The following is a 72,089-nucleotide window of genomic DNA, read 5'->3' on the forward strand; positions in this document are numbered from 1 at the left end:
GTATGCGCCTTTTCCCAAAACTTCTTTGATAATGTACGGTCCTTCCCAGACCGGTGCCAGTTTTCCTGGGCGCTCTTGGTTTGAAGCCTCGTTGTTACGCAATATGTAGTCTCCTACATTGAAGTTGCAGAGTTTTACCCGCGTGTTGTAGTACTTTTGCATTTGTTGCTTGTTGTTTTCTTCACGCGCTGCGGCTAAGTCTCTGCGTTCCTCGGTTAGCATAAGGTCTAACCGTCTTTCCGCATCATTGTCTTCTGGCTGAATCAAGACCCTTGGTGAGGACAAACCATTTTCGATTGGGACCATGGCTTCAGTGCCATAAGTGAGGCTGAATGGGGTTTCTCCCGTACTGGCCTTTTTCAGCGTTCTGTTTGCCCAAAGGACGTGTGGAACTTCGTCTACCCAGCCGGATCTGTGTTCTAGGAGTCTTTTCTTTATGCCTTCGACGATGCTTTTATTTGCTCTTTCCACCTCACCGTTACCTTGCGGGTGTGCCACTGAGGTAAAGGTGTGGGTGATTTGAAGTTCTTCTAGCCACTTTTGTAGCTTCTTGTCAGCAAAGTTGGTGCCGTTATCACTCACCAAAGTCTGTGGAAGTCCAAAACGACAAATAATAAATTCCCAAATAAAATTTTTAATATGTTTTGCGGTTGTTTGGGCTAAGGGTTTTGCTTCTATCCACTTGGTGAAGTAGTCGATGGCTACTACTAGGAACTGAACGTTTCCTGCTGCTGTAGGAAATGGGCTTGTCACATCGATGGCCCACTTCTGAAATGGCCATGAAGAGGTGACTGGAACAAGTTCATTCTTCGGGCGATGCGTGTTGGGTGCGTAGAGCTGGCAAGACCTACACTTTCTGATGTATGCCAGCGCATCCGTATGCATCCCCGGCCAAAAGTATCCCGCGTTGTTTAACTTAGCTACAACAGCGCGTGGACCTGCGTGTACTCCACAGATGCCTTCGTGTACTTCCCTTAGGAGGTAGTCAGCATCTTGGTTGTCCACGCATCTTAAGAGTGGGCCTAGAAAGTTACGTCTGTAAAGGATGTCATCGATGAGTTGATAGTTTAATGCTTTACAACGTATTTTTCTTGCCTGTGTTTTTGACTCTGGTAGTATACCCGCTGCAAGGTAATTTATTATCGGTGTCATCCACGTTTCTGTGCCGGTTTGGATGACACAAATTTCCTTGTGCGGGACTGATGGTGCTTCAAGGAGTTCAATGCGGATGTCCTTTCCCAAATGGGTGAAGGCTAATGATGCAAGCTTGCTTAACGCATCCGCAGATTTGTTTTCGCTACGCTTGACGTGTATGACTTTACAATCATTAAAATTGCGCATAAGGGTTTTTGCTTGTGCGAGGTACCGGGCCATTGTGTCGTTCACGGCCGTGTACGTTCCGTTTATTTGGTTGGCTACTAACATGGAATCCACGTGGGCTTCCAAGTTTTTCACTCCCATTTTACACGCAATTCTCAGCCCGGCCAAGAATGCTTCATACTCGGCTTCGTTATTCGTACTTGGAAAATACAGTCGAATAGCGTAAGTGTATTCTTGGCCTGCTGGGTTGGTTAGTTTCAACCCTGCGCCTGAACCCTCGTTGCTGGCTGCTCCATCGGTGTAGAGTCGCCAGACATCATTGATGTCCTGTGCTGGGGAAGGTTGAGCCTTCTCCTGGCACTCTTTTTCCCGCGAAGCGGGTACTTCTGCTATAAAGTCGGCCAGAACCTGGCCTTTTATGGCTGGTCTTGGCTTGTACTTTATCGCATATTCTCCCAACTCAATTGCCCATTTGGCTAGACGTCCCGATAACTCGGGTTTGCCTAGAACGTTTGCAAGTTTGAATTTGGTGAGAATGGTGATTGGGTGACCTTGGAAATATCGTCTTAGCCTGCGTGAAGCCTGTACAAGTGCTAAGACTAGTTTTTCCAGGGTGGAGTACCGGGTTTCTACGTCTGTTAGGACACGGCTAACATAGTAAATAGGCATCTGGGTACCTTTTCGCTCTACTAGCAGGACTGCCCCGGTTGCTCTATCTGTGGCAGAAAGATATATGATTAATTCCTCCCCCGCTTCTGGTGCTGTGAGCGTTGGGAGTTCGATCAAGCGTGACCAAATTTCCTGAAAAGCTGCTTCCGCTTCTGGTGTCCAGCGGAAGTGCGTTTTCTTTAAACAGTTTCTCAATGTTGACACGAATGGGAACGACCTATCCGCATGGTTTGACAAAAAGCGGTTAAGTGCGACTAGGCGTCCATTCAGTGTCTGGGCTTGCTTGATGGTAGTAGGTGATTTCATTTTGATAATGGCTTCGACCTTTTCAGGGTTCGCTCTGAAGCCATCTTTAGTAACAATGACTCCCAAGAATTTCCTTCTTCCATCCCAAAGGAACACTTCTCGGGTTGAGCTTCATGTTTATCTTTCTGAGCGTGTTGAAAGTTTCTTCGATGTCTTTCAACATCGCTTCTGGTTCAGGGCTTTTGATGACCAAATCATCCATGTAGACTTCCAAGTTTCTCCCAATTTGGGCATGAAACTCTTTGTCCATCAGGCGTTGGTATGTGGACCCTGCATTCTTAAGTCCGAATGGCATCATTTGATAACAAAATGTGCCATCGGGCGTCCGAAATGCGGTTTTGTCCTGATCATCTACAGCCATGTGGATTTGATGGTACCCCTTATATGCGTCAAGGAAGCATTTAAGGCGAAACGGTTCTAATGAATCCACTTTGAGGTCAATTTCGGGTAACGGGTAACAATCTTTGGGGCATGCTTTGTTTAAATCTTTGAAATCTATACACATGCGCCATTGTTTGTTAGCCTTCGGTACCATAACGGGATTTGCAACCCATGTTTGATATCTACTAATGCGTACGATGCCCGCGTCAAGGAGTTCCTTGACTTGGGTTCTACACGCGTTAGCCTGTTCCGCCCCCATTACTCTGCGCTTTTGTATGACTGGCGTAAAAGCCGGGTCACACTTGAGCTTATGCTCTGCTTTACTTCGAGGTACACCAGTCATGTCAGCTGGTGTCCACGCGATGATGTCAGCGTTTCTCTGTAGTAAGCGTTTGAGTAAGGTGCGCGTAGGATCAGCGATTGTTGGGCCAATTGTAACAGCCTGGTCAGGATATTTGCCATTGAGGGCCCATTTTTCTGGTTCGGTAATGGTTGGTTTAGCCATCTTTGGTTTGGGTTTAGATGAGACGGATGCGATGCATACCTGGGGGATACCGGTGATCATCGCTACACCCTCAGCAGTTGGCCATCCCATCATGCCGTGGACTGAAGATACCACGGCGTTGAATCTTGCCATCCCGTCTCTCCCGAAGAGAATGTCGTATGTGTGATGTGGCTTCCTCATTACGACGAAGTCCACGTCTTCTGTGCGGGAGTATTTCCCGTCCGTGAGAATGACGGGGAAAGATAGGATATCCAGGGGGGTGTTTGTGCTGCCGTCGAACCCTTCCATTGAGGCGTAAACCGTTTCCAGGCGTTCTTTGTCTTCGTCGTCTAGCTTGTCGAAGAACTGCCTGTACATAACCGTTGACGAGGCGCCGTTGTCAGCAAGAGTGCGGGAAGTTATGTAATGCCCCAGCTGGCTTTTGATGACGATAGGGCCTTCCTTGCTGGGTCCTCCTGGCACTCGCGGGAAGCGCACCTCAGCTTCCTTCCATTCGCATGGTTCTGTCGTTCGTCTTTTTCTTCCTCTGATGTTGCCATGAACCATGTGGATGCTGATGTCAACGGGCTTTCGTCCGTTGCCTTTATACCGGTTATCATTCCTTCCTCCATTCTTGATTGATGCCACAAGGTGTGCAAGTCTTCCATCCTTGACGAATGTTTCAACAATATCCTTCAAGGATGTACACTCCTCTGTACTGTGACCCTTTGTCCCGTGGAAGTCACAGGATTTGCTCTGATCCGCATTAGGTCGTTGCCGGATCATTGGAGCTTTTGGCCATGGGAGTTTTTCGGTGGCAAATATCTCCGTGACGCTTTTGGTGAGTGGCGTCCACCGGTGTTTTCGGCTTGAAGGGTGTGTGTTATCCCTTCCGCCAACAAGAGGGCGAGAGCTGGATGAGGTGTCAAAGTTTACCCTTGACTGCCAAATACCTAGCTTCGTCTTTTTGTTCTGCCGGGCGATCCGAACATTGTTTTCTCTGGTCCTCTGCGTGTAGAGATGTGTACTCTGGGGAAGATCCCTACCCAGTTGCTTCTCCGTCTCGGCAAAGCGCTTGGCCGCCGTCATGATGGCATCCCATGTGGATGGCATGCCGTCCTTACCCGTCAACGTGCGGATAAGCTCTTGGTATTCGGCGCCATGGATGAAAGCGGCGCGAACAAGATCTTCACTTATGTTGCCCAGACTCAGCTTTTTGGAGTTGAAGCGAGTGATGAAGTCTAGTAAAGATTCATCTTCCTCTCTCACGCAGTTGAGGATCGTCCACTGCTATTTAGTATATTTCCTCTGTTGACTGAAGTGTTGGCTGAACTTGTGTTGAAAGTCCGCCCAATCATAGATGTGGTGGACCGGTAAACGATCAAACCACGCCCTGGCCACTCCAACCAGCGTCATCTGGAACATATAACACCACGTGGGTTCCGTCCAGTTACTGACGGTTGCCCCCGCTATGAATCTGTTCAAGTGATCGTCTGGGTCAGATAGACCATCATAAGTGCCGATGTTGGACATCTGTTTGGCACTTCTCGGGGCGATTGCTTCTGCAATGTCTCTTGCAAACGTGGATGTTCCCGCATTTGCAGCAGTTGGTCTAAAGGTTTTGGAGAAGTCGCGTGGGTTCCCCCCCGCATTCCTTGGTGTGAAGGTTTCTCCGAAATTCCTTCTTGGTTGGAAGTCCGTTTCTTTACGCTTCCCTTTCGCCCTATGGCGAGGGTTCGCGTCAGTGTCGGATTCCTCCCGATCATCGTCCGAGTACTCGAACTCACTGTTCATGTTGAGCTGTTGTCGAGTGCTCCCGAATTCGTCAGCCTGTTGGAGTGAACGCAAGCGTTCATCCAACTCAGCTTGGAATTCCTTCTGACGTGCTTCGGCCCACGCCTTAACTTGATCGAGTGTTTGGCGAGGGAGCCTCGTCTGTTTCTCCAACTGGGCATCAGTGAACCCCAGTGAAATATTGTTTACTGCACTTGCCCCGGCTTGGGTAACCGGGGTAGTGTTCGTAAAATTTGTGTAACCGCCGGTGTTCCCCCCAGTAGCTGGGGTTGTGGTTACCGGGGTTTCTTGGTCACTTACTGGCCTTGGGACCGGAGTAACGTTAACCATTTTTTCAGAAGTTTTGAAAAAACTGAATTAGTTCTAGCTTTTATGCACGGATGGCGCCAATGAAGAAACACTAGGTGACCCCGAGTAGATTATGGATAATCTGGGGGTTAAGTAATGTTTCCCACGAGGGTTAGGTCCGGCAAAGAAGGATGTTCTTCAGATGACCTGCAAAACAGACACCGTGTCTCGTCACTGAGAAGGGGGGGGGGGTTCCTCCTTGTGACCACCCTCCGGCGTGAGAATCAGACTAGATTGCTCTGAATATAAGTGTATATTGAGAGAAATAGCTAGTGAAGGTAAAATACCAGATGATCCTACCGTTCCAAGGTGTTGGAGTATTTATAGCCGAAGGTAGGTTTCCAAGCAGGTACAGCCAGCTGTATAATATTCCTGTTCTACCAACTATGGGCTACGCACGTGCCATGCTGGTTGGTGGGTAGGCAGCGGCTGATAGTGACCAGGCCGGCTGTGTACTATTCCTTTTCTACCAACTGCAGGCTATGTGCGTGCCACGACAAGGGTTGGTGAGTAGGCAGCGGCTAATAGTGACAAACAGTACTAGAGCATGCTCCTCGTACTGTTGTCGGTGAGCTGTCACCCTGTGATTGGTTCATAGGCTGCTTTGGTCAGATCTTGTCTATTTTGTCCATATCTTGGCAGGTATAGTACAAAAGATCTTCCAGAAGCATACGGACTGGCTCATTTGGGCGGGAGTATTCCCGCCTTGCTCATTCCTTCAGGTGACACTGAATTATTGAGTTAGTGCCTTGTGCGTGTAGCCTTGCTATTAGTGCGGGTAGCCTTCCCTGATGGCTTGTATCCGCAGCTGCGGGGACAGGCGGGGTACTTCACCATTGGGAGGCTTTCCCTGCGGGAACAGCTGGCGTACTGCGCGTAAGGTCTTCATCTCTGAGCATGGTGGGTCCTGTGGAACCAGTTGGTCCTTGCGCAAACGTCCCTTTTCAAGGTGAGTCTTGCGGGTCCAACTGGGCTCTGCTGGGACCTACCTCTTCAGTTTCAATTATAAATTTATAATTCATTTTAAACTTAGTTTAGAAATCATGAATATTTCATTGTTTTCTGATAACTCTTGATTCTTCTAAAGGACGATACTAAAATATAAATGTTATATGGCTTTTGTTGTATAGCAGCTAAAGGCATTTAATATAATTTACCTATTTTTATTTTTATCTACATTGCTTTAAACGCTGCAATAGTTTTTGAATGTTCATAACTTATTATAAGATAAACCATCAAATTTTAAATAAAATAGTTTGAAGCAATTAGATTATATTAAAATTATCATCAGTCTTTGCAACTCTTGTTTAGTAATAAACAAGGTAAGATAAATTATAGTTTTTGTTGGACGGATGGTCTTCAAAAGGTAATGATAGGAAAATAGTGAAAAGAAAGACTCAAGTATAAGAACTCTAGTATAAGAGAATCAAGTAATGAAATGCATTCAACTCTTGTCCCAATTCTTTGATCCCGATATAGTGCAAAAATTATTTCACTATCTGGCATCCCCTCTCTCGCCTTTATATCTAATCCAATTCGGGAGCGCTATCTCATTGTTGCTTCCTTCGAGGTTGTGTTTCTCGTCACATCTGCTTCCACATAAGCTATTGTACTTTCTTGTCGTCCCTTGTCCGTTGCATTGTGTCCATCCTTATCGCTGCACGACCATAATACTTTTATCAAAGAAAATTGCTTGAAGCTAAGAAATATAAAAATGAAATCATCAACATCTAAGATGTCATTAACTTTTGTGAGGTTGTTGAAGCTTACATTTATGTCATACACTCATATATAATGCAAGTATATTTGCTTTGGGTCTTTTATTCTCCTTGGTTCAATAAATAAAGAAATGAAAAGGTAATGAGACGACAAAGTTCATGGGATGTCTTATTTGTCTTTCATATGAGTGTGGAACATCTCATTTTCTATACGTATTTGGACATACTTACCATGAAAGAATCGCTTTGGGTTTGTAGGATACGTACGTACTCCCTAAAGGTAAGCTTAAAGGCGTTGGCAATGATTACAAGGTTTAGATGCATTGGAATAGTAATTAAAGTGTATTCTCAATATTATATGTGGGGTTTTTTATTTGTTAAAGTGTGGTTGCGAGTAAAGAAAAGAAAAAAAAAACAACGATAATGAGTAAATATGGAAAAACACTATTTACTCTCTAATTTTTTAATATTTGTTAAAAATGATTGTGAGTAGTTGAAAGAAAAAAAAATAATGATAAATGTATAAAAAAATATTATTTAATTGAAAATAAGGCATAAAATATAGTGATTATTAGTATAATTACAGAGATGGAGATAGAGGATGTGTCGGGAATAGGGCTGTAAGCGAACCGGACATCCGCCAAACGTTTGGTTGTTCGTTCGATAGGAAGTTCGCTTATGTTCGTCCGTTTAATAAACGAATCGGACACGAGCAAAAAAATTTGTTTGGTAAGCTCAACGGATGAACACGAACAAATGTCATGTTCAAAAATCTAGTGTTCGTGAACGTCCGATAACGTTTGTCTGATTACGTCCGCCCGATAATGTCTCTTTAATTGTGTATTGTAACAACCAAATTTAACAACTTAGTAAAGATGAGGGACCTAAAATTTCTCCAAAATAAGTAATAGAAAAATGTGAAATATAAAATGGGAAGCATCCCGTATTAGGGATGACAAAAAAGCCTGAGCCCGACGAGTATACCCGAAACCCGAAACAAATAGCACGGGTATACCCGAAACCCGATGAGTATGGGCCGGATATGGGATTGGGATTTAAAATTTTCGTGGGTACGGGCCGGGTATGGGTTTAGATGATACCCGACCCGATTACCCGAAAACACATTCCCGTTTACCCAAACCATATACCCGAATCATATACCTGAAAAATTCTTTGTATTTCGTAGGTTGTGAAGCGTATATAGAAAAAATTATATAAAAATTATAATGATATTATTTATTTACTGTTACTCTTATATATATGGAGTCTATTATATTTAAATTTGTAATAATTATTGTATGAATAAATTGTATAAAATAATTATAATGCTAAAAATTTTACTTGAAAGTCCCAACGGGTATACCCGATACCTGACATGTAACTACCCGACAAATACCCAACGGGTAAAGGGCCGAGTATGGGAGACGATTTTACAAACGAGTATGGGCATGAGATTACCAATACTCGGTCCGAACTCGACCCGTTGCCATCCTTATCTCACATTGGAAAAGGAAGAAAGTGGAGTCATTCCACATTGGTATAAATAGAAAAGATAAATTTTCTCTCACATTTATAATTATAAAACATGTGAGCTCCTTATAAGGAGATAAGTTCATATGACAATATTCTTATGTGCTTAGACAAACTCAGCAAGAGTGCGAAACACGTGATGCGCATGCTCACGGGCTCGGACGATGGACGCAATGTGGCGCTTTGAATGTGCACTTTGCACTTCGCATCGTCGCGAGACGCCTTAATCTTTTTGGAAAATGGAAGCAAGACCAAGACGTGACAAGAGACAAAAAGTGAAAATTTGAATCCAAAACCCATCGCGCTACGCGATGGTCTTAATCAAGGAATGAACCGGGAAGAAACTGAGGATGGGCGGTGTCGCGCTACACGATGGACAGACCCATCACTCCATCGCGATACGCGACGATGGTGAGATGACGTGTGTCCCCCCACGTGGCAGGCCACGTGTCAACATGTGGCATCATCTAAACATGATGAGTCATCGCGCTACGGGATGCCCCCCCCTTAAAAGGACCATTATGATACGGTATCGTGCTTTTGGAAGCATGGCCCCATGCTGCGGGTCCTTGGCAGTGTAACCTAGTTTTCTGATTTTGACTTTTTGTTGACCAGAGGGTGACCACGGGTCGTGTTTGTAAAGCACAGCCCGTGTTTTTAATCCTAATTATATCATAATCAAGACTCGTACTTGCGATTCCAATCGGCTTTAAAATATCATTCGGGTTCAAGTTTTAAACAAATCATCCAAGATCCGAACCCAAATGGGTTTTCTTAACAAAACATAAGTGTAAATCTATCAAAAAAATCATTACCCTAGATCTAAACAGTTAACCCATTTAATTTCCGGTTTTGTACCCGATTTCATCAATTGGTGAGAGTTGGGGTTTGATTTAGACCTAGAATGATGAATTTGAACATTTGCTTTGTTAAATTAACATACATTTGGTTGGAAATCGAAGATTTGATGCAAAGATTTGAGAGATTGGTGAAAGGGTGTCGATTTTCGGTGTTAGAACGAAGTGGTTTTAGGGTTAAGTGCATGGAAATGTTATTTTATTGAAAATAAAATCATAACTGCACTGTAGCAGAAGCACGACCCCGTGCTGCATGAAGTTGTCAGTTTCCTTTTTGTTTTGCTGTATATTTGTCGAGCTAGTTCGTATTTTAACTGATTTTCTTTAAGGATTAAGGTTAAGATATTAATTTAAAAGTCCTAATCTTCATTAAACATAAAACATAATTAAACATAATAGAAAAAACAACAATCCCGAACCACGAAACATAAAACTAGCAAGAGTCACTCCTAGCAAGACAAAGTCCGAACTTCTAATGACCACCATTCTCGAACAAGTCTTTAATGTGTAGTGGGGCTCGTTTATCTTCCAAGAGCTCGGAAAGCTTTTTATCAAGCTTCGCGATCTCTCGGTTAAGATAATTGAGCTTGAAATCCACATCTTTGTTGTGGCTATCCACAACATGGAAATTCTCAAACCGAAGTAGTTCGAATTTGTTAGTCAGCTCGATTAGGAGAGCTTCAGTTTGGATGTAATTCTCGACTTGGTCTCTCACAATGCATTGGAGCCTCATGATTTCTTCCTCAAGGTTTGAGGAAGAATCACCATGCTTGCCCCTTCTCACTGGTCTCCATTCCATTTTCTTACTTTCCATTTCAGTTAACTTGTGTTTGGTATGAATGGAATAGTGAGTTTTGCATGAATTATATAGAGACTGTAACGTCGAGCACGACCCTGTGCTGCTAGGGGAATAAATGTTTCTGATTCAGAGAATTGTACGGAGTCAGCGCGTATCAAGCTGAATATTCTAGGGTGACCACGGCCCCGTGCTTTAAGAAGCATGACTCCATGCTTTTTGTCACTAAAATTTTCTTTGATTTTTCAGCCAACGCGAGAGCCGGAATTTTTAGAATGATATTTAGCATGTTATTTTAATAGTTTAGGGTTTGATCATCCTAAAAATTACTTTTCATTAAAATTAAAAAGTCCTAAAACAATTACGGGATAAGCCCGGTTTTCCTAAAAACGTATATTTAATCGGGTTAAGACCGAGGGTCCTAAAACATTGTGCCTAGTGCACTTGTTTGCGCAAGAAAACATAAAAACTAAAGTCTCTATATCCCACCGAAGGGTTCCTCTCTTACGAATGGTCCTGGCGGGGGAAGTACGTGAAGCCGAGAACTTAAAACTGGAGTTGTTCTTTGATATCTCGAAGCTCCATTTTCATACTCTCTACCGACTCGGTGAGTTGAATGAGACGCATCTCCGCGAGGAGATTCATTTCGGTGAGTTCTTTGACAAGTTCTTGTAACTTCATCAAAACTTGGTTTTGGATACGTGTCGGGTTTCATTCCTCGGTTGACACGGAATGGGAACTTCTTCACTCATCTCAGTAGGCATGTTATGATCTCAGGGGAGAGTGTTTGTGTTTGGGTTGGTGCAAGAAATGCATTGACAAAGGGTGCCTTTTATAGTCAACCATTTCTCAGGCACGGCCCTGTGTTTTTGGTCTGACAATTCTGTTACAAACCAGTATGACTGAGATTTTTGCAGCGAAGATTCTGGCCCGCACTTTGTGGCACGGGACCGTGCTTCCAGAAGCACGCCCCCCCCCCCCCGTGTTTCAGACACTTAAGTTATTATTGTTATTTTATTATTTTTTTTGGGGAAACAACGGAACATATTTACAAGGCCTAGTTTAACGAAGGTCTTGGCCAGACCCTTCTGCTGATATCTTCATTGGTTCGGGTGTCGGATTAGTACATCCGAAACTTCTTCGAATGGGCCATCGATGTATGGTTTTTATCGATGTCCATTGACTTTGAACTTGTGGCCATTAGAATTTGAGATCTCAACTGTCCCATAGTCAAAAATTGATTCAACTACGTATGGACCTGTTCAGCGAGATTCCAGTTTTCCTTGGAAAAGACGTAGACGCGTGTTGTATAACAGTACTCGATTGCCAATTTGAAACTTCTTGTTACCTTTCAAATGTGCGTCGTGTAAACGTTTAGTCTTTTCTTTGTAAGACCAAGAGTTTTCATAGGCCAGTGTCATTAGTTCTTCTAGCTCGTGTATTTGATCCTCCCGGTTTTTACTGGCAGACTTTAGATCAAAATTTACTGCTCTGAGAGCCCAGTAAGCTTTGTGTTTTAGTTCTACGGGTAGATGACATGCTTTCCCATAAACGAGTTTGAAAGGTGTTGTTCCTAAGGGGGATTTTGTAGGCTGTCCTAAGGGCCCACAATAAAAAAAAGAGCGATTGAGAGTGGATTTCAGGTTCGATAGTGTCGAGAAGGTATTAGCCACCAGTGACCGTACTTTCGTAAAAGCAGGGGTCTTCCGCATAGTATCCCACTCTTGTTCCTATTAACAAAACATCCCCTTTTTCTTCGCTCTTTCGGAACCGGTACAGAAATGGGTGCGATTTTTGCGATTCATTCCTGTAGTTCTTTCGAGGATCCTCTTAATTTCCCGATTTGAGACTTCTACTTGCCCACTAGTCTGAGGGTGATATGGTGTTGCCAATTGGTGGTAAAATCCATATCTTGCTAAGATTTTGTCCATTAGTGCGTTACAGAAGTGAGTGCCTCTGTCGCTAATTAGGGCTTTCGAAGTACCAAAGCGTGAAAATAACTTTTTCAGGAAACGTACAACTACTCGAGCATCATTCGTGGGAAGAGCTTGTGCTTCTACCCATTTGGACACGTAGTCCACTGCTACAAGGATGTACTTATTCCCGAATGAGTTAGAAAATGGGCCCATGAAATCTATTCCCCATACATCAAAGACTTCACATTTTTGAATGCCCTTTTGAGCCATCTCATTTATGGCTTAGATGTTTTCGGCTCTTTGACAAGCATCGCATGCTTGGATCCAGGGCCGGCTCCGAGAAGGCGAAAATTTTTTTGGGCCAAAGGCGAAATTTTTATTTGGGCCTTAAGTAAAAGAAACATTTTGTTGTGTTTGAATAATTTAATTTTAAATGGGCTTACCTGATTATGATTTAAGTTGTGTAAAAAACTTTTGTATAAAATAAGCTTATAATTGTCTCGAATAAGATTAGAACCCACAATCTTTTGCTTAGATGTCATACCCCTTTACCACTACATCAAGCTAATGGTTATGTAATTTTGTTGAAACATTGATTATACATATATTTTTTTTTTGATAAAAATACAATTAATTCTTTTTGAAAAAAAAAATTTTCTGGCCTAGTGGGGTGTCGGGCCTGTGGCCGTCGACTACCCTGCCATGCCTCAAATACGGCCCTGCTTGGATCAAAGCATGTGTGTCTTTATATATGGTAGGCCAGAAAAATCATGCATCAAACACTTTCCTAACCGTAGTGGAGGTACTGTGGTGTCCACCAGTAGGTCCTTCATAGCATGGTTTGAGGATATCTAAAGCTTCCCTTCCTGATACACACCTACGAACAACCTGATCGGCTCATATCCTAAACAAGTGTGGATCTTCCCAAAAATAGAACTTAAGGCCGGAGAAGAATTTCTTCCGCTGTTGATGAGTTAGTCCTTTTCTTAGGTTTCTGAAGCCAAATAGTTTGCGAAATTGGCAAACCAAGGACTTTCATCCTCCTCTTGCATGACTGCTTGGATATGCTTGAGAACTCTATGTGGAAAATTATTGTTGATAATTTCCTCATGATGTTCTTTTGAAGCTGGGCATTCTAAGCATGAAAGATGGTCTGCGACTACATTTCTGCTCCTTTCTTGTCCTTGACTTCTATGTCGAACTCTTGGAGTAAGAGAATCCATCGGATGAGTCTAGGTTTTGCATCTTGCTTGTTGAAGAGGTATCGTATGGCGGCATGGTCGGAGTAAACTATAGTTTTGGAAAGAACTAGGTAAGAACTAAAATTTTCAAAGGCAAAAACTACTTCTAATAACTCCTATTCTGTTGTGGTGTAATTTTCTTTTGCATCATTAAGAGTTTTACTACCATAGTAAATTGGGTGAAAATGTTTCTCTTTGCGTTGTCCGAGTACGGCTCCAACTGCAAAGTCACTCGCATCGCACATGATTTCGAATGGAATGGTCCAATTTGGTGTAGTCATAATTGATGCGTTGACAAGTTTGTTTTTCAATATGTTGAATGATTCAACACATGCTTCAGAGAATATGAATGGTGCATCTTTCTCCAGAAGTTTGGTCATAGGTCTAGCAATTTTGGAGAAGTCTTTTATGAAACGACGATAGAATCCTGCGTGACCTAGAAAACTTCTAATGGCCTTGACTGAAGTTGGTGGAGGAAGTTTGGATATGGTTTCGATTTTTGCCCTATCAACTTCTAGTCCTTCTTGAGATATCTTATTACCAAGAACAATGCATTCTTTAACCATAAAGTGGCATTTTTCCCAGTTGAGTACTAAATTTACTTCTTCACACCTAGCTAACATTTTGTCTAGGTTTTCAAACAATGATCGAAGGAGTCTCCACAAACTGAGAAGTCGTCTATGAAAAATTCCATAGAGTGTTCGATCATTTCATGAAATATGGCCACCATGCAACGTTGGAAGGTGGCCGTTACATTTCATGTAAAGGTGGTTTTCTCCTATCTCCAGGAGAAATTGGAATTTGAAAATATCCGAAAAATCCATCAAGGAAGCAGTAGAACATTTTTCTAGATAAGCGTTCAAGCATTTGGTCAATGAAAGGATGTGGAAAATGATCTTTTCTTGTGGCGTCATTGAGCTTCCGGTAGTCAGTGCAAACTCGCCAGCCTATGATGGTCCTCATTGGTATTAGCTCTTCCTTCTTGTTCATTACAACTGTCATTCCTCCCTTCTTGGGTACTACTTGAACGAGACTAACCCAAGGAGAATATGAGATTGGGTAGATTATCCGGCATCAAGGAGTTTGATTACTTGCTTCTTCACCACATCTTGCATGTTGGGATTGAGACGTCCTTGATGTTGGATCACGGGTTTGTATTCTTCTTCCATGAGGATTTTGTGAGTACAAAAGGAAGGACTAATGCCCTTGATATCCATGATCTTCCATGCGATGGCCTTCTTATGGTTTTTAAGAACCTTAAGAAGTTCTTCTTTCTCTTCTTTAGAAAGGTGAGATGAAATAATTACTGGGAGTTGAGAGTCTTTATCTAGAAAGGCATATTCGAGATGGTTTGGGAGTTCTTTTAACTCTAAGGCTGGTGGTTCTTCGATGGATGGTTTCGATTTTTCATTGCATTCGGTGATCTCACATACTTCTTCTGATGTTTATTGATAGTTATTGATAGTATTGAGATTATCGTGTTCTAAAGTGGGTTTAGTGATGACATCAGTTAAGATTTGTGTTTCGAGCGGGTTAGTGATGGAGGAATCTCGCATGTAGCAACTCACGACAGAATTGATGATGTCGACACAATATAATGTGTCATCGTGATGTTGCGGATATTACATAGATTTTCCTATATCAAAAGTGATTGCCTCGTCATTGACCCTGAGAGTGAGCTTGCCGTGCAAACATCAATAATAGCCTTTGCAGTGGCTACGAAAAGTCTTCCTAAAATCAGAGGTACACTTTTGTTTTCCTCCATATCTAGGATTACAAAATCTACTGGGAGAACAAATTTGTTAATCTTGACAAGCATGTTTTCAACAATGCCCCGACGATATTTAACGGATCGGTCAGCTAACTGAATGCTCCTGTGGGTGGGCTTTGGTTCTCATATCCCTAATTTTGCAAAAACCGCATAGGGAATTAAGTTAATACTAGCTCCTAGGTCGGTCAGAGTATTGCTAACAGACAAATTTCCTATGAGACAAGGGATAGTAAAACTCCATGGATCGGTCATTTTCTATGGCAGCTTGTTTTGGAGGACTGCTGAACATTCTTCACTCAGGGTGACATGTGATAGCTCCTCCAGCTTCCTCTTATTTGGCAGCACTTCTTTAAGAAACTTAGCATATTTTGGCATTTGAGCAATGGTTTCGATGAAAGGGATGTTGATGTGTAGTTGTTTAAAGAGTTCTAAAAACTTCCCGTACTAAGCTTCCAATCTTTCCTGCTTCAGCCTTCCAGAGTATGGAATAGGTGGAACATAGGTTCGGACTAGTTCCTTAGGTTGTATGGTTGGAATCAGTATCTCATGTGTTTTGTCAGGGGCTTCCTTCTCCATAACTGGTTTTGAAGTTGGTGAGGCAACAGTGGTTGTGCCGCTTCTTAGTGTAACAGCATTAGTTGTCGCATTCTAGATTCTATAATGACGCTTGTTGACTTTTAAGGCCAGCTTCATGTTTCAAAAATACTCCGCTGATATCAACAGTTCTTGAGTCGGCCTTCTTTTCTGCTTCATTTATTTTGGTCATGATTTGAATTAACATTTCTTCGATTTTTGAGTAGCTTGGATTTTTTTGGCTACTGGAACTTTGGTCTTCGAATTGTGGTTTAGGCTGGAAGGATTGATTCATCGGTCTCTTTTCGAATCCGGGTAGGGTTTGAGTGTTACCTCCGTTTTTCCAACTGAAATTCGGGTGGTTTCTCCATCCTGGATTGTAGTTGTTACTAAAAGCGTTGTTCTGACGAGCGATGAAATCAACTTCTTCCATTTCCATAATGACTTGTTTGCAGTCACTCGTCTTATGAGTTCCTCCACAGGTGTCACATGTGATTTTGGTTTTGATAGTTCGGCTTGAAGTTGTTCGAATTTCTTAAAGAGGGCTTCAAGCTGTGTGGTGACAAGAGTGTTGGAATCGACGTGGTGAATTCCTTTATGTGTTGGTGTAGATCTTGGCGGGTTATAAGCGGAATTCTTCTTTGCTGCCTTCTCCATGATTTCAAATGCTTCGTTAGGTGAGTTGGATCCCAGGTCTCCACCGGCGACTTGATAGATGGCCTGTTTGTTTTGACTGGATTGTGCGTCAAATAAAGTTTATACTTGCAACCATACGCTAAAGTCCATGGTGTGGGCATCTTCTCAGGAGACTTTTGTATCTCTCCCATGCTGCGTGTAACGACTCGTCATCATCGGTCCGGAATCTGGTAATGCTGGCTCGGTATTTGCAGTTTTATCAAGCGAAAAGTATTTGAGAAGAAACTGTTCAACCATCTGGTCCCAAGTAGTGATGGATCCAGGGGGAAGAGATTCTATCCATTCTAGGGCTTGATCTTTTAGAGAGAAAGGAAAGAGTTTGAGTTTGATCTGATCTTCTGAACAATTTTAAATTTTAAAGGTTTCACAGATTCGTAGAAATTGAGATATATGGGAAAGAGGGTCTTCGTCGAGGAGACCATGAAATTGAACTGACTTTTCCACCAAATGGATGGTGCTAGATTTGATTTCGAAATGTTTGGTGATATCGGGTGGAGCTCCTCCAGTGTCGTAGCCTTAGAGAGTTGGCTTTGCATATTGGCTCATGTTTGGGTCATTGTTTTGTGCTTCCATAATTTCTTCAGTTTGATTTTCTCTTGATGTCGTGGCGTCCATTGATTCATCTTTGATTGCTTCGGCGGTTTCTACAGTACGTTTATGTGCTCATCGATGAAAGAGTCGTTCTGGTTCAGAAATGGGAGAAACAGGCTCAAGTTCGAATGAAGAGGACATACATGGGGCTAAATCAAAATTTACACTATTTAAATTAAACTAAAGGTTAGGCTAATGTTAAGCTAAGAGTTAGGCTAAGCTATTTTAAAACTAAGGTATAAGTTAATTAAGCTAAAGTAAAGGTTATACTAGCCTTAAAAATATTTAATATAATATAGTAGAAAATAAAATAAACGTTAAAACTTTGTACAATTATAAACAATGATTAAATTAAAACTTGGATCATTCTTAGAAACGTACCGTGTCCACGCAACGGCGCCAAAAACTATGATGTTTGCGTGCGATGCGTTAAAATATTAATGAGTTGGATATTTAACTTTTCACAAGATCGTGTTTTAAATTTGTAAAAGTGATTTCTACTAAAACTAAACACACACAAAATTGGCAAGTGTACCTATCGTATATGTAGGATGGTATCTGTAAGAACCAAGTATCGATCCGTGGACACAAATGTTTCTAATAATGAATCTTTGTTTTAGTTCAATCGGAGAGTTTTAATCATTTTGAGGTTGGTTTTCAAACTTTTTATAAAATATAAACACTTATATATAATTTATAGGTGACAAGAAGAGAAGTTCTAAACAATCAATCAATCAATCAATCATACCCAGTAGAATCCCACCTATAGCAAAGCTATAAGTAGGGTCTGGGGAGGGTGGGATGTAGGCACAACGTACCTCTATCCGATGGGATAGAGAGGTGGCTTCCAGGGAGACACTCAGCTCAAGATAACATTGTATGGGAGAAAGCAAGGGGCATCAAAGTACAATAGTGATATAATTGATAATAGCACGTAGTAAAACTAATAATACTAATACATGTATAGATAACCATATAGAACTATATGAGAAGAGAAAACATAACGGTGTGACCAAAATCAGGTAAAGAAAAACCGCTAAAGTATTCCTTTCTCCCTAAAAATCCTTAGCCTTAATTCTAAGTTTCCAAGAATTCTTATCCTCAACCATGTCCTCTGAGAGGCTTAGGTCTAGCAAATCATGTCTAATCCTCTCATCCCAAGTCAATTTAGGTCGGCCTCTACCCCTCCCCCCCCTATAGTAATGTTTTCTACGGATCTAACAGGGTCGTTATCTGTCTTCTCTTCACATGTCCAAACCATCTCAATCTCCACTCTCTTATCTTGTCAGATATGTTAGCTACCCCTAATCTCTTCCGAAACACCTTGTTTGTTATTCGGTCTAACCTTGTGTGCCCACACATCCAGTGTAACATTCTCATCTCTGCTACCTCCAATTTCCGCTCTTGTGCCTTCTTGATGGCCCAGCAATCTGTTCCTTATAAAATTGCATGTCTTACTGCAACCCTATAAAATTTTCCCTTTAGTTTAGTTGGGAAACTCTTGTCTACACCATCCTACCTGAACTCGATGTGCCACATCGCTGTCTAATTCCCCATCGCTCTGAACAAATGATCCTAGGCACTTGACCTTCATTACCTGGGTAAACACTTTCCCTTCAATGGTGATCTGAACGTCCTCATTGTCATTTACCCCGCTAAAATCACAGTGTAGGTACTCAGTCTTAGAGCGATTAATCCTTAATCCTTTTGTCTCTAAGGCTGTTCGCCACTCCTCTAGCCTCCCGTTTAGTTCTTGTTTACTCTCAGCAACTAACACAATGTCGTCTGCGAACATCATGCACCATGGGAGTGTCTGTTGAATTGACTTTGATAACTCATCCAAGACTACTGCAAAAAGAAACAGACTTAACGCTGACCCCTGGTGACAGCCTACCTCCACAGGGAAGAAATCGGTATCCCCCACAGGCGCACGAACACTTGTTGCACTCCTGGTATACATAACCATAATTACCTCTATATATTTTCTTGGAACCCTTCAACCCTGTAGGCACTTCCAAAGAACTTTGCGTGGCACACTGTCGTACGCCTTTTCTAGGTCAATAAACACCACTTATCAATTATATGAAGGTTACCATCTAAGATCTAGAATTCATTCCACTTATCCTTGACGATTATAAAGTAAACATGTGATAAACTTGCCGTAATAATATATGATAGAATAGCCCCTCATTTCTAAGTGACCATATCTTATGACATAAAAGAAAGTAGCATGCGCATTTTAAAGTCAACTTATTCCTAATGTCATGCTTCCACAAGAATGTCAAGTTGAGTTGACAAGTAGTTTAGTAAAGTAGAAAGATTAGGATTGACTTAGATTTCTCAAATACCAATTCTAAAAACTTTGGGTGGTTATAGTTTAGTCACACAACCTCCCCTTGTTGATTTAAGTAGGTTATAATAACACATTCCTTTAACATATGAGTTCTTTAACTAGCATAATAACCTAAGCAATCGTGTTAACGATGTTATTTAAGAATTATCAAAACTAGAGAAATAGATCATACCTTATATCACATCATTTCTAAGTACAATATAAGGATCCATGTTTCGATAAATTATCAAAGTATTTCTTTCTTTCAAGAACATGAATCGATCATGAATGATTGTCAATATGATTGTCAATCACCAACTTTGAATTGTTGAATTAAGATAGTGAAACATTTCTCATCAAAAGATAATTTCAAAATAACAATGTACTTTACTAAACTAAATCACATGTTTAATATAATCGTCAAGTGAAACAAAGCTTCTTAATAAATTTTAGATGGTAAATGGAGTTTAGCTCATAATGAGCATTGTTATGAACATTAAAAGAGATGATGATAACAAACACATGATTAAACTAGAACAATCTAACCAAATGTGGATGAATCTCCCTCCTTAATGATGATGATGGATGATTATGGTAACCTACAAGCCTTCAAACTATTCACAAGATTTTCAATATGAGTGTAATGTGAGTGTTTTTATAAGAGAACCCCGTATAGAGATCTTCTTCAAGCACACCAAATGAGTTCAACATGAGCCTTTATTTATAGGCTGTCTGCAGAGAGAGGCACGTCCCCAGGCTTTATGAGGCACGGCCCCGTGTCCAGGCGTCCAGTCACATGCTGTCAGATCGTACATGATAACTCACCACGGGGGCGTGCTTCCTGAGGCATGACCCCATACTTTTTAATGGCATGTGCTAATTCTTTTTTGTCTTATCTAATAGGAGACCACGGCCCCGTGGTTGATTGGGCACGACCCCATGCATTTGTGTCCAGTATTTGTCTTTTCTTGTAAATTTTTGTCATTTTTGTGTTTAGAATCATGAGGGCGTGGTTTTAGGAGCACGGGGGCGTGGTTGAGGTTTTTCTTGGGTTTTCTTTCGTTTTTTTTCGTCTTTTCACTTGTTTCTTCGTTTAAGACTTGGTTTTACCTAAAATTGCATTTTAATATGATAAGTAGCCTTCTGAGCTATATTATTTGATAGAAATTGCAGTATTTAGAGGTTATTCGATGCTAAAAAGATGTATAATTTTATGCACATATTCACAAGCGTGTGTTGCTGACGTATTTTTAAACTGTTTTAAAGGTAACGATGAATAGGTGCATGGGGAATCGAAGTTATCACTAGGCAATCTGATTGCTTAGATCAGTTTGTTAAATATTAAACATGAATGGTGGTTTTCTTTAAACAATGAATCTTTGTAAACATTGACGGGTATTTTATAATCTCATGTTTTGATGATATGTAAATATTAATATTTTAATCAACGCCAATACTTCCGTAATTAAACCGTAACTCTGATTTATTTACAATAACGATACCAACTATGGGTCGCACACCTAGGCCTAAGATGGGGGTGTGACAGGTTGGTATCAAAGCCATCCATGGATTTTAAAGAATTAGGTATTTAATAATAATACCTAAGCTTCGATCCAAGTATATAAGTATTATTATTATTATTATTATTATTATTATTATTTGTTTTATATAATTAGGGATAAGATAGGTTGGCAACATTTTCTATCCTTCCTCAATCTAAACCACACATAGATGTCGTTCAAGAAAGTACTAGACGGCTTTATGCTTGACGCAAGAAGAGCTGGATGCCCCGAGCCGATACTCCCGGAAGACAACATGAATGAAGACTACTATGAAGATCTCTTTAGCCGAGAACGCCCATTTATCTGAAACAAACCGATGTACTTCCCCGGGACTGAACAACTACCAATCAAAATACCGAGCCATCCTCCGACGCAACATATGGAAAGCATGCAAGAGTACCATCCGTCGAGTATCCCAAGCTATCATCCGTCAAACATTCCTGGTTATCACCCTTCTGACATCCCGACGTATCACCCTTCCAATGAGATGCTAGCAAACAAGCAAGTCAAGGTTGAACCCGAGTCCAACTCATCAAGTTGGATGCAATGTCATTCCAATCAAGAACGATGGCATTTCTGAACACCCATCTAGAACCCCACCGATTCCCACTCCAACTCCAATGATGGTACTTTCCGCAGGCCAAAGATGAGAGTCATTCAGCCATATGAAAAATACCAACGTGACCCTAAAGTGACATAAGCATCGATGTCAATGGAAGAGGAAGACCCGGAAGAGGAAGACCCCGAAGAAAACGAGGAAATTTCCGAGGAAGTAAGCACCCTAAGGGTAGAACCTTCAACAAATTCAAAGTGTGATTGGGCACCCAATAAAGCTTTTCAACATCCCTTCTTTCATATGAACCCCCTGTTATTATCCTCAAGACCCATATGTGCAATACATCCAAGGAATCAAGATCAGATTTCCACCCGATTTCCCTCCTTTTCAAGGTGTAATCCCTACAATTTCGGAGCAAGAAAACGAAATCCAACAACAGGAAGCTGCAGCTGAAGCTTTATTTAATCATCCATTTGAGGCAACATCATCTCCATATCCTAAGAATCATTACTACATCATAATGATGGTTATCGTGACCCTCCGCCGCAATATGGATATCCAAAACAACACCTTGACCGAGCTATGCATGATACTGATGAATTGAGGAAGAAAGTTGCTACAGAGAAAAGCCAGAAAAAGAAGATAGGAGACAAGCTGTTCCACAAATGCAAAAAAATGAAGAATATAATAAAGAACTACATGAAATACTGAAGATCTTCTTCGACGATAGTTCATTATGTTAAGTTGTAATGTGTGTTTTGTATAAGCGTGTTAGTATGAAAGTAGAGTGTTCATAAGAAATTTATATATATATATATATATGTGTGTGTGTGTGTGTGTGTGTGTTTGTGTGTGTGTGTTGTGTATGTATATATATCGTTTAACGATATTTATAAAATGGATAAACACGTGTATTTTAAGAAAAAAATATATTTATTTCAGAATGTCGAACCAAACACATAATTTCCAAAATTATGGATCTTCTCACGAAAGAAGCAACCGTGCACAAACTGAACCTGCTTAACAAATTCCTGAGCAGCTAATTAATAGAATTCAAGAAGTGATCACCAAAGCCGTGAGAGCAAAATCTAACCGAAGGAGTGGATCTAGACAAACCCATCACACTGACCAAACCCGAAAATCAATCAAATCTAAATCACACCCTAACCCATCTCATCCCGAAGAAAGTGTTCACGAATCAAACTAGGTGGCGATTTCAATCGCAAATTTAAAAAGTTATATATCGAGGGTTGTTCGTTTAAAGACTTTAAGAATTTCAGCCCCAAAGAGTTCTATGGTGATAAGGGCGCCATTGCTACCCTTAGATGGCTAGAAGAGATGGAGTCAATCGTGATAATCATGAAATGCGCCAAGCAGGAAAATATCCAGTATACTGAGCAAATGTTCTAGGAAGAAGCATTGGAGTGGTGGAACACTCTAATCATGAGTAACGGAAGGGAGCCGTTATACCGACTTCAGTGGGAGAAATTCAAGGGAATGGTGCTGGCAAAGTTTTGTCCGATGCACGAAACTGACTTGATCCAATCAAAATTTCATAACCACAAGGTGGTTGGAACTAATATTATAGAATACAATACTAAGTTTCAAGAGTATTGTAGACTCGTGCCACAGCTGGTGACGCCAGAATCTAGCAAGGTAACCCGATACATATTGGGACTGCCGCGAGAAATTCACAACATGGTAAGGTCTCACTTACCCCTAAACTGCCGATTCTGCCATGGAATTGCCTGGTTACTTGATGAATGGTTTGATTCGCAACAAATAAGAGGACAATAAGGCGGTGTCAACAAATGATAACAAGAAAATTGGGAGCGCCCGATTCAAGGGCAAAATTGTTGAGCAAAGAAAAGGTGGATCAAATACACTCAATGCAAGATCTGAAAAAAGTACCACAAAGGTCGTTGCCATTTCGCTACGTCCGCAACAACTGTTTGTGACTCATGTCATAAACCCGGACACGGGACGGCCGACTGCTGGAAAAAATAGATGACTTGCTTCAATTGCAAGGAAATGAGACACCTCAGCTTCGAGTGCCTCAAGAATCAACCCGCTGTTGGAGGTGCAGGAGGAAACGGTCACAAGAACGAACCGATGAAAGGGAAAGCAAGAGTCTTCGTCCTTGATACGAAGAAAGCGACTGACATGCCGGAAACCATCAGCGATACGTTCTTAGTTAATGATACGTATGCTAGAGTTTTATCCGATTCAGGTTTCAATCTAAGTTTTATAGATTATAGATTTTTTTAGTCTATTAAACGAACCTTTACAGAAATTAAATAAAATTCTAAGCATCTAGACCGTTAGTGGAAAAACAGTTACAGTTTCTGAAGCCTTAGAAAATGGGAAAATCTTGTTAGATGGTTACGTCTTACCAATTCAATTGTTACCCATAAATCTTGATAGCTTTGAAATAGTACTTGGTATGGACTGGTTATCTGATAATCATGTTGGTATCATTTGCAATAACAAAACCATAGAGCTTCGAGCCCCAGACAAACGAACCATTCTAATCGAAGGGGACAAGGACGCTGACCAAGTTAGCATAATCTCCATGAATAAAGTTAACAAATGTTTGAACCAAGGATGCTTAGCATTCATGGCCTACGTCACCGAAGAATCGAAACCAAAGGAGATAAAGGACGCGCCTATCTTCTCCAAATTTTCCGATGTTTTTCCCGACGAGCAGCGGGCTGCCAGGTATTCCACCCGATCGAGAAGTAGAATTCCGAATTGACCTCATGCCGGGAACCCCTCCAATAGCCAAAACCCCGTATCGTTTAGCGCCGATCGGGATGAAGGAATTAAAACAACAATTAAACGACCTACTCGAGAAAGGATTCCTCCGTCCAAGTTCATCTCCATGGGGAGCGCCGATTCTCTTCGTCAAAAATAAGGATGGATCGATGCGAATGTGCATCAATTATAGAGCCTTGAACAAAGTAACTATGAAGAACCGATACCCGCTACCTCGAATTGACGGCATATTCGATCAATTACAAGGAGCGGGTTATTTCTCGAAAATAGACTTACGTTCAGGCTATCACCAACTGAAGGTCCAAGCCGAAGACATTCCAAAAACCCCGTTCCGAGCAAGGTATGGACAATATGAGTTCACGGTCTACCCATTTGGTATCGCTAATGCTCCAGCCGCATTTATGGACATGATGAACCGAATCTGCAAATCCTACTTGGATAAATTTGTTATCATTTTCATCGACGATATACTTATTTACTCAAAGTCAAAAGAAGATCACGAACTACATCTTAGAATTTTGCTTGAATTACTTAGGAACGAGAAGTTGTACGCCAAGTTCTCAAAGTGCGAATCTTGTCTACACGAAGTACAATTTCTTGGTCATATCATTAACAAGAATGGAATTCAAGTAGATCCCGCAAAGATAGAATCCATCTCAAAATGGGAGATTCCAAATCGCCAACCGAAATCCGAAGTTTCCTAGGATTGGCTGGCTACTATCGAAGATTCATTGAAAATTTCTCCCGAATAGCCGTTCCTTTAACCTCGTTAACACGTAAGAGTATCAACTATGACTGTGGAACCAAACAACAAGAAGAGTTTGATTTGCTTAAACAATAACTCACCAATGCATCTATAGTGGCCTTGCTAGAAGGTACTGATGATTTTATTGTCTTTAGCGACGCGTCCCAATCCAGTTTGGGTTGTGTACTAATGCAATGAAAGAAAGTAATCGCTTATGCTTCTCGACAACTCAAAGTACACGAAAAGAACTACACAACTCATGATCTGGATTTAGGCGCCATAATCTTTGCCTTAAAGTTATGGAGGCGCTATCTCTATGGGAATAAATTCATTGTGTACAGCAATCACAAAAGTTTGAAACACATCTTTGAACAAAAGGAACTCAACATGCGTCCACGAATATGGGTGGAAACATTGAATGATTATGACTGTGAAATCGTTTATCACGAAGGGAAAGCCAACGTCGTGGCTGACGCCATAAGTCGTAAGGAACATGAAAAACCTAAAACTGTTCGAGCGCTACGACTAAAACTCCAAGTAGATCTAGTCAACAATATCAAATTAGCCCAAAACCAAGCAATTGAAGAAAACATGATTTCCGATGAAAAGCGTGACAACATCATTGACTCATTAGTCAAAGGTGATGACGGTATACTCAGACTTGGAAACAAGACTTGGGTACCGATCGTTGGAGGGTTACGTGAAAAGATCATGAGTGAAGCCCATAAATCCAAATGAGTGATGCACCCCGGTAGTGATAAAATGCATCAAAATCTCAAGACGAACTACTGGTGGAATGGAATGAAAAAGGATACCGCTTTGCATGTTGCAAAATGTTTGATGTGTTTGAAAGTCAAAACCGAACATCAAAAGCTCTCAGGATTGCTTCAGCAACCCGAACTTCCCGTTTGGAAATAGGAGATGATAACCATGGATTTCATTACAAAACTCCCTAAAACCACTCGTCAACATAATGCGATTTGGGTTAACCTAATCCGCACGTTTTATACCTATCAACGACACGTATTCGATGGATAGTATGGCGCGAATCTATGTAAACAACATTGTTGAATTACACAGAGTGCCTCTGTCTTTCATTTCTGATCGAGACAGTCGGTTCACGACTCATTTCTGGAAAAGTTTTCAACAAGCGTTAGGAACCCAACTAAATCTTAGCACTACCTATCATCCTCAAACTGATGGGCAAAACGAAAGAACAATTCAAACGCTTAAAGGCATGCTCCGCGGTTGCGTAATTGACCTAGGTGGAAGTTGGGATGACCATCTTCCCGTAATGGAATTTTCGGATAACAATAGTTATCGCACAAGTATTCAAGTTGTACCGTTTGAAGCGTTATACGGACGAAAATGTAGAACACTGGTATGCTGGTCCAAAACAGAAGACAATCAAATGTCTGGACCCGAGATAGTCTAAGAAACCACCGATAAAGTGTTGCAAATCCATGAGCGACTTAAGACGGCTAGAGATCGATAAAAGAGTTATGTTGATATCCGCCGTAAGTCGTTAGAATTTCAAGTGGGCAATAAAGTCTTATTAAAAGTCTCACCTTGGAAAGGTGTTGCTCACTTTGGTAAGAAAGGAAAACTAAGTTCACGCTTTGTTGGACCATTCTAAGTACTCTAACGAATCGGTATTGTCACTTATCGTCTTCATTTACCAGAAGAAATGAAAAACATACATGATGTATTTCATATCTCTAATCTGCGTAAATGTCTAGCTGACGAATCATAATCATTTCCCTTGAGAGACATCGAAATAAATAAAAATATCAAGTTTGTAGAACGGCCCCTATAAATTGAAGATTTTAAAATAAAGAAACTTAAGAGACGTAATCTTAGATTAGTCAAAGTAAAATAGGACTCGAGAAGAGGCCCCGAGTATACATGGGAATTAGAATATGAAATGAAAAAGAAGTAGCCCCACTTATTCTAGAAAGAGAATCTCGTGGACGAGTTTCATTCCCAAGTGGGGAGGATGTAATGTCTCAAAAATTTCGATCCAAAAACGTCAAGTATTCAAAGTCAAGGACTGAAAATGAAAATTTTGTTTTCTTGACCCATCGCGATATGCGATGGATCAAAACACAACCCATCACGTATTGCGATGGGTATGTGAAAAAGTCCCAGGTTGGGTGGTGTCGCGATACGCGATCCCTCAAAACCAACTCGTCATCGCGTATACCGATGACGAGGCCTGACAAGCAATGACACGTGCCCCGCCACGTGGCACATGTGGCAAGGCTAGTTATTACGTGACAAGGCTAGTCGCGATGCGCGATGACCTACAAAAGGTCCATCGCGTATCGCGATGGATTATTATATTCATAAATACCGTCGCCGACCCATCCCGATACACGATGGATCCAGGGCAAGATCCATCGCGTATCGCGATGGGTCAGTAGATCAGCCCTATAAATAGGGCAGCCAGCCCTTACATTTTGATCACGACTTCTCATTTTCTCATTAGAAAATACTATCTCTACCTCGTATAAACGTGCCACCGACCCAACGATCGTACCTCGAGAACCGTGCCAAAACCCGACGTTTCCTCGAAGTACATGCCATCACAAGGTGAACCGAAGTTCCACATCGAAGTGAAACCGACGAATCTAGACAACCGACGTGTCTCAATTTGCGTACAAAGAAGTGTTGCTTAAGGTTCCTCAGTAAACGTGCAAGCCTGGAAGTGCTGCCGAGAGTCTAGGAGTTTGTAAGCCAAACAAGGTAGGGGTTCTGCCCGAGTAAAGTACTATTATAATATTAAAATAGGCTTAGACCCTCTCGAGGGTATACTCGTTACCTCGAAAATATAAATAAAGAAAATATAAATAAAAGATATCGTTATAAAAATAATTCTTTGTTATTAATAAAAATATTATTTAAGATTCTTAAATAATAAGTAAAGAAATAAAAGTATACGTTTCTTCGAAAAGAATTAACGTAGTGTTTAGAAATATAAATGATCGAACCAAATGTTCGAACATAGTAAATTAAGAAAAGATATTTTGAACTAAAGGTTCGAAAAGAAAATATAATCGAGGTAAAGATTATACAAAATGGACTAAAGGTCTGAAGCTAGATTTTTGATCTAGTAATAACAAATGGTTATACTCGTACTATAGGTCCGAGATAGCAAGAAAGACAACTCGATCAGTGAGGTGAAGCTGATCATTTTAAAAGGTGAATACGCCCCAAAAGTTTATAACTAGTTTAATCGAATCAATTAATTTGATTACATGAGATTACATATCTCTAAGACGTTATGAACAAAACTAACCGCTGGCCCTCAAGCTGTCGTGTACGTTTGTCTGGATCCTTTCATATGTGGTCGACGGTTGGCACACCGCGCCACACCTGATTATGCCTCCACCATGACGGGCCGGACCTAATTTATGTTCGAGAGAGGGTAATCATGTGTATACTGATGGTAGCTAGGTAACCTCGAACGCTGCGGTGTTTGCTGAGGGGTTTCGAGTTGAGCTTAAGTTTATAATTGTGATTTAGTTTTTAACTTGACTGTTCCTAAGCCACTGTAGGTCGAGACCTAAGTTATGTCTCGAGGGGTAATTAAGTAAATAAAATATTTTATACGTCAGCTTATTCACCAGAAAGTGTTGCTGAAGTATTTTTAAACTGTTTTACATGTGACGATGAATAGGCGCTTGGGGAATCGAAGTGATCACTAGCCGATCTGATGGCTCAGATCGTTTTGTTAAAAATTAAACATGAATGATGATTTTCTTTAAACAATGAATCTTTGTAAACATTGACGGGTATTTTATAATCCCGTGTTTTGATGATATGTAAATATTAATATTTTAATCCACGCCAATGTTTCCGCAATTAAACCCTAAGTCTGATTTTTTTACAAAAACGATACCAACTATGGTTCGCACGCCTAGGCCTAAGATGGGGGTGTGACATAGTCAAAATATAGTTTCTTTACGATTAAGAAACATAAAGTTTTATATGAAAGAGGTATTGTCAAAATATTGTTTCAATATGATTAAGAAACATAAGATTTTATATACAAAGGTTATAGTCAAATGACTTTTCTTCTTGAAGAAGAAACTTCTCATAGATGTTTCTTCGTGAAAAAGAAACTCAGCCATGATTGATAAATAAATATAAAGACTACGGGTCTAAATATTTTATTCAAACAAAAGACATATCAAGGTTTAAAGCTACAAAACCAGATTAAGGGTATGTAGCCGGATAACGATCCTTATATTTATATATAAACATATTTTATTATAGCTTAATCATCATTCATTCACAAAGGTTTTCAAATGAGATCACCACATCATTCAAAACATATAGTCATAGGTGAATGCATTCAACCTTTTATATAACGTGAATATGTTAAACCTTTACAAACAAACAGACAGTTTACTCTTGTAGTAAATAGGTTGTTTATTACAAAGAGTCAAATAAAGTTTTGCATGAGATTACTTGATCTCTAAAATCGTTATAATACAAGTTAGAAAATAAAAGCAACTCGGACCAATTACACATGTGTCTGGATCCAAACTTATCTGTCTAGCCTTTCATGCAAGGCTACGTGATCATATGGAGATGACTCGGTTTTAATATTGTAAATAGATCAAACAAGAATTTGTAAATCAAACACTCAGATATTTATTATCTGAAAAGTTTTTGAAATAAATTAATATTTTATTATAAACAAAGTCTTCGCTAAAATAAATCCCCTAAAATAAATCCACAACTCTGATATATTTACAATACATGTATTAACTGATGGTCACACTTCTAGGCCCTAAGTCGGAGTTTGACATGTATGTTGAAATTCCTTGAAGAATGAAGAATCTGAAGCTAGTTTCTCGTGAAACACTAAAAGTTTGTGAAATAAAGTTTATGAAATACATTTTTATTTTATTATAAACAAAGTCTTCCACTAAAATAAATCCGCTAATATAAATCCGCAACTCTGATATATTTACAATACATGTATTAACTGATGGTCACACTTCTAGGCCCTAAGTCGAAGTGTGACATGTATGTTGAAATTCGAATGTAACATCCCCAAAAGTTCGATCCTAAAAATGGCAAGTTAGTAAAACTAAAGGGGTTTAAAAATAAAAATAAAAATCCTGATTTATTGACCCAACGCGATGCGCGATGGGCATAGCCAAAGAGGCCATCGCGATACGCGATGGTCCTTGATGACAAATCAACACGTGTCACCCAGTGGCGACACATGGCAGACGACACGACACGTGGCAGACCACGTGTCAACACGTGGCAGAGCGTGTCTTAGAAAATGACACGTGTCTGCCACGTGGCAGAGGGTGGTTAAGACAGTGACACGTGTCCGCCACGTGGCGACACGTGGCACTCTCTGAGTAAAGCGTGTCATCGCGATACGCGATGACCAAAAAGAAAGGGTCCGTTGCGTACCGCGATGGGACCACTTTTCAGCTATAAATAGGAAGGCCATGACACCTTCATTCTCACACCAAATCATCTCTCTCTCTCTCTAGAAACATTCTCTCTCTACCTCGGTTTTCCTGCCACCAACCCGAAAATTTAAACCTCGTAGTCCGTTCCATATACCGACGGCACCTCAAAGTTCGTACCGACAATCCCGACGACGCGCACCTCGTTTTGCGTGCCGACCTCGTAACGCGTGACGATCTCGTAAACCATGCCGACCCGACATTCTGCCTCAAAGTACATGCACGACCCGGCGACTCCCGAACGTTGCCTCGATTTGCGTGCCGAGGAGTTGTTGATCAAGATTCTCAAAGTACGTGCAAACGTCGAAGTGCTGCCCGAGAATCTAGAAAATAATAAGCCAAGCAACGTAGAGGTTCTGTCCAAATAAAGTATTATTATCTCAAGGCTTAGACCCTAGTCAGGGGTATAGCCTAGACCTTGATCAAATCAAAAGATAATAACAAAATAAGATTTCTTTATAATTAAAGAAATACAAAATTTTATATATAAACAAATGTTATAACTAAAATATAACTTCTTTATGGTTAAGAAATAAAAGTATTCATATACATGGGGATATAGTTAAAATAATATTTCTTCAAGAGTAAGAAATATAAGTTTTACCTACAAGATGTATAGTTAAAAATAGTGTTTCTTTATAATTAAGAAACATGATATTTTATATACAAAGGTTATAGACTAATGACGTTTCTTCTTGAAGAAGAAACATATATAGACATTTCTTCTTGAAGAAGAAACATAGCAAATAAAGAGAAAGGATTCATGTCTAAAATATTTTATACAAATGATCAATCAAGGTTTAAATTATCAAAACCAGACAAAAGGTTTGTAGCTGGATTAAGAGACGATCCGGGTATTTACATACACCTTTTTTATTATAGGTCAATCATTCAATCAATCAATCAATTATCCAATCAATCATTCATTCATTCACAAAGGTTTTCAAACGAGATCACCACATCATTCAGAACAGACAGTCACATGTGAATACGTTAAACCTTTTTCAATCAGTCAAGATAAACGGGTTGTTTATCTTTAACAAAGACAATCAAATAAAGACTTATGGGATTACGTGATCCCTATTAAAATACAAGATAGAAAATAAAAACAACTCAGACCGAGTACACATATGTCTGGATCCAAACATAATCAATCTAGTCTATCAGTCAAGGCTACGTGGTCGCAGACTAGAGGTCATAATAAAAGTTCTCCAAAGGGTATCAACTCCCGGAGAACCGTAATTGTGTGTGTATGGCAGTGGCACAATCCCAGAAATAGTAGACGTTTCTGCAGAGATTTTTTCATGAAAACTATCTTGTCAGTCAAAGAAAGATTTATAAAAATGTTTTTAGAGTCGACGATTCACCAGCATATCGCTGACGTATCCCCCCCCCCCCCCCCACCCATGATTACAGGAAATAAAAGTTAGTACAGGTATCAAAGAATTAGAGCCATTCAAGGAGATAGACGCTCGCAAGGTAGAGATGACTCAGTTTTAAAATTATTAAAATATTGCAAACAATATTTAAACAAGTTTTATAAATCAAACGAGGTTTACAAATCAAACTCTCGAATATTTATTATTCGAAAAGCTTTCTAATAAATCAAATATTATTATTGTTATAAATAAAGATTTTACAAATAAACTAATGTTTCAAAATATTAATTAATATTTTATTATAAACTAAAGACTTCCGCTAAAACTCTGATATATATTTACAAAACAGGTACCAACTATTGGTCACACTCCTAGGCCCTAAGTCGGGGTGTGACATCGAATGAAGAATTTGAAGCTAGTTTCTCGTGAAACACTAGAAGTTTGTGGATTTTGAACACCCAAAATTATTTTGATATGATTATGTGTTTGGTTAATATGTTAAGTGTTAAGTATTTTTGGATAATATTCATTAGTGTGTATGTTAAGTATTTTGATAAGTTTATGTTTGTTTGTCCATTAACGTTCATTAGTTTCCGTTGGTGTTTGTTTGTCGATTAGTGTTTGGTTGTCCATTAGTGTCCGTTAGCACCCGTTTACAATACTAACGAACGGACATGGAAGAACTCAATTCCTCAACATATCATCCATCATATTTATAAGTATTTTTTTTTAAATAAAGAAAAGTGCTTTTAAGATATTTTAGAAGAGTACTGCATATAATTAAGATGTTTTAAAATAGTTGACGGTGTAAATAACATTACAATACAACGCAAGATTGGTGGAATTTAGGTATATTTAGTGAGCACCCTCCCATCCTAAACACCTAAAGGGTAGCTTTTTGGAAAAAAAAAATGCAAAATAAATAAATACAAACACTTAAGTAGGATTGATCAAAGTTATTACCTTGAAACTAAATATATATAATATTATCTAAATTTATAGTTCTTTTTTCAAAAGAATTTGTCATTATTATTATTATTACTATTATTATTATTATAATATTATTTATTATAGTAACTAATTTAAAATAAATACACAATGAAATATGTAATTGTTGTAACATATGGTTGATTTATAATTGCTAAATTAATTATTTTGCTTCAACAATGCATAAATTACTTTTCAAATGTATATAGGAATCGTAATCAATGCCTAACAAAAGCGACCCTAATCTAACTTATAATATAAACAAATACAACCAATCTCATTCTCAGTTTTCATATATCAACCCCTTACCATAATACTACCAACCTATAAGAAAAATAATATACTAGATTACTAAATTTAAGTTTATATAAATATTGGTAGATTTTTTAGAACAAAAAACTTTTTGGTATTTAGGTTATCGTACATGAAAAATAACCACATTAAAAAGTGAACTAAAGGGCGCACATGTAGCATAACCATGTCAATGTTTGTAAAAAGACAAAAAAAAAACAATGAAAACAAAAGAATGTGATTGGTTGTTAGTGGAGGTGGATCCAACCTTTTGAGCCAAACCAACACTAAAGGAATAAAGGGGTGTAAAGAAGCTAAGCAACTCATGAGCTACTCTGGATCAGCTATGAAAAAAACTCGATCAAGCCAATCTTAAACAAGCCCGAGCTTGAGCCTAAAAGTAACCTCATTTAATAAACGGGCCCGACCTTGACTTCTCGAGCTTTGTGTAAGTCAGACGACCCGAGCTCAAGCCTAGTCGAGCTTAGGCCCTGCTTGGCTCGTTTGCACCCCTAACACAGTAATAGGAAGAGAAAATGAGGGCTGGCGCTCCCCATTTAGTGCCTTTTTGCTTTGAACGACATGGTTCCTTGTGTGGTGAGGTGGCCATTTCACCCCCGCAGCGTGAGAGTATAACAAATGGTCTAAAGACTAGGACCGTAAACTAACCAAATGTTTAGCGAACGGTTCGTGAATCCTTCCGGCGGGAAGTTTGTTTAAGTTTGTACGTTTAATAAATGAACGAACATGAACAAGAAATTCCGCTTGATTAGTTTAACAAACGAACATGGAAAGAGCCTCTATTCGTTCAATTGTGTTCGTAAGCGCTCATTTGTATATGTTGTTCCTGAAAGATTTTTGTACATTTATTTATTTTTATCTAAACATCATAAAATAGGAAATCATGTTCTCGCATTCTTCATATTTTCTTTCTCATTATTCATATTGATAAATACATCGATCTCAATCTTAAGGCTCCGATGATTTTATTTGTTTTCGTTTGTGTTCGTGAATCGTTTATGAACACATTCATTTTCTTAATGAACAAACATACCATAAAAGGTCAATTATGAACAAGGCATATTTTATGTTTGTTTGGTTTGTTTGTAGCCCTAGACCTAACACCCCTCTCACTCTTTGTAGTTTTGTTCCTAGAGGTTAAAAAGAAATCCACTAACCAAAAGTTGTATCAGCTGACACAATTATGTCACACCCCGACCTAAGGCGGAAATGTCGGGGCGCGAACTGATTGTTCACAGCTCACAAGGTACTATCATGCAATATTAAAAAGTGGCAATATCTATTAATTTAAATTAAATATCCAAACAATTCAAATAAACAAAGTACATAATTTTGAAATAAAAGCAACAATATAAATTCAAATTCAAAGTTAAATTAAGTCTTTATAAGTTTCTTCTAGCTTAAAAACATCCCTAAATTTTTCACCAACTTGCAATCAATTCAAACAAAAACCTGCATATGCGTATAAAATAAAGTAGATTTGTCAACACAAAGTTAAATGAGTAAAACATCGGTCAGTTAAATACAATATAAAAAGAGTAAAACTGTACTTTTGTGAGATATACAATCAAGCCAATGAGCAATTTAGTTTCGGTAAAACCATTGCCTTGTGAAGTGGGCTTTGGACCTCTCTGAATGCGTTCAAATAAGCAATTAAACATATAGCAAGTTAGGCAAATAATTGATATGCACACGATGATTAAAAATTTGCTAATGAGAATACTAAATAATATGTAAATACTGTAAGATATGCATAGCTCTCCAATACAATTGAATATGAGTAAAAATAGGGAAATGAGTTACTCACCTTATCAATTAAGTAAAATAAACGAATTGATAAAAAATATAGGGTATCACGTACTTCGAAGATTACCAATAGACGACCCTAGATAAGAATAATTATGGAAACATGAATTAAAGATGGATCCTATAAGGATTCGGGATTTGATGATTATCGGTGTATTTGTGAAATAATAAATAAAATATTATTTAATTTATTATTATTTATAAAAATATCACTTTTATTTGATTATATAATGTAAATATTATACAAACTATACTTATTTCTAAAATACTTAGATCACTAATTATATTTTAATATGTTACATAAAAATATTTGTTTAAATATTTATTTTAAATTAAAGACGTATCTAACATATATATAATAATTATGTTTGATAAAAACCTTTATTAATTTATCACATATCTGTAACATCCTGCTTTTTAATAATAAATAAAAGAAATTTTGTTTACTTAAGAGTGTGTTGATATCTAGTAAAGATTAAATAAAATAATAAAGTGTGGGTTGGGTCAATAAAAGATGGAATAAGGGATGATGATGGGCCTTAGGTCCATGGGCTTAAGGATATATAAACCCCATAAACCTCCCTAAAACCCTAAAACCCTCATTTCCATCTTCTAGCCTTCATAACACACTCAAAACACACACACAAACACCCTCCTTTATCCTGGACCAAGATCCGAAGGAAAAAACCCGAGCTCGTGGGTGCTAGAGCATCTTGACTAGCAAGACATACACAAAGACTAGATTGTGTTCGTGAAACCGATTCATCGAAGGTACGCTTTATAACAAAAACTTGTTCGTTTATTATTCCTAAATCTATATAAATGGTAAAGACGAGTCAAACACGATGATTCTTGTTGAATTTCGTTAACATTTGATAGGTTAATTAATTGAATAATTAACCGGTTATATACATCAATCAAATGCACCATTAAAACGTAATGTTTAGGTGTTTGGGTGATTGGGGTTACTAGTCGCTGGGTATACGAGGCTACTGATGCCAATTTTGTGTTGTTTCATCGTGATTCAAGGGTTAATTGTAAATCTAGTATATGGTTCACCGTCTATGTCATATCAATTTTGACTTTGACTATTTGAGTCAAAGTTGGATAGTTACTTGTAACATCCCCAAAATTTTGGTCCAAATCTAACAACTTAGTTAAGTTGAAGGATCAAAATTATTCTCTACAATAAGTAACGAGAAATTTTAAATAAATATAAACATTCTATAAGGAAATAAAAATATCCCATAAATAAAGTCTTCTCATGTTAAGGATATGGAATAAGAAAATTCCATCTCACATTGAAAGAAGTAAAAAAATGGAAACATTCCACATGGGTTTAAATAAGGAAGTTAAAATCCATCCCATATGGAAAGTGGTAAATATTTGGAAGCTCTTTATAAAGAGATAAAATGCCATGGAAAGTGGTAAAGATTTGGGCTATATCCCTGACACGTGTCACAAGCTAGGAGGGCGGCGTTAAACTGCGGCGTCACGATACACGGCGGGTTAGAGAATACCCATCGCGTATCGCGATGGGTTGCGAAATCAGCCCATAAATAGGAGGCTCACGGCTCATTCAAATCTCACACCAAAATCCTTTCTCTCTCTAGGATTACTCTCTCTACCTCGGTTTCCGTGCCACAGCCCGACAATCGTCACCTCGTAAACCGTGCCATATACCGACGATACCTCGAAGTGTGTGCCACCCGAAATTAACTAGACATTCTATCTTGAAGGACGTGCATGACACGACGACCACCATATGTCTCCTCGTTTTGCGTGCCAACCTCAAAGTTCGTGCTAAGCCCCGAAGTTTTGACAATTTAAGCACCAATATGCAACATAGAATAGAAGTGCTGCTCATACAATCTTAGGTATATATAACTTCGAATACCCGTGTAAGGTAGGGGTTCTGCCTAAGTCATTATTTTATTATACTACATGGCTTAGACCATAGTCAGGGATATAGCCCAAACCTTGATCATAATTATGTTTACATAAGCTTTAAACATACAAAGGATTATAATAGTGTTACTTTACAATTAAGAAACATCAGTTTTACATTCATAAGGATATATAGTTTCTTCGTGATTAAGAAATGTAACATTTTATATACAAAGAATATAGCTAATATACTGTTTCTTCATGATTAAGAAACATAATATTATACATACAAAGGTAACAGTCAATGAATGTTTCTTCTTGAAGAAGAAACATATTATAGATCTTTCTTCATTAAGAAGAAACTCAACATATAATTAGTAAATAAACTAATAGATTACAGGTCTAAATATTTTATTCAAACAAATGATCAATCAAGGTTTAAAGCTATTTAAACCAGACTAAAAGTCTATAGCCGGATCAAGAGACGATACGGATATTTATATACCTATTTTATTATAGGTCAATCAATCAATCAATCAATCAGTTAGTCAATCAATCATTCACAGTTAAGTTTCAAACGCACAACGACGGTACAGGTGAATACGTTAACCTTTTTAATCAATAAAAGATATTTATACTCGATAAGATGAACGGGTGTTTGTCTTAACGAGTCAGTCAATGTTTACATGAGATTATGTGATCTCTAAAACATTATAATACAAAGTAGAGAATAAAATCAACTCAGACCGAATACACATGTGTCTGAATCCAAACATAACTGTTCAGCCTAATCATTCAAAGGCTACGTGGCCGCGGGCTAACAGTCATAACTAGTTTCCCATTAAGGGCTACGTGGCTCAGGAATAATTGTGTGTGTAGGGTAGTGGTACATAGACCGGAAGTAGAAATGCTTCCGCTGAGCTTGTCGAGAAAACTATATTTGTATTGTAATGACTTTCAAATGTTTTATAGAGTCATACGTGTTCACCAGCATACAGCTGACGTATTTTCCCCACAATGCAGGGAAACGTATTAGTACAGGTAGCAAGGAATTATAGACATTCATGGAGTTAGATGCTCGCAAAGTAACGATGGCTCATATTTAAGTTATTAAAATATTGCAAACAATATTTAAACAAGATTTATAAATCAAACACCGGGTATTTATTATCCGAGAAGTTTTTCAAATGAATTAATATTTTATTCAACCAAAGTCTTCTGCTAAAATAAACCGCAACTCTAATATATTTACAAAACATGTACCAACTTGTGGTCACACGCCTAGGCCCTAAACTGGGGTGTGACATTACTGATACTTATTTGTCTTGATAAGAGAATGGCTGGTAATTCGTTGAACCGTCATAACGAATAAGATGCATTCTTATGCTCTTGTAACGAATGAACCTCTCATTCGTCTCATAGAAGTCACGAACGATCTTACTCATTCGTTATTCATTCATTCGCATTGATGAGTAGCGAATCAAACAATTCATTATAAGATACATTCGTGTTCTCTTGTAACGAATGAACCTCTCATTCGTCTCATAGAATTCATGAATGATCTTACTCATTCGTTATTCATTCATTTTCCTTGATGAGACAACGAATCAAATCATTCGTTATAAGACACACTCGTGTGCTCTTGTAACGAAAGAACCTCTCATTCGTCTTGATGAGGCAGCGTATCAAACCATTCGTTATAACGAATGGAACCATTCGTCATAACGAATGAGATAGCGAATAATGCTTAACCAGAATAAAATTATCATTTAAGTATTTAATGAAAATTTGGTTTTGATTTAACTAAAATCGGTTTTACTAATTCTCTCTTAAGATATTAAGCCTCGTTCGATTCAATTGGAATATGTCATAATTTCATTTGATTCGACTGGACCCTGCTAGTAGCAGCTTCCCCTAGACCCCGCTGCCAGGGGCGGTACCCCCGGACCCCTGTTCATTGAGGGCTATATTAAACTAGAAATATGATAAGGGTAGTGATAGTCAATTGATACATGTAATTGTTATACAGTTAGCCGCGCCCAGTTAAGGAAATGAGTTACCATTAACTCTGAAAGGAATCGAGCTCAGGTGAGTTTCTAGTCCCATTTCCTTGTTATGTTTTCGGGTCTGTGTGCATACTCAACATGATTAGTTAATACACTTACCATAAGTGGTAAGTGTATGATATGTGATTGTTTTATGTATGATGTATGAATGATATATGAATTTTATAGAAAAGGTTGAGAGAGTGTATGAAAGTTTATAAATATAAATATAAAGAAAGGTATGGCATGGTTGTATGGAAAGAAGGGAACCAGACCCTAATAATATCCGAGGCAGAAAGGGAATCGGGCCCTAATAATACTCAAGGAAGAAGGGAACCATACCCTAATAATATCCGAGGCAGAAAGGGAACTGAGCCCTAAAAATACTCGAGGAAGTAAGGCGAAATGCTCTTTAAAACGTAGAGATACGTATGTATGTATTAGTAAGATAAAGCAAGAAAGAAGTAAAGTATGAAAGTAATAAAGTAGGAATGAAAAAGTGTATGAATGAAAGGTAAGTTAATTATATGACACGTGTCTTCAAATACTAATATATGTGAATGCAATGTATGTTTTCTGATTAACTAGAACTCACTCAGCGCAACTGACTTTTAGTATGCACACAGATGAGTAGAATGAGACAACTAGCTTAAAAAGGGTCGCAGAAGAATAAAGAAGTTGGCATCTGAAGACTTAAATTATGATGTTTGAACTTAAAGACATGTTTTTGTTGTTTAAATTTTAAGACTTATGTAATAAATGGTTGACATTTATCTTTTCCGTGAAAAGTTTAAGTTAACTCTGATATTTAGAATTGTGTTTATGAGTAAATCCAACGCCCAAATAGGGCACCGGGACCGGTGCCTTACAATATCTACACACACACATGTTATATATATATGTGTGTGTGTGTGTGTGTGTGTGTATGTGTGTGCGTGCGTGCGTATGGTTTTAACAAGAGGTACGGAAAACGGCAAACTAACAAGCCGGTTGCGTTAAAATATAACTAATTAACCTTTTTATATTAATTATTATGTATTTTATTGATTAAATTTGATTAAAATAATAAAATTACAAAAATCTAAAAAAAACAAAAGCGGACTGGGAACTCGAACCTGCACCCCCAGTCGTTCAATATGGCTTAACTAAACGTGCACCAGCAAACTGGGTTGGTGTCTAACTCAAGTGTTAGATGGAAGCAGTTATTTAAATACAACCAGATCATTGTTCCCCCAAATCAAGAACCCTAGAAACTGAAATCAGTTTAATTGATTTAAGTTTATCCGATTAGCCATGGGGTTATTGATTAGGGGTCCTAAACGAACCAGAAACACTAAACAATTACCTTTCACAGTGATCAATGGATGGTTAATTGAGTTGAAACAGGGCTGACTAAAACGTGATCACGAATTGATACAAGCAGCCTATGATAAAGCAATTAACTATGGGGCTTATGTTTGTGAGGTATGAAGGAAGGTGTAGACGAGATTAATTGTGTTAATATGATTTTTAAATGGTATAATCCTAATTTTACAAAGACGGTTTGTTCATTATAGTAAATGAGATCGTTTTTGATCGTTTTTCTTTAATTACAACGTTGTTGTGAGTCGCAAAAGATATAGTGAACATGGTTTAACGTATTATGTTTTCTTCCAAGATCAAATTTGATTATAGAACGATGATTAAGGCACAAGTTATCAAACGGGTCACGGGTTACGGGTTTGGATACTAGTTTACGGGTTTGGATATGAGTAATATAATAAATAGTCAGATTTACACTTTAGTTCCTGAACTTTAGGTGTGGATACATAATGAGCTAATACCTAAGTTTAGGGTTAAAAATGTATATAATTGAAAGTTTTTATTGATAATTAATTAAATATAATAAACAATAATAATAATAATAATAATAATAAAGAATAATAATTCGATAAATGCGATATTTTATTGATAAAATTACCCGAACATAGAAACTGATCGGGTAACGGCTAAAAAAACGATAAATGAAAAATCCGGATTGTTACAGTGTCCCCTACTTTTGGGAATTTCGTCCCGAAATTGGAGAATTAACGGTAACAAAGAGATAAGGGTATTTCAGTTTCATATGGTCTTCACGCTCCCAAGTAAACTCTTCGCCCTGTTTAGAATTCCATCGGACTTTAACCAAGGGTATGCGACTTCGTTTGGTTACTTTGTCCTTGTGGTCCATAATTTCAACCGGTTGCTCAACAAAATGCATGGTCTCATCAATATGAACTTCATCGAGAGGTATGTGGAGATTACCCTCGGCAAGACATTTCTTGAGATTCAAAACATGAAACACCGGGTGAACATTTGAGAGTTCGAGAGGAAGCTTGAGTCTGTAAGCGACAGGACCAACTGTATCGAGAATTTCAAAAGGACCAATAAATCGAGGAGCCAGTTTCCCTTTCTTTCCAAATCTAACCACTCCTTTCCACGGAGACGCTTTGAGCAGAACACGATCAACAACATTGAACTCAAGAGGTTTTCTTCTCTTATCCGCATAACTCTTTTGACGGCTACGAGCGGCGAGAAGGTTTTGACGAATTTGTGCAATACGATCAGTCATTTCTTGCACAAGTTCTGGACCGGCAATTTGAGATTATCTGATTTCGTTCCAATAAATCGGGGAACGACATTTGCGACCATAGAGGGCTTGAAAAGGCGCCATACCAATTCTAGAATGAAAATTGTTGTTATACGAGAACTCGATGAGAGGTAAAGGAGTATCCCAATTGCCCCCAAAGTCGAGGACACAAGAGCGGAGCATGTCTTCCAGAGTTTGAATCGTACGCTCGGACTGACCATCAAATTGCGGATGATAGGCAGTAATGAGATCCAAACGAGTTCCCAAAGCAGATTGAAGAGATTTCCAAAAGCAAGAAGTAAAACGACCATCTCAATCGGAAATAATAGTTAACGGAGTTCCATGATAACAAACAATCTTCTTCACATAAATATTATATATAACTAGTTTTTCTACAAGGTGGCAAAAGTTTAGTAATTGAAAGTTTAAAAGGTGTTTTTTAATATATATAACTAGTTTTTCTACCCGGCAACGCGCCGGGCTAGGTCGGATATGCTTATGTACCGGCCACGTTATTGCAGCTAGTCAACGTGAATTTGGCTAATATCAATTACGTTCAATATATTATAAGCAACATGGGTAAAACCTAAACGTTAAAATCTATGAAATAAGTTCTTCAAATTAACTTACAAACAAATAAAATATTTAAAACGACGTTTATTCGGTCGGTAAAACCTGGACGTTGGTAAAACCCAAGCGTTGTTGGTGCCGAACGTCGGGACGATGAATCGGTAAAACCGGGATGCTGGTACAACTCAAGCGTTGCGGCAGTGAGTCGACGTGAATTCGGTCGGTTTCATTTAGGTTCATCACAATACCGGAACTAAAACAAAAATGTTGGCAAAATCCGGTCTTTGGTCAAACCCAAGCTTTATCGTCCATTATGTTGCGGCGTTGAGTCGGTAAAATCCAATCATTTTCGATCCTGAATTATGAGACGACACGAATAATCGTTTAATGATGAAAAAGAAAACAATATAAATTATATGGTCCAATTAGAGGATGCCAAATGAACCAATAATGATCCAACGACACCAAAGTACTTGTTAGTTATATATAATCATGTTTTATATTTTTAATAATTAAAGTAAATAATGTTAATTGTTTAAAATAATTAATGAACTAAAATAGTAATTATTTAAATGACCACTTACTATAATTAACATAACATATGTTTAATGATATTGATAGTAAAACTCTTCGAGTTTAAGTGAGCTTAAGTGATATTTATGTGACAACATTTTCATTATCACTATCAGTTACCATAACATATGGTCTAACGAACTAATGATCATGTAGATGGGAGCTAGCTTTTAATAGATTTTTTCATAATTTTTTTACAATAAAGATTTTTTATCACTTAACATAAAACGCTAATACTAACTTGAGATTTTCATAATTTAATAAAAAAGAAAACAAAAATGAATACTTCAACTATGGTCAATATCATGTGAACGATGCCACATGATACGTCAATCAAATCCTCATAAAAGTTATGTGTTTTTGTGTTGGGTATTGCCTTGCATTTTTCTAAAAGTTGAACACAACTGAAACTCTTAACACAATAATAGTTTTTTTGTAATTAGTACAGCTTATTTAAGTTGTGTTTAAGATTATAACTTTTTCTTTGAACGACTAAATGTTGCAATCTATGGTACACGTTACACTTTATTTTTTTAAAAAAAAAAATACCCCAAAAGTATTATTAAATACATTCAACTTCATTAAATGTGATGACTTGTAGCTCAATAATTGTTTGCATAACATCTGAAAAATGTCACATAATGGTAAGTTGGAATGTCATGACTCATCAGTCATCATGTGGCTGCTTGGTCGACCATTTAGTATGTTTTTGTAATAGTGAAATTCGACCATTTAGCTGACTAGATCTATAAAGTTAAGTTGCTTAATAATAAATCAACTTACTATGTTTTTATTAAAGCGCAATAAACAGGAAATTAATAGATGGTTATAAATATCTGTCGTTCTAGACTTCTAGTTCTAGTCAATTATGGTGCATGATCAACTGGGGCCCACAATCATGGCCTATTATAGTAGTGTATGGGCTTATGGGCCCACTTAGAATGTCAATATCCACTTTTCGTTATTTTGTGTGGCTCTTATTTTTCTGATAATATTTAACATTTAGCAATTACTTCTAAACTATATATGATACAAAAATTATTATAACAAATACATGGTAATACTTGTTAAATACTTTTATCAATTACCAGTATTCTAATATAAATCTTCAACAGTCCATATTAACTGGTATTGGCCGATAATAATCCTTATTCATTTTATCGGCACTAGCGGTCCCAAAGTTCAAAAAGTTGGCCCCCGGTGGTCCTCTGTTAAAAACTTAACGACGTTATACTTTTTTTCCGAATTTCAAACTAATTTTTTAGGACTTTTGATCGGAAGGAGAATACGAATCGATTGATGTAAAACTTAACTTGAAACGGTGATCCAAATGACTTGATTTTTGTTAATTGGAAGTTCAAACACACAAATTGAAGCAAAAAACAACTCGTTTGGATCCTTGTCTCGAGTTAAGTTTTACATTAATCGATTCGTGTTCTCCTTCCGATCAAAAGCCCTAAAAAGTTAGTTTGAAATTCTGAAAAAAGTATAACGCCGTTAAGTCCTTTTTAACGGGAGACCATTGGGGGCCAACTTTTTGAAATTTGGGACCGCCAATGGTGATAAAATGAATATGGATTATTATTGGCCAATACCAGTTAGTAGAGATTATTAAAATCCAAAAAACCTTAATTTAATAAGCTAATATTAACAATAATAGTTATCCATTGTTACATCCCAGCGAATACAGCGTACCAAACAGTACATGTGGTTGTTTTTATAAATATTGCATTTTGATAAACATATTATTGGCTTTTAAACGTTTTATAAAATGTAGGAGAATAAAAAGAACAATAGTATTTAACAATTATGTTAGATTCCTTTTGTAAGCTAATCATATTAAACTCTAGGCTATAGTAGTATAGTTACATGTGTACAAAAACAAAAAAATAATAATAAAAAGATTAATATGATCGAGATCCGCATAAGTTTATTAGCCAAAAGATTTATAAGCATCTCTCATAATTTAATGACTTGATAACAAACTTGGTAATTGCTTTGCATATAAATATTGGCATATCTTTTCACAAATCATCCAAGTACAAGTTGCTTTGCATCATATACAAGTCACTAACACAACATTGAATTGAATTTATCTAACCTTTACAACTCAAATGATTGAGATCTTGGTACATCGTATCATGCCCAACGTATGTCATGAAATTTCGACAATAAACGTTGTTTTCCCCAAACTATGAGTGCAAAGATGCCATAAGCAGGAAGTTGAATTAATCCCACTCCTAAATACCTGCAATCAATCGCTAATTGTTAACCGTTATTCAAATCCTACATTGTTCATGTAATAAGAACATATTACATACCAAATGGGAGCATATGGAGATGATAAATCAAGAAAGGAATATGGCCACCTGCAATATTAACAACCATAAACACTAATCATGTGAAATTATGGATTTGAACAACGCAAAATCTCAGCTTACCAGAATGATACACATGCATGAACGATCCATTGGAAAATGACAAATGCACATGTCCACAGACCAAAATAAGCCAACCGGTAGAAAGGAAACCGCTGATTAAATAAGTCAACTTAGTCAACTAGGTAGCTGGCACGATAGTATTGAACTGATTCGTGTGCAACTTACCAGGCGATTCAGAAATATATCAACAAGAAGCAGAACAGCATTGACAGAATGCATGGTAACACCAAACTATATCGAAAATGACAAAATTACCCTCTCAAATTGGATTCATATCGTTAGCATGAAATAAATGTATAGAAGAACGAAAAAAACATACGAAGTCTAAACTGTACTCTGCAGAAGTAAGAAACGGATATATAATAAACCAATACACACTATCAGTGAGTCCAACCGCATCTGAGCATATCTGTTAATTAAAAAAAGAACGTAAGATCGATTTTAGCAATAAAACAATGAAAATAAGTATTTATTTAAAAAAACATGCCTGAAAGACTATTTGAAAGAAATAGCCCCATACACCAGCGGTCTTTCTAACACGACTAGGCGGGTTAATTGGCATGTAAGTGCCTCGTTCGTGGTCTATAATGACATTATCGATTCCATTCCAATATTGGTAACACCCGTAAATTGAGTGTGACGATGCAAGCTACGCATAGTATACCGTATTAATAATCAAATAACTTATGATATACTACAAAATAATTAAATTGCATACCCCAAAATAGAAAGTGACCAAAGCAAATGTCCACCTGTTCATCACAAGATCAAATTAACATCATAAAAATTACTTTTTAAGTCTTGTGTTAACATAAAACACTTACTGAGTGTAAAAGAAAAGTACGCCGGTTCCATCAATAACAACGTTAGCAATAAATAATGCCAGCATCACACCAAATGCAAATAATCTGTAAACAAGCAGCCACGTAGGATGGATAGATTTGAAACAAGTCTTCCATGTTTCATCCTCTTACAATATCCCAATGGGGTCCACATCAAGCTCGTTGTCTTTCGTGTGAGTTTTCTTTTTGTTGAAAACATCATATTGATTATTAAGATTGATGCTATTATCAAAGAAATTAAGACCCATAATGCACAGAGGAAAAACCTCCAGTTTAACCAGTAACTTGGGTCGGTTGTATCAACAGTCATCGGTGTTTACAAATAAGTACCTGCTATTTATGGATGAACAGGATCAAATACAAACAGCTCTTAACGTGAGAAACGTACAAATAACTTATGCTAACACTAAGTAATTATTATTACGCTACTTTATTTTTATAGAACAATTGTATGGTTCTGCTTGGAACATGGTGGAAATTATGAATCATGATCAGTTAGTAACATAGTATATGATTGGAAACTAGAGATTGTAAACACATGTATGAAGCTGAAACATTTAATTAGATTGTGGATTTACCTATTTTGAGTTTCTTGGTGTGATTGCTGATCAGGAGTGTGGAAGGAATCAGTTTTTGAGAGAAACTGCCATTAAGAAAGCAGTTGGAATCCAGGGGTGAATTAATGTCAAATATCAACAGCAGCTGCAACATAATGGTCCAATGGTTCTAGCCAATTGATGTCAAACATCTTCTCACATTCTACTTTACCGAAAACTTTCAAACCGACCACATGACTCACATATTTGTTACTTTTTTAATCAACAAAACACCAACTTATTAGTATAGTATAGTTCTAAACAAACATACCAGATAAAAATATACATTTATATACAAAAAAAGGAATGTCAAAATATATCTACCCGAATTATAGTCGGTCGCGTATTGTTTTAGTAAATCCATAAAAAATAAATATTCGATAAAGATGGTAAACACATAACTAAAAATAAGTAAACCATTGTTTATAAACAGTTTCCTGTTATTAAAAATAACATAACTAAACCATTGGTTTATGATATTCATTTACTTTTTTCAACTATATTCTCATAACTTTTATAATCATGTTCAATTTGCACAATGTAGTTTTTCTTTTACATTTTCAAAATAAAAAAATAAAATAAAAATAAACGAGCTGACTTAAAGCTTTACAAAAGTTCGCCAACTGATTTCAGCCATTATATACACACCGGAGTCAGAATCATTCTCATCTCTGACTTCGGTTTGGCCTCCAATCATCACCGTCACTGAGCTGCTCTGCTAGAAAATCAACCGGCAACGACCCTGGAGGAGCTGACTTTTCACTCAAGTCAACATAATCATCATCATCCTCTGATTCCTCATCAAAATAGTCCTCATCCTCACTGTAATCCTCGTATTCAGAATCACGCGCTTGACTTTCTTCATTTGACACAATCACTGCTGGATACGAATGCTCTGTCACCTGTGAAACCGTCTCAAATTCCTCGACCACTTTCAACAGATCATCAGGGCCCATATCAATATCTTCCAGCAACATCGCCTTGCTCGACTCAATAGCCCGCCTCCATAACTGTGTCATTTTAGGACTCGAAATCGATGATCTTATTTCTGATGCAAAAAACAAAATTTATGAATTATCAGACCAACTAGGCAACCAAGACTATGAATATATGATGTTACCAGATAATATTAGTTTCATAATTACCTGAACAACTAGGATCATTTGCAATGGTTTCAGAAGTAAGGCCTGATGATATACGTTCACCATGGTACATAGATCTCCAACCATGACCTCTCCATATCAAGATTTGTTCGTCGTCAAAAGATAGTAGCACGCAGGGTACCAATTCCTAGAAGATAAATAACAAATGAAATTGCATTATTGTAATAGATTAAATTTTAATCAAATAGAGAAAAGATCTACGAACCTTTAACTTAGCACCAAGCTTCTTGTAATCACTTGCATGCATCCCTCTACAGTCGATCTTTACCAACGAAGATTCTTCAAAAGCGTGTCTCACATCTTTCACTAGATTAAGATACACTCCATTTTTCGCTGTTAAATAGACGATTAAATCACTAAAATCAAGTAAAATGAAATGAAACGTGTAACACAATGGGCAAATATGTAACTCTAGCTATATAAGTTTACCTAGTTTACAAATTGGGGGGAGTTTTTTCCCTTTCATTCTCAACTCATCGGCTTCGTCTTTAGTCAACCCTTCGGGTGCTTCTTGTATGAGTTTAGGGTAAACCGGAGTTGCAGGTTTCCAAAGCATCACCGGGTATTTTGGTCGATTATGTGGGTCATAATGTCTACCACGAAAAAGATACAACACACCACCGGTTCTAAGAATGATCTTACCGCCTGTTTTCTCCTGTTGTTTTAACTAACATTTAGCATAAATGTTTCACTTTGATAAATCAACGTAAATCTATAATATAATGGATTTAAAGAACCTGAAGAACACGACACAGGTTTCGCATATCGACCGTGGGAACTCCGAGACATCGGACTTTACAAACAGGATCCCTTCTCCAATGTGAATGTATCAGTTCCAACATATTATGTGTCAATCCATCCCTTCCTACAAAACCCAATTTATAATTTAGGATTAGCAGGTTATAACTACAGGTGTAAACAAGTCAAGAAGTCAACCCATATTGATCCCTAGTGGATCCTGAGCCTAAAAGCCAGTTTAGTCATCAAGACCGAGCCTGAGCCTGAGCCTGAGCCTCAAAGCTTGTTTCGTAATCGAGACAGAGCTCGACCCTTGTATGAGAAGACCGTTTAGGCTCGTCAAGCCCTCTGTATCTTTAAATTTTAGTTTTTTTTTCTACTTCTATGTATTAATTTCACATTACACAACTGAGCTCGAGGCAAGCTTTGGCTCGTTTAAGGTACTAGTACTACCCATGAGCTAGATTTGAGCTCAAGCTTGTTTAAGGTTTCTCAAAATATATCTACATAATTAAAAAAGTTAATAAATAATACACGAGCTGGGCTTGAGCTCTTGTAAGTCAAAACGTCAAGCCTAAGGTCGGTTTGCAATCGTAGCAGTTGTAAATTGTGCATTTATAAGTGTAGTGGAGTGTTAATATTAATATTACCAAGATTGACCTGGCGATTATTAGAAACATGACGTTTAACAAGGTCGTGTCTCTCGGCTCGGGTCAGCGGCTTCCCAAGCACTTCCTCCCTCGGCCTGACTTCAAAATTCCCAAGCTCATACGCCTTCAACATCTCAAGTCTCTTAACATTATCATTATTATTATTATTATCATTCGTATTCGCGGACTCGAAAAGCTTAATCTTTCTAGTGGATTTCTTCAAGGGGGGTTTACCGGTCCAAGGTCTGGGCATAGTCGGCGGGGCAAAGGGAAGAAAAGCCGGCTCGCGAATGGCAATGGGCTTGGCTCGTGGGACCTCAGAGTAACTGAACTGGAACTCAAATGGGGCGCCGGGGAGTTGATAGGAGACGCCGGAGTCGCCGATGACGACGGAGCGGTCGCCGTCGGAGGGTATGACGTGGGGGTGTTTGATGGGTTTGTAGTATTTGGAGCGGTGGTGGAAGGTTTTGAATGCGGGGTTGGATTGGGGTTTGGGTTTTGGTTTTGGTTTTGGTTTTGGTTTAGGTGGGTGTTTGGGGATGGGGATTGGTGGTTTGATGGTGGTGGGTGGTGGTGGTGATGGTGGTGGTGATGGGAGGGAGGAGAAGAGGTTAGGGTTTGGGAGGGAGGATAAAATCGTCATTTTGGAAGATGAGTTCGTTAGTTGCAGTTGCAGTTGCAGTTGCAGTTGGAAATGAAATATCTTAAAGAGAGTGATGATGATAGGATGGGGCTTCACTTAAGTGGCTAATTTAACTTATAAAGAGTTCACAAAACTGCAAAACAGGTCCTTTATGTTTTAATGGTTTTTTAATAGTCATCATTTGAAAAATTTAGTAACTGAAATCATATTCTGTGTTTTCAAAATGTTGCATGTTACGTCCTCTTCCACTAGCCCAGTTAGATTTTTTTCGTTAACTCTGATCACATGACCTGCACGTAAGGGTAAATACGTAATTTTATTATCCAGTCATTTTGTCTTTTAAAGATAACCCCCCCTCTCTCTCTCCAAACAAACCTGCAACATCATCCTCTCTTTCTCTACACCACTGTCGTCGCCGCCATCTCCGACCACTCAACCACCACATCAACATCGTCAGATCCGCCACCACCTATGACACCAACCCGACCAATCCACAAGGCCAACGCCATCGCTTTTCCGACATCTCCGCTACCGAAACCCTAGCCATCGGAACCCTATATAACTTCCTCAACACCCTGTTTGGCGTGAAATTGAAGATCGGGGCTCCAGTTTTCATCTATGCATCTATGCCGTCGATAACTATAAAGCCTCTGTCATTGTTTCAAGGTGTTTTGGGGCTAAATTTTGTGCGATTCCGGCCATTTCTTGGGTTCCGACGAGGTGACATAGGAGGGTATAATATATTGATGGTGGTGGTTTTGTGGTTGTTAGGGTGTAGTTGATTGGTGGTGGTGGTAGTTTCTGGTGGTGTGATGGTGACGGTTGCCGGCCAAAGACGAACCGACAAAGTGGTGTTGCCGGAGATGTTGTGGAGATGGTGCCACAGTGGTAACTACATATAATAGATTGTATTTATTTTAATACTATGTACATACATATTTATGTATACATGTCATACATATATTATTTTAGTATTAATTTAGTGACACTGCCATTTTATAAATATATTTTGTTTATTTTATTCTTATAATTTTATTCCTTAGCTTCCTCCTAAATAGGAGGTAATGAACATCAACTGATAATGATGATGGTGGTGGTGGGCTATGAATATTTGGGGAAGAAGATGATAATTAAATAGAAAAAAATTTTATTTATTTAAAGCCCAAAATTTTAAGTCAATTACACAAATAACCCCTAAGGGGGTAAAAAGACTAAATTGCCCTCACATGAGATGCACATGACTGGATTTAACGAGAAAAACTAACCCTCGTTAGTAAAAAGGACGAATCGTACAACGTTTTTTGAACATAAAGGATGTTTTCTGTCATTAAGTTTGCCAAAGGACGTCAATTGAAAAACTGTGCAAACATAAAGGACGTCTTTTGCCATTTTGTCTAAAGAGTTTGAGCTTGGTTTGTTTGGAACTTTATTTTTAGATAAAATGGCAAAAGAGGTCCTTTATGTTTGCACTGTTTTTCAATGGACGTCCTTTGAAAAACTTAATGACATAACACATCATTTATGTTCAATAAACGTTGCACGGTTTGTCCTTTTCACTAACGAGGGTTAGTTTTTCTCGTTAAATTCAGTCATGTGCACCTCATGTGAGGGCAATTTAGTCTTTTTATCCCCTCAGGGGTTATTTGTGTAATTGACTTAAAATCTTAAGCTTTAAATAAATAGAAGTTTTTTTTTTTCTTTTTAACCATCATCTTCTTCTCCAAATATTCATAACCCACCATCAACACCACAACCAAACACCAGCCACCACCCATTGTGTGGCTAGACCTTCACCATTGTGTGCCACCATCACCGTCGCATAAAACCACCATCACCACTGTGCCTCCACCACTTCTCAGTACCTGCTACGGCAACCAGCACTCACCATCGCCCTGTCGCCGCCACCTGACCTAATCACCACCACCACCTCGACTGACCTCCATATCCATATATAAATCTAACCAGCACCATAATTTAAAATTAAGAACCAAATTAGATCTAGTTTCAATTTAGTTCAGATCTAGCTTCAACTTCGTTACTGATTTTTGGTCCAGATCTAGTTTCGCTGGTAACATAATTTTAGGTCCATGCCTAGCTTTCCTATTTTCGGTCACGGATGTCCTCGTTCTTCCGATTCCGATTTGGTTTTTCCAGTGAAACTCGGGCTTTCCCGATTTGGTTTTTCCAAGGTGTCCTTCATTCGGTGGCGACGAAGAAGACGAGGACGTGAGTGATGAAGTGCAGGTTAGGGTTTCCTCTTCCGTCCTAAACGAAGCTTGAATTTTTGTACACCAAATTGGGGGGTTCAATTGGGTACATACAAAAACGATCTGGATTCAGAGCTTGTTTTTGGTTATGAGAAATTGGGAGTAAGTGAGTGGGTTGGTGAATTTGGGCTAGAGTGGGATAGTGGTAGAGGTGGCAGGTGGTTGGTGGTTGCACTAGGCATTAGGTGATGGTAGTGGTGGTTTTGGATTTTAGAGAGAGAAAGAAGATGGAGATATGTGGTAATGGTGGATGGTAGTTTATCTTTTATTTTTAAATATAAAAAATATTTATTTTCTTATTTCTAATTATTAAATTTGTAAAATTACAAAACTACCCTCATGTGCAAAGCACATGACTGGATTTAACAAGAAAAACTAACCCTCGTTAGTGAAATGGACGAACCGTGCAACGTTTTTTGAACATAAAGGATCTTTTCTGTTATTAAGTTTGCTAAAGGACGTCCATTGAAAAACCGTGCAAACATAAAGGACAACCGTGCAAACATAAAGGACCTCTTTTGCCATTTTGTCTTATTTTTAAAACTCGAGCTTGTCTCATGAGTAGATTTTCAAGCTCAAGTTTGGCTCGGGCTCGACTCGCTTACGATTTATCAATTATTTTTTATATAATTAACTAGCTTTTATCCCCCCATATTACATGGTTGTTTTATATTATTTGTTTCTAATATTTATGTATTGTTTTGGATTTAATTTTATTTATTATCAAAAAGTTAATAATATACTTAGAATTTGATGATAAAGGGTTTCACAAATAAATGAGATGTTATAACCCAGTTTAAACTATATGAGTTTTGTGACATCCATGACCCCCTTATAATTTACTATAAAATTATTTTTTAATTATAAATAATATCTTTTTTATAAAAAATCGGTTGTTAATTTTTAGTATATCCTTATTTTATAGGATTTTCGTATCAAATATTTGGTGAGATTATTTTTTTATTTAATGAGATCTTATAACCTGTTTAGGAGCTATTTGGGTTTCATGAGACTTATACCATGAATTCGGGTCAAATGCTGTGAAGCCTCCATTTATAAATAAAATAATCTGGTGGTTTGAGAGAATGTATGGATGTTTCGTTTATATATATTTAATAGACAGAATTACAGAAATTGTCCTTTATGTTTGTATCAAATTTCACTCGTCTTTTATCTTTAAAATTGATATGTTTTATCCTTTACGTTTACAAATCTAACACCGTTTGTCCTTTAACCCTAACCCAGTTAGTTTTTCTCGTTAAGTTAAGTTATGTGCCTTGCACATGAGGGCAAATTGGTCTTTTTATCTATTTAAATAAACCTACCTTAGTAAATAAACAAAAACAGATTATATATACATACACACATATACGTACACATCTCTCTCACCCCTCTCAATTACAACCACTGTAACCACCACCTGCAGCCACCAGTACAACCACCTACCGTCATCACCACCAACACTCTCATCTCAACCACCACCAACACTCTTCACACATTAAGTGTTATTCACCACCAATAGTTCCGGCCGTCTTCTCCGATAGAGTAGATAATTCCGGCAGCTACAGCAACGTGGTCGGTCGATTTCAAGGAACGTTCATCACTGGTGTCCGCCACTAACACCCTTTCCTCCAATTTCTTTTCTTTGGCTCAAACATCTAGCTTTCAACCCTTACCCCCAAACCTAGAAACCCTCACCATCTACATTCGTAAACCCCCCCCCCCCATTAATTCTAAACAAAAAACCCAATTCAACAAACTAACTGAGTTAGGGCTAAAGGACAAACGGTGTTAGATTTGTAAACGTAAAGGATAAAACATATCAATTTTAAAGATAAAGGACAACGAGTGAAATTTGATATAAACATAAAGGACAATTTCTGTAATTCTGTCTATTTAATATAATTATTAAATATATATTCTTAAATATAAAAAAATGACAAGCTCATTTAGGCTCGCGAGCTCGGGCTCAATTAAGCTCGGCTCGATCAAGATTTTTAACGAGTCGATCTCGAGTAGCTCGTAAGAAGCTCGGTTCATTTTCACCCCTAAAAGGACACCTAGCGCCATCTAGAGCTAAAACACCCACCCCTTATGACTGTGTCGCCTATAAAAGGCCACCAGAACACCGCCACACCACCACAAAACCCTAATATCAACAATAACACAAACTACCCATTGAACACGATGGTGGTGGTTGAAGACCGCGGTGACTAGGGGTGTTTACGGTTCGGTTTCAAACTGTGAAACCGCCCAAACATGTCATTGGTTGGTTTCACGGTCGGTTTTTTACCTAACATTCAGTCGGTCGGTTTCAATGTTTTTTTAAATTGTTTGTTTACGATTTATACCGAAAACCAAACATATAAATCATACCGGACCGGACCGGACCATAAGAATTTATTGTATTAAATTTTGAATATGTATTAATGTATACACACATAACACATGTGTGTTATTAGACATGATCGAAATTAAAGTTGTTTGTACTCAATTTAAGTTACACTAAATTAAAAGTAAGCTAACCTGTCTTTTCATTTTCAATTTTCATACAACCTTTTCATAGTGCTTTTTTAAATTGCAGCTATAATAAATCTCATATGCCCATGCTATGTAATCCATATAAGTTATTTATCATCGTAGATTTTACTTAACGTGACTAATGTTGAAAGTATTTATGTTTATTTTGAAATCGCTTATGTGTCTATGTTTGCTATTTGTTTTGTTAAAATAACCTATTTTGGACATCATATATAAAAGCTCAACGAGCCCAAACCGTAAAACCAAACCGAATCAAATTGTAACTAACGGTTTGGTTTTGGTTTACTAAAATAAAAAATGTTACTAGCAGTTTGGTTCACGATTTGACCTAAAAATCGTGAAAACCGGACTATGAACATCCCTACCAATGACAATGGCGGTGGTGCTAAAGTTGACGATGCGATGGTGGAAGATGGGAACACAGCTACGATAATATCAGGAGAGAGTGAAGCCGCCGGTGATGGGTAGGAGATGTGAAGAGAGAGAGAGAGAGAGAGAGAGAGAGAGAATTCGTCAGTGACAGGGTACGATACACAAAGGGAGAGCAAGAGTGTAAGGCCCCGTTACCGGTGCCTTACTTTGGAAGTTGGATTTACTAATAAACACAGTTCTTACAAATCAGAGTTAATTAAAACTTACATGGAATATAAACCTTTCATTAAATATTACATATTACTTCATGAATATGTTTTCACAACATTCTTTTCTTTGTTAATAACATTAAAACATCTTGAGTCTTCGGATGCCAGTCTCTTATTCGTCCACCATGTGCTCGCTCAAGCTAGCTGCCTCATTCTACTCATCTGCGTGCATACTAAAAGTCATCTACGCTGAGTGAGTTCTAGTTAATCATGCGACATACCATACATACACATATCATACATACATACATACATACATACATACATACATACATACATACATACATACATACATACATACATACATACATATCCGAAGATACATATCCATACTTAACCAGTTACCTTTCTATCATACATTCATACATACATGCATACTATTACTTACCTCAATCCACCGAGAGTATGTTCATAGTCCGCCGTCTATACCTATACTCAAGGTCGTGAACACGTAAAAGGTCCGCAATCCTTACCTATGTTCACCATTTATGATACGTGCAAGGTCTGCAGTCCTTCCCTATACCATCCTACATTAACAACACGTACATGGTCAGCAGTCCTACCCTATGTTGCAACCTATTTCATAGCACGTATGAGATCCGTAGTCCTCCACTATGCTACCACAATACTCTTATAGCACGTATAAGGTCCGCAGTCCCTTCCTATGCTGGCTCCTATCTGAAGTACGTATAAGACCCACAGTCCTTAACTACGTTCTCATCTATCGTCTATAACTCGTATAAGGCCCGCAGTCCTTAACTACGCCATCACCTGCCAAGTCTATGTCCAACGAAAGTTGGAGGGATTAGCCATCCTAACTTACTATGTCAGACGTAGAACTCATTTACCATTCCTATACCTGCATACACTTACTTGACATATACAATAATTACATCGTAGCATAAGAACACTCTAGGCGTTCTTCCCATCATTCCTTTAACAATCATACTCCTTGTCGATACGTGCAATATCCGAAGATCGTTCACGCCCCGACAAGCATTCATTCATAACGCTCATACATCATCCATACATTACATATAACATTCATATCTTTAATTATAACCTGACAGTACGCGCAATATCCGAAGATCGTTCACGTACCGACAAACAATCATTCATATCTATCACATATGTCATATATAACATACACTTACCACTTAAGGTAAGTGTATTAACTAATCACATCGAGTATGCACACAGCCCTGAAAACATAACAAGGAAATGGGGCTAGAAACTCACCTGGATCCTGTTACGCTCCCCGTTAATCGTTATTCCCTTCTTTAACTGAGCCCGGCTAACTGTTAAATATATATTTGTTAATTAAACTTATAATTAATTTAGTCGGTATTTTAGTTAACCAACGTATTTTCTAAGTTGGGCTCGTTTGTTTAGTTTATGATGATGAACAAGTTTGATTTAGATAGGCTATGGGCTTAAATCTTGTGGATTTAGTTAGGTCAGCCCAACCGTCCTTTAAAGCATCTGGGCCTAACTGGGACCAGGCCCAATCAGCCGAGAACTCTTGGCAGAGAACCCAACTCATGACCGAGAACCCATGTTTGACCGAGAACTCAGGTCATTGAGGACTCAGGTTACCTAGAACACAGGTCGCCGAGAACTCGTTTTGACCAATAACTCGTGGTTGACCAAGAACTCATGTCTGATGCTAACAGTCCATATTTTTCTATCTTTTATTCCTTTCTAGGCTCGGGTAACAACTTTTAACCACCTTTTTCCAGCCTCCCTAACCGTTTTACACTCCATAATATTACATCATTAAGATCTAGGCCTTTTTAGGCATAAAGATTGAACCTTTAGGGCTAAAGATGTTCAAAACTATATCTAGGGTTTCTTTAAACGAGTTGTTCATAACCATAAGTTCATTAAGTCCATTTTAACATCAAGCTTACTACTTTAAGGTTCGTTTATACCCGATCTACTCTAGGGCTTAATTCCATGGCTAGCCGTTCATATAACATAAGCTTTAAAGAACATACCTTTACTCGTTTTAAGGCTACGGTTTTGCTTGGTTACGAACTACAATCTTGTATTTTGCTTGTGTATCCAAGATCTATTAATAATCGATGTTCGTTCTTGGTCTTGGACCTCCTTCTTAACCGCGGCCGTAAGAGAGGGAGTATGTGTGTGTGTGTGTTTTTAAGTGTGTAGGGAATAAAATCGATAAGATGGATGGAAATGGAAAGGATTAGGGTTTAAGGGGGGTATTTATACTCCCTTAAGCCCATGGACCTAAGGCTCATCTTTCTTTTTTAGTCCATAACTAATTCCATCTAAAAAGCCTACTTATCCTTTCATATTATTTTTATTATTCCACTAACTCAGTTATTTCACCCGACGCAAATAATATATTAAATATTATTTTAAAAATTTCGGGATGTTACAAAGAGGGGGGGGAGTGGAGAGAGAGAATGAGAGATGCCAAAGTGTGAAGTTAAATAAGCAATTCTTATAGCACAAAGTACTACAACGCAAAGAACGATACCCATGAATAGTGACAATGTGAGGGGTTAAGAATTTCACAAATAATATTAGGGTAGTTACTTTTACTTGAAACCTGACTTGAGAAAACCCGAACCCAAACTAATCGACCCGAAAAACCCGAACTCGAGAAAAGGCTAACCCGAACCAAAGTAATTCGGGTTGGTTCTTGGGTCTGATTTATGTGTTTCGGGTTAACCCGAATAAACTATTTATTTTAAAACATGATATTGTTATTAGATATGTATACCGTATACGGTACACTCTACACATACTACGTGTTCCCATTCCACCTTTTATGGTTGATTAACTATTTATTGTTTATATATCTGTTCTATTTAGGGCTAATAACAAACGTAATCGAAGAATATGTTGCTTTACCGAGTTATGTTTATTTATCGTTTGGTAATTTACGTGTAACATCCTAAAATTTATAATGTTGAATAAAGAAAGTTATGTTAGTGATTTCGCGTTTTAATTATTAATATCGAGTAGGAGCGGGTCTTGGACTTGGATTAATTGAGATAGGATAAATGAGAATGGGATTTCAGGGATATAAATACCCCCAAAATCCCAAAATATCTCATTTCTCACCAAACTCCACACACACTCCACACACTCCTCAAAACACGCATACTAACCGATCAAGATTCGAAGCCGAAACCCGAGATTTTGTTGATAGATCTGAGTTGGTAAGGTAAGAACAATCCAACAAAGCTATTATTACTGTAAATGGTTAGGATTGGATGGGTTAACCGGACCCGAAACCCAAACTGCCCAAATCGGACCCCTAAAACGTCGATTTTAGGCCGATTTGATGGTTGGGATTTGTAGGCGCCGATCATACGATTCCGTGGGTACCAAAATCGAGTTATTTGGCTAAGAAACGAAGGAGTTATGGGCAAACAGATCTGCAGCGCGATAACTTCGCCTGCAAGATTAAGTTCGCCTGATGAACTTCGCCTTCAAGCGTAACTTCGCCTTCAAGCGTAACTTCGCCTACGGCCAAGTTCGCCTAAGGATAACTTCGCCTGAAGCCAAGTTCGCCTAAGGATAACTTCGCCTGAAGCCAAGTTCACCTAAGGATAACTTCGCCTGAAGCCAAGTTCGCCTAAGGATAACTTCGCCTGAAGCCAAGTTCGCCTAAGGTTTAACTTCGCCTGAAGCCAAGTTCGCCTAAGGTTTAACTTCGCCTGAAGCCAAGTTCGCCTAAGGTGTAACTTCGCCTGAAGCCAAGTTCGCCTAAGGTTTAACTTCGCCTGAAGCCAAGTTCGCCCGAGGTTTAACTTCGCCTGAAGTGAAGTTCGTTTAGAAAATAAATTAAAAACCTAATGGAAAATGTGTTAAGGCAGTTATCGAAAATAAAATTTTTCCAAGCTGACCTGGCAGCTTAACCCCAGCCAGGGGCTCTGCCCCTTGGACCCCGCTAGGGGCTGCCGCCCCTAGAACCCCGCTGCCAGGGGCGCTGCCCCCGGACCCCCGTTCGTTGTGGGTCATATATAGATAGAAATACAAAACGAGTAGTAGTAGTTAATTGATATGTGTAAATATTATACAGTTAGCCGAGCCCAGTTAAAGAAAGGAATTACGATCAACGGCGAGCGTAACAGGATCCAGGTGAGTTTCTAGCCCCATTCCTTGTTATGTTTTCGGGGCTGTGTGCATACTTGATGTGTTGTTAATACATTTATCCTAAGTGATAAGTGTATGCCATATGTGATATATGTGATATGTATGAATGATTGCTTGATGGTACGTGAACGATCTTCGGATATTGCACGTACTGTCAGGTTGTAACGTTATAAATATGGTAAGTATGCTATGTATGAATGATTGCTTGATGGTACGTGAACGATCTTCGGATATTGCACGTACTGTCAGGTTGTAACGTTATAAATATGGTAAGTATGATATGTATGAATGATTGCTTGATGGTACGTGAACGATCTTCGGATATTGCACGTACTGTCAGGTTGTAACGTTATAAATATGGCAAGTATGATATGTATGTTTATGTGTATGAACGTAATAAAGTTAATAAAAGAAGGAAATGACGGTTGTATGGTTACGAAAAGGGTACCGAGCCCTAATAATACTCGAGGTATGATGTATGGTTGTATGGTAACGAAGAGGGAATCGAACCCTACTAATATTCGAAAACAAGGGACCAGACCCTAATAATATCTGTGATGTTAGGGACCAGACCCTAATAATATCTGTGATGTTAGGGACCAGACCCTCATAATATCTGTGATGTTAGGGACCAGACCCTTATAATATCTGTGATGTTAGGGACCAGACCCTTATAATATCTGTGAGGTTATAGGGCGAAAGGCTCTTTAAAACGTATGATTATGAATGTAAAGAAAGTATGTAAGTAAGAAGGAAAGTATGTAAGTAAGAATGAAGGCATGAGTACTTATGTGTGTATGAAAGAAAGTTATGAGGTTAAGTACGTATGTATGTAATAAGGTATTGTATGGTATTGTATGATTAACTAGAACTCACTCAGCGTAGCTGACTTTTAGTATGCACGCAGGTGAGTAGGTTGAGACAGCTGGCTTGAGTGGAGGACACATGGCAGAAGACTAAAGCCTGGCATCTGAAGATCTGATATGTTTTATAAGTTATGTTTTGATTTTGAAAGACAAGAGGAATGTTTTAAGACATGATTATGAATCGATATGTAATGTTTTATGAAAGTTTTATATTCCGCGTAAAGTTTTTAATTAACTCTGATATTTAGAACTGTGTTTATGAGTAAATCCAACACGAAAGTAGGGTTACCGGTAACGGGGCCTTACATTACGTAATGAGTAAAGAAGAATGTGTTGCTTTAGTTTTTGTGATGTAGTCTTTCTTTACTTTTTTTATATTCTTTTTGTTATATTCTATAGCCGAAACCCGATTAACCCAGCCCGTAAAAACCCGAACCCACAAAAAATGTGAGAGATTTGGGTTGGGTTTCGAGTCTAAAATTAAAATTTTGAAACCTGAAGAAGTACCCGACCCGAGAAACCCGAAACTCGAAGAACACCTCTAAATAATATACATACTAATATAGATTATGTTAGGAATTTGATCAAATACAAACAAAATCAACATACTAATCATATAATCTGAAGGATTTTCAAAAGTTTGGACGTGACACTTTTGTAAATAAACAATTCGTCTCTTTGATCCACCTGCTCACAAATCTCTTCTTCGCGTCATTAAAAAACATTATAACGTACTTTAGCTTCTTCAATCAGGAGAAGGGGGCACTTCTAGCGTAAAAAAATATTAATTAATTCTATACTGGTGTTAAATCCTGAGCATCTACCTTAGACCTAATATCCAAATGTTAAGCCTTACCCAATAATTTTTAAAGAAAGATTAAAAGAAGTGGAAAACAAGAAGACCGTTCGTCACACATGACTCGTGAGATTCCGTCCCATCGCCGAACGGTGATCAACCCAAATCCGGCCAAAAGCCAACCAACGACCACTAGTTAGGATGGTAGGCATGGTATTCCACATGCACTAAGTTACTGATTTGTGTTTTGATCAATTAGTTTTAGTGTATATGATTAGAGACTAGGTTTGAATACAAGGTCGTCTTCGAGAATTTATATGTCTCAGTATAGAGGTACGGTACCAAAAAGACCCAAATACCCTTAAGTCACTAGCGGGTCAAAGGTAAACTCCTTATATACCACCCGCGGATCACACGGATTACCCGCATAACTCAACAAAGAAGGAACAACGATACATCCTAGAGATCATGCGCGGAATCATCCAGACACCCTCAGCAGTCATCCTCAGGGTAGCATACTCACCCGCCAAGATGACCAGAAGGCAATGTCACAGGACAGCTGTAATTAACTAATTATCTTCTAGAAGATTTACCAAGATCCTTTCTTGAGGAATACGTGACCCACCAGCCAATGAATAGAGGACAGCTGGCCAGGTTGTTATAACCGTGCACATAACTAGATATATATCGTCCTATCATAGAGAGACACATGTCCAAGTTGTTATAACCATGCACATGCAGCATATAACTCAACCTATCACATGAGGGCACGTGTCCAGACAGTTACGAGAGATCTTCTAGAATGAGACAACTGGCCCAATCATATTCCCACACTATTCGGCTATAAATACTTCACAATCTCCATGAGGTAACACATTCCTCTTCACTATTTACTCAAAATACTTAAGTACTTTCTCTTTGTCAAAACTGTACGTATTCTCACGCCGGAGGGTGGTTACAGAAAGACCCCCCCTCTTGTCCTTCCCGTAACGAGCTCATGGTGCTTGTTTTGCAGGTTTCTGTCACTGGACTTCCGGAGGTTGTGTTCATATCGTAGTTAGTTGTTTGTATCCTATCCTATGGACTCATTAGATCCAGGACCCGTTTAGGGGATTGGATCAGTGTTTCTTCACTCAGCCGAACCAAAATAAAAAGACCCGTAGACCCTAATTAACGAATAACACAATAATATAAGCAAAATAATTTTTTGGCCTTATGAAAATGGTGTTTTTCGGTTTAAATAATTAAAATTTTAAATCGGCAAACTTGGTTATCATTTAGGTTGTGTAAATATTTTTGGTTTAAACAATTTTGAGGTTACGCAATTATTTTGTTTTTCGTATAAGATATTTTTATTCATCATACTTGACTTTTAATAATTAATATTCAATATTGTTATTAATATGTAGGTTGACAACTCTACTTGTCTTAGCATTAGATTCAATGATACCAAGTCACAAGTAACTGTTGAATTAATGGTATTACTTTTATATAATTTACTTTTTTCACATGTTTATAACTTTAATTTTTCAAATGTAAGTTTATAAATTGTCTTTTTGATACACCATTTAGCATACATTTTATAATGTCTTCATTTTATTACAACAATATTTATTCATTACCCTCATCTATAATAATACTTATTTGAACTATATTGTAGTCAGTTAATTTTGAAGAGATTATCATGGGATTGAATACTATGGAGACAAATGAAACTACTAAAAAGGTATTTGAAAACCACATATTATATATATATATATATATATATTATTTACAAGTAATGATGTATAATTTACTCTATATTCAATTATTTATCTGAAACCATTTCTTTATATAAATGTCTAGGGTGGTGCTGAAAGTATGAACGACAATGTTACTCCAATTGCAACAGATGTGAATGACAAAAGTGTTGGCAAATCTCATGTGGTTGAACCAACAATGTTTAAACGCAAATCCAAACATCCAACTTTTAAGAAAAAACTTGCTTGACATTTATGAGGTTGAGATCATTGGAGAAATGTCTACTACTAAGCCTCCTCCTGATGGCAAGCCAGCTCTCCTTATACCCAAGATTGAAAGATGATTTTTTTTAAAATCTTAATGTTTTATGTTGGGTTGTTCTATTTTTATTTAAATGTCTTTCCTTCTATGTTTGTCCGTTAAGAACTTCTATTTCATTTTGTTGGAGTCTATCTAATGATGATGTCTTATGCACTTTAATATCTTTTTGTTGGAGTATTTGATGTAAAACAATTTGGTTAAATTATTATGATGTATTGGTTATGTGTTGGTTTTTGTATCTTACATTATATTATTATATTTTATTTGTACAAAACATTTTTAAAATTCATATCCAAATCGCTAAATTTGCATCAGTTTATTAACTTTTTTTGCAATACAAACATTTTTAACTACATTCTAACTCTTAATTTTTACAAATTAATTATGTTTACCAACTTATTTTGTTAAATTATTTTAGATTCATATGATCGAAATATTTATGCAAAGATCATGTGAAATAAGAGAAAACTAAAATTGAATGAGAAAAGATCAAAACTACTTGGTTCTCATTGCATCCTAAAAGGTCATTTTCAATACATCATGATGATATATTTTGGTCAATGTTTACATTTCTCAATTATAATAACCTGTTCACACTTTCAAAAACTTGAAACTCTGTTTTTTAATGTCAGGTTTAAACAACATACAACACTCTTTAAACCTATTACCAGATTATGAAAGTTTTGGTTCTCACACAGCATTACTTACTTCTAATACCTCAAATCCATATCAATATATCAATATTGGTTCTTCATCCCTACATACTAGAAGTCTGTTATCTAACATTACAAATGGTATATCTTTTCTGAATTTCTTTTTGTGTTTTTTTATAATAACCTGAATGTTTTGGTTTTTTAAAGATTCAAAAGAAAAAAGAGTAATCAGCAAAAGAAAATTGGATAAAAAAAAGGACAACAGTCTTATAGGTAAAATGTTTCTAAATATATATTTCATATTAAAACAACATATTTTAAAGTTATATTTAAGTGTTACCAATTTCTCTTTTATTAATTATATACTTTGTTCTTTTTTTCAAAAACAGCTTCGCAAAACATGGAAGTCATCTCCAACAACTTCACAAGTAATGGAACTCCAGCCTATCTGAATGAAGTTGTTAGTCCTTTTTAATCAATTCCATATCGTGAAAACAATCTTACATCTTCATAATCCCATGTTATACTTCCTCTATCAAACATTACAAATGGTATAACATAATATACTTTGCATTAAGGATGAGCACGGTACCGTACCGGTACCAGTACCGAAAATCCCGATCCCGAATTTCGCTAATTCTTGGTACCGGTACCGGTACCGAAATATTCGGTTGGATACCAGTACCGGGATTATACCGGTACAGAAGGTAAAAAATCGGGAAATACCGGTACCGGTACCGGTACCGTACCGATCCCGAAACTTAAAACTTTGGTACCGGTACCGATTTTGCTCATCCCTACTTTGCATTCATGTTCATTTTTTTAATAAGTTAAGTGTCATTTTAGTACCCGTGGTTTGGCCAACTACGCAACTTTGGTACCTATTCTTTATTTTGTGCAGTTGGCTACCTCAGTTTCAAAAAACTTGCATTTTTAGTACTCTTTTCTAACTCCGTTTATTTTATCCGTTAAGTCAGGGGTATTTACGCATATTCTTATTTAAATGAGTGGTATTTGTCAGTTCTAATTTCTTTCTTTTCTTTTAATCACATCTTTATTAATTTTCCCCCAAAACCTAAGTTCATCTTTATTTCTCAAATTCTCAAATTCCATCCCCACTTTCTTTCTCTCAAGTCAATTCCAACCATGTTACACCGGAACCCATCTCTCCATTTCCCACCAACCCGACCCCAACTCCGTAACGGCCGGCATCCGCCGTCGCCTCTCCTTCGTCTCATTACGGATCCAGCCTTCTTCCGCCACCGCATGGGCCTTACGCCGCTCCAAATTCGTGTCTTCAATGGGTGAATCTGCTTCCACTTCCATCAGGAACTGGTGGGACTTGGGGTGGGGTTGGATACTATCCCCGAAACCCGTGTTCGCTCCAGATCTGGAGTTTAACCAACACCATAATAATAATAATAATAATAATAATAATAATAATAATAATAATAATATTAGTAACAGCAACGGAAGAAGCATCATGTTATTATTATGGTGTGCCACAAGGTTAGATCCGAGATCCGGAAGATTGTTAGATCTGATAAAGTCAGACTTCCTCAGATTGTTCGGTATAACTCCGGTAGTTATGCTCGGAACTTCAACGACAGCAACACCATATATTGATCTAGAGATCGGTGTATTGGATTCTTATTATGTTGTTTTAGTAAATTCTTTTGTTTAGAGAGAGAAAGTTAGTGTAATGTGTGCCGTCGGTGGTGGCTATCCGGTAAGGTGGGAATGGGTGTCGATGGATATGGATGTTTACTGGGTGATAAAATGTAATTTGTATAATTGGTTCATGTGATTTTTAAGTTTTGTTATATTAAATGAAATTATTATTTATTGTATTGTTTTACCAGATTACCCCTTATTTAATGGATAAAATAAACGGAGTTAGAAAAAAGTACTAAAATTGCAAGTTTTTTGAAACAGGGGTAGCTATCTGCACAAAATTAAGAATATGTACAAAATTTGCGTAGTTGGTCAAACCACAGGTACTAAAATGACACTTAACTCTTTTTAAATACAAACTTTCATAGTTATTCTTAATTCCAAATTTATGTGTTACAGTTTCAATTATCAATGATGGATATACTAGCCATTAATTGAGTCGGTCAATCAGATTACAAATTAGAGATTCCAAAAAGACAAAAATGAAATGTACTCAAGCATCTTCATCCAATAGTTCACTATTAACGGGAAAATACAAATAAAACAAAGAAAATATATTAAAAGAAACTTCATTTGTTACAATACAAGAAGATGATGATGATGATGATGATAGCCTACTCAATGAACACATTTTACTGGTCAAACGAAAGGTTCTTTTCAATATTCAATATGTGTTTAGTTATTATATAAATAAGTTATACAATACTCTATAATAAGATAGTAATAAAACTCAATAAACACAATTAACAGATTACTTGGATCATGGTGATCAAACTCATATATGTCAAGCATGTAAGGCAAAATTTTGGATGGATGAGATGTTACGAAGCAACATTCGAAATTATAAATCAAACTTTTCTTTATGTTGTGGTTTTGGTAAAGTTAAACTTCCAAATTTAAAGGAGCCTCTATTAAATTATAAATATCTTTTTAGTGGTCTTGATTCAAAAAGCAAACACTTTCTGAAAAACATTCATTGTTACAATTCAATGTTTTCCTTTACGTCAATGTGTGGAAAAGTCGATTTGTCCATTAATAGAGGTAATGCTCCGTTTATATTTAGACTTGATGGTGAAAATTACCATGCTATTGGAAGTCTCCTACCAACTGATAGATCAAAGCCTAAATTCTCTCAGTTATATATATATATATAGGTATTGGATCATTTCAGAAGTTTTTTTACAGCGAGAAGTGAAGGTGTAACTCCATTAATCCCTAATTTCACTCCCTTTATTATGTGTAGGCGCGTTGTGTAGGTGCATATGTATGTGTGTAGGTACGTTTGTTTGTATATGTGTACGTATGTTTGTATATGTGTATGTATGTTTGTATGTGTGTAGGTACATAGGTTTGAATGTGGCTCGGTACATTTATATGTTTGTAGGTTGGTTTGAATGTGTAATTAAGACATAAATACAACCAACCCACATATATGTATGTAACATCATATGAAAGGGAGTGAAATTAGGGATTAATTGTAACATCACATAAATTTTGAGTTCAAAATGTCAAAATCCAAAAGTCTAGGGATCAAATCTGCTAATTTCCAAACTCCAAGGTTTAAAATGAAAATTATGTTTTCTTGTCCTATCGCGATATGCGACGGGACAAAAGGAAAAGCCATCGCGTATCACGAAGAGCTTGGTCAAAAGCTTCTGGAAGAAGTCAATAGCGATACGCTATCGCCATTGAACCAACGTCATCGTGTATCGCGATGACGTGGCCTGACAGTTTATGACACTGTGCCATATGGCAACCGGTGGCACTATATGTTACCACGTGTCACCACGTGGCAGACGGACCGCCAAGTGTCACCACACGTCACAACTCCTGCCACGTGTCACCACGTGGAAGGTCTACGTGGTGACTGTCCAAGCCTACGTCGCGATACGCGACAGGCTGGCCAAGGAGACCATCGCGTATCGCTATGGGATCCAAATTTTGCCTATAAATTGAAGGTCACGGGTTCAGTCCATTCACACATCCAAACTCACACATATTTCTCTCTCTAGCATCTCACTTACATACCTCGAAGTTCGTGCCAAAATTCCTCGATAAGCGTGCCCCGATTCATCGTTTTCCGTGCCACCGTTTCCTCGAAAGTTCGTACCACCCTCCACCCACATATCAACCAGGAAGGCGTTTGTTATTTTCTACACCACGGCGATGAGTCTCGAAAGGCGTGCCGACAAGTGTTGAAGTTTGGTATTTTATCGTTTGGCGTGCCGAAGGAAGGTGAAGCGGTGTTGGAGTGCTGCTCGAGTTAGTAGGGTTTCTAAACGCCAACAAGGTAGGCGTAACACCAATGAATATAATAATAAAATATTATAAAAGGCTTAAACCTTAAGTCGAGGTTATACTCGATACCTCGATAAGAGAAAAGAAAACATAACAATGAAAAGAATAAAAGATAAGATTATAAAGATTGATATATATGTGTGTAAGCATATATTCTTTGTTATAAAAATATTATTTAAGTAATAATAACTATTCTTAAATAATAAAGAAAACAATACGTTTCTTAGAGAAGAAGAAACATCGGGTTTTTATAAATAAACTAAAGGTTTATAAAATTATTTTTAAACTAAAGGTTTTCAAGTAAAAGAGATTTATGAACTAAAGGTTCATCGAGGTAAAGTTTATAAAATAAGACTAAAGGTCTTAAGCCGGATTGTATATCCGACTAACAGTTGGTTATACTCGTACTATAGGTGCGAGATAGCAATGGGAAAGACCCTCGGACGGTGATTGAAGCCGATCCAAATCAAAAGGTGAATACGCCTCAACTTTTACAAACTTGTTTTCAAACGAGTCAAACGTGTTATATGAAAAACTTTACGTGAGACTAAGTGTCTCTAAAACATTTATAAACAAGGGTATAAATACTGGCCTCAGGCTATAGTATACTTTTGACTGGATCCTTTCATATGTGGTGGTCATATCACACCTGGTCACAATTACGCTCGCATGCGGGGAGTATGACCTTGTGTATACGTATAGGCACTCAACTAGTCGGACGCTGCGGTGTTTCGCTGGGGGAACCGAGTATAGAGACTTGAGTTTATAAATTGTATGTTTTAACTTGATTATTTCTAAGCCACGTTGGGCCGGGACCTACGTAGTCCCAAGGGGTAATTAAGTAAAGAAAATATTTTTAGCGTCAGCATATTCACCAGCATTCGTAGCTGACGTATTTTCTTACATTTTGCAGGTGACCAAAATTAGCGCTTGGAGTGACGAAGTGCTATGGATATCCGATGGCTTCGATTTTTTTTTTGTATAAACTTAAAATATTAAAAGTGGTGGTTTGTAATTAAAAACAATTAATACTTTTTTATAACATAAACGGGTATTTTATAATCCCGTCTTTTGTAATATTACACTTTAAACCCATAATTTTTGTAAAGTCTTCCGTTATCAAACGTAACTCTAATTTAATTATACTTGTGGTACCAACATATGTGTCATACGCCTAGACCGTGGTTTGGGGTGTAACAAGTGTTGGTATCAGAGTCATCGATCTTAGCGAATTAGGTATTACAAGATAATACCTAAGCTTCGATTCAAGTATAGGAATTAATTGATTATTTGAAATAGGGATAAGATAGGCTGGTAAACCTTTTCTTTCCCTCCTCATTCTAAACCACCCAAATTGTTAGATGTCATTCAAGAATATGATGGAAAACTTTGTGCGCAAGGCTAAAGAGGCTGGAATCGCCGAACCTTTCCCCGAGGATAATATGAGTGAAGGATACTATGAAGCATACTTTGACCAAGACGTAGAACATGATCTAACCAAACCCGTATATTACCCCGTAAGCAAACACTACCCCAAAAATGTTCCCGATAGCCCACCGAAACAAAGAAGTGAACCATCGAGACACTCCAGCTACCACCCACCAACAATACCCATGTACCATACATCTGAGGTTCCCACATACTATCCGTCAGAGATCCCCACATACCAACCACCAGAGATACCATCCTACTACCCATCAAGCAATCCAACATATTTACCACCAAATCCTCACCCATCCTATGCCTTCCTTTCCAACTTACCCATCAAGGAAGAACCAAGATCCCCATCATCCGAATGGATGCAATGCCACTCCGACCAACGAAGATGGCATACCGGAAGCTCCGCCTTCAATGAAGTTAACTCCCAACCAAACTACAGAGAAGGGCCATCCCGCAACCCCAGGATGAGGGTGATGATTCCCTATGAAAGTTTTCAAATGCCCCTGATGATCAATGAGACCACCCAACATATGGAAGAAAAAGAACCTGAAGAAGAGAAAGAACCCGAGGAGGAAGAGGAACCAGAAGAGGAGGACCCAGAAGAAGAATCTGAGGAAGAAGAGTATCCCGATAATCCCAACGAGATATCAACCCCGATGGAGGAATCACTCACTTCCCAAAACCCAAGCTACGGTTCTGTTGATCCATATGTCCAATATCTCGAGAAACTCAAGAACCAAGCTACATCAAGTTTTCCACCGTTCCAAGGCGTGATCCTAACTGAAGAAGAGCAAGCAAACGAAATCAGAGAACAGAATGAAGCTGCTGAAGCTTTCTTCCACTGCCCATCCGACGTGACAGCATCTCCGTATCCCGAACCAAGAAATCATTATGAAATGGTGACAATGGGTTACCGCGACCCACCTCCGAGATATGGATACTCCAACGAAATTCCGCAGTCATACGAGGAACACTTAGACCGTTCTTTTCATGAGTCGGACGATTGGAGGAAAAAGATGGCCGTTTAAGGAAAGAAAAAGAAGAAGATAGGAGAGACGCTTCTTCAAAAATGCAACAAGTTGACGAAGGCTGTGAGATAGTTCATGAGGGATTGAAGATGATGGAGAAATATGTGACAAGGAAGCTGTGTGTGTGTGTGTGTGTGTTAATGTAATCCTATGTGTTATGTGAAATGTTGTGTAATAAAGAACGTTGAGACGTTCTTATGTAAAGATAGGTTTATCGATATATATATATTAATCACATGATATATATATATATGTGTGTGTATGTGTGTATTGTAAAATAAATATATATATATATATCATTTCATGATATATATATGTGTGTGTGTGTGTGTGAATGTGAAATAAAATATGTGTTTAATAAGGGAAAGTTGTTAAAATTTCAGATATAAAGACATAATTGAAAAGAAAAAGAACAATGTCTGAACAAAGTAACAACAATGAAAATGTTAGAAAAGAAAAGGGGAAAGACCCCATGAATAAACAAGATGAACCGATCCCCGAAAAATTTATGAGTCAAATACAAAAGATGATAAAGGATGCGGTTAGGGAAGAATCTATGGCAAGATCTCAATCAAAACATTCCAAACATTCCCAATCTATGAATCCTTCCCATAAGTCCGTTAAGTCTCGTCCAAAACCCTCCCATGTTGAAGATCGAATGCTGATGGCGAAATCTGCCAAGAATTCAAGAAACTGAATATTGGAGGTTGTTCTTCTAAAGATTTCAAGTATTTTGGCCCAAAGGAATTTTATGGAGATAAAGGAGCTATCACAACCGTTAGATGGCTTGAGGAAATGGAATCTATTGTCATAATAAGCAAGTGTTCGCGACAAGAAATGATGCAATACTCTGCACAAATGTTTAGAGGCGAAGCACTGGAGTGGTGGAACACACTAATCTTGAGTAGAGGACGTCAAGTTCTATACGATCTTTCTTGGGATGATTTCAAGGCGATGATAATGGCAAAGTTTTGTCCCATGCATGAAACCGACTAAATTCAAACTAAATTTCTTAATCACAAGGTCGTGGGGACGAATCTTCGAGAATACAACACCAAGTTTCATGAATATTGTCGTTTGGTTCCCCAGCTGGTGAATCCTGAATCCAGCAAAGTTACACGCTATATTTGGGGACTACCGCGGAAAATTCGTGATATGGTGAGATCTCACTTACCTCAAACGGCCGACTCTGCAATGGAGTTAGCTGGTTACTTAATGGGCGGAATGATCCGCAACAAGGAGGAGGAGAAGAAGATAACAACAATAACCGTCCAAGGAAGAACAAGTGGAGACGCTAACTACAAAGGCAAAGGCGCAAATCATAGTCGATCTGGGTTCAACTCAAACGCTCCATTCTGCAAAGTATGCCGAAAACGCCACCGAGGGAAATGTCGACATGCCTCAAAAACCGTGTGTGAAACATGCCAAAGACCGGGCCATGCCGCTGCTGACTGCTAGAAGAAAAAGATGACATGCTACAATTGTAAAGAGATGGGACATCTTAGTTTCGAGTGCCCAAAGAACAAACCCGCGACTGGTGGTGCGGGTGGAAGTGGCCCGAACAAGAAGGGAAATGCTAGAGTCTTCGTACTCGACACGAAAAAGGCCGCTGACATGCCGGAAACCATTACCGGTACGTTTCTAGTCAACGACACCTATGCTAGAGTTTTGTTTGATTCGGGTGCCAATTTAAGTTTTATAGATTATAGCTTTTGTAGTCTATTAAACGAACCTCTAACAAATTTAAATAAAACTCTAAGCGTCGAGACTGCTAGTGGCGAAATCGTTAAGATCTCCGAAGCCCTTGAAAACGGAAAAATTTATCTAGCTGGTTATATTCTGCCTATCCAACTCTTACCTATGGCACTTGCTGGTTTTGATATTGTACTTGGTATGAATTGGTTATCCAACAACCATGCACGTATCATCTGCAATAGCGAAACCATTGAACTTCAAGCCCCCGATAAACGAACCATTCGAATTGAAGGGGATAA

At 38.0% G+C, this 72,089-nt stretch overlaps 2 protein-coding genes across 2 annotated transcripts; both read right to left on the bottom strand.

The window, feature by feature from the left end:
• Window positions 1-44,759: 44,759 nt before the first annotated feature.
• On the bottom strand, window positions 44,760-45,662 carry LOC143564677 (uncharacterized). Its single transcript, XM_077051878.1, has 4 exons — window positions 45,233-45,662; window positions 45,068-45,159; window positions 44,948-44,995; window positions 44,760-44,874 (listed from the first exon to the last, which is right to left on the bottom strand). Exons 1-4 carry the CDS (start codon window positions 45,284-45,286, stop codon window positions 44,766-44,768), a joined length of 303 nt encoding a protein of 100 aa, XP_076907993.1. The 5' UTR covers window positions 45,287-45,662; the 3' UTR covers window positions 44,760-44,765.
• Window positions 45,663-46,992: 1,330 nt separating this feature from the next.
• Window positions 46,993-49,745, bottom strand: LOC143564687 (CRS2-associated factor 2, chloroplastic-like). Its single transcript, XM_077051885.1, has 6 exons — window positions 49,057-49,745; window positions 48,406-48,533; window positions 48,098-48,323; window positions 47,874-48,001; window positions 47,651-47,795; window positions 46,993-47,553 (listed from the first exon to the last, which is right to left on the bottom strand). Exons 1-6 carry the CDS (start codon window positions 49,697-49,699, stop codon window positions 47,171-47,173), a joined length of 1,653 nt encoding a protein of 550 aa, XP_076908000.1. The 5' UTR covers window positions 49,700-49,745; the 3' UTR covers window positions 46,993-47,170.
• Window positions 49,746-72,089: the final 22,344 nt, after the last annotated feature.

The sequence above is a fragment of the Bidens hawaiensis genome, unplaced genomic scaffold (genome assembly GCF_021521415.1).
Source record: "Bidens hawaiensis isolate Kalapana, Puna unplaced genomic scaffold, B.hawaiensis_p1.1 tig00022146_1, whole genome shotgun sequence".
NCBI classification, from domain to species: Eukaryota; Viridiplantae; Streptophyta; class Magnoliopsida; order Asterales; family Asteraceae; genus Bidens; species Bidens hawaiensis.

What these genes read in the sequence shown, in the direction of transcription:
- LOC143564677 (XM_077051878.1), bottom strand. Translation starts at nt 45,286, where the DNA reads ATGCATTCTGTCAATGCTGTTCTGCTTCTTGTTGATATATTTCTGAAT. An exon ending in ATATATTTCTGAATCGCCTG is followed by an intron (nt 45,160 to 45,232) that starts GTAAGTTGCACA and finishes TTATTTAATCAG; the next exon opens with CGGTTTCCTTTCTACCGGTT. An exon ending in TCTCCATATGCTCCCATTTG is followed by an intron (nt 44,875 to 44,947) that starts GTATGTAATATG and finishes GATTGATTGCAG; the next exon opens with GTATTTAGGAGTGGGATTAA.
- LOC143564687 (XM_077051885.1), bottom strand. Translation starts at nt 49,699, where the DNA reads ATGACGATTTTATCCTCCCTCCCAAACCCTAACCTCTTCTCCTCCCTC. An exon ending in TAATCGCCAGGTCAATCTTG is followed by an intron (nt 48,534 to 49,056) that starts GTAATATTAATA and finishes TGGGTTTTGTAG; the next exon opens with GAAGGGATGGATTGACACAT. An exon ending in AAATGATCCTAGTTGTTCAG is followed by an intron (nt 47,554 to 47,650) that starts GTAATTATGAAA and finishes TTTTTGCATCAG; the next exon opens with AAATAAGATCATCGATTTCG.